At 38.4% G+C, this 72,089-nt stretch overlaps 4 protein-coding genes across 5 annotated transcripts; 1 reads left to right on the forward strand and 3 right to left on the reverse strand.

Moving 5' to 3' along the window:
• Positions 1-2,262: 2,262 nt before the first annotated feature.
• On the reverse strand, positions 2,263-4,009 carry LOC149845660 (axial regulator YABBY 5-like). The gene is made up of 7 exons (XM_089997697.1): positions 3,798-4,009; positions 3,403-3,606; positions 3,189-3,321; positions 2,965-3,013; positions 2,735-2,810; positions 2,571-2,645; positions 2,263-2,455 (listed from the first exon to the last, which is right to left on the reverse strand). The coding sequence occupies exons 1-7, from the start codon at positions 3,885-3,887 to the stop codon at positions 2,387-2,389; spliced, it is 696 nt and encodes a 231-aa protein (XP_089853823.1). The 5' UTR covers positions 3,888-4,009; the 3' UTR covers positions 2,263-2,386.
• Positions 4,010-6,023: 2,014 nt separating this feature from the next.
• Positions 6,024-14,452, reverse strand: LOC149845661 (uncharacterized). Its single transcript, XM_089988871.1, has 6 exons — positions 14,444-14,452; positions 9,752-9,833; positions 9,546-9,675; positions 9,337-9,466; positions 9,127-9,252; positions 6,024-6,041 (listed from the first exon to the last, which is right to left on the reverse strand). Exons 2-6 carry the CDS (start codon positions 9,828-9,830, stop codon positions 6,024-6,026), a joined length of 483 nt encoding a protein of 160 aa, XP_089844997.1. The 5' UTR covers positions 9,831-9,833; positions 14,444-14,452.
• Positions 14,453-21,173: 6,721 nt separating this feature from the next.
• LOC149845662 (F-box protein At3g58530-like) lies at positions 21,174-48,503 on the forward strand. Of its 2 annotated transcripts, XM_089995899.1 has the most exons (12): positions 21,174-21,363; positions 22,933-22,992; positions 24,726-24,809; positions 24,935-25,056; positions 26,376-26,451; positions 38,447-38,517; positions 47,358-47,444; positions 47,586-47,658; positions 47,736-47,803; positions 47,897-47,965; positions 48,053-48,158; positions 48,255-48,503. In XM_089995899.1, the coding sequence occupies exons 1-12, from the start codon at positions 21,208-21,210 to the stop codon at positions 48,318-48,320; spliced, it is 1,038 nt and encodes a 345-aa protein (XP_089852025.1). In that variant the 5' UTR covers positions 21,174-21,207; the 3' UTR covers positions 48,321-48,503. The 2 variants fall into 2 exon arrangements, with proteins under 2 accessions (XP_089852025.1, XP_089852027.1); XM_089995901.1 differs by lacking the exon at positions 24,726-24,809.
• A 9,878-nt stretch (positions 48,504-58,381) lies between these two features.
• On the reverse strand, positions 58,382-59,500 carry LOC149845663 (protein GRAVITROPIC IN THE LIGHT 1-like; the record flags this gene model as incomplete). The annotated part of the gene is made up of 1 exon (XM_089988884.1): positions 58,382-59,500. A coding segment is annotated over one exon (1,119 nt), but the record flags the coding sequence as incomplete, so codon positions are not given.
• Positions 59,501-72,089: the final 12,589 nt, after the last annotated feature.

A 72,089-nucleotide genomic window follows, 5' to 3' on the forward strand; every position in this document is an offset into this window, starting at 1 on the left:
TATAGAAAAATGTATTTACCCTAAATTGACCATTTTTTTCCTTTTATCTTGGAACAAGTAATACCAATGTTGGGTGGATTGGATTTAATAACATCCAGTGCTTTGGAGATGAAGATAGTATTGATTATGGAGTTATGAGTTGGTTAAAAGAATGTTGAGAGATTGTTGGGCTTATAATAGAATGAGAATCAGTGTGTCTTGAGATGATGGGCTAGATTGAAAACATCTTAGTCAAATCACCATTCTCTTTTAGCATCCATAAATTTTATATATATCAAGTAGAGATGTGCGTGTGCGCCTGTGCTTGTGTTTGTATGCGTGCGTGCATTAAAGAGTGTGTTGACATGCTGCATCAAATTTATTATAGCATTAATGAGAAAGGTTGAAAAAAAATGTCAGTAGAATGGATTAAAAACAGGGAAAGATAAAAAAAAATGGAGAGAGGTTGTAAGAGGGAAATGAAAAAGTGATAAATAATATAATAATTAACTCTAAATAAGAAAGAATATGTAAACAAGATTCATAAAGCTGAACACATGAAGCAGGGAAAATGTTTGATGATGATGATGCACACGCACACACACACAGAGTGTATGTGTGTGTGTTCGTGTGTAGTGTAATAATAAATTGTATTGTTAGTAGTATCATACAATTTGAAACATTGTGTTAAATGTTTTCTTAATCTGACCATACAGATGTGATCTACATAGTTTATCTGGTGGAAAACATATATCAGATTAGGAATTTTTGATGTTTAGACAGGCTTTTAAAGGAATTTCAAAATCAATGGCTCCATAATGCATCAAAATTTCAGAACAAATTAAAAAATCAAGTTCGACATGGAGCATAAGGTCTACTTAAGTAAACAATGACTATGACTTTCTACTAAATTAAATGATAGTATTGATATGCCGATGCATCTAAAAGCACACAGAAAGATATTCATGAATATTTATTTTGCTATTTCAAGTGGCGTCTTCATATACCGTCTTTTCCTTTTAGTGCTTGTGTCTAATCTAGACTACATGCTCAAAACTCTTTCCAGATGAATTAACTTCGTTGCCTTCACTTTTGGAAAGAATCATCATGAAGTTTCCACATTCAAGTTCCCCATCTCCAGTTATTATCATCATCAGTTATGAAATGCCTAAAATATTTTGATGTAAATCAAGCTTATGCACCAAGAGATTGAACTCTCTGTCACATAGTTTAGTGCGAGTTCAATTGTGTTTCATCAATTTCTCTTGTTTCGTAGAATTTATCTGCGATGACAGTCTTTTTATGAAATAAACTTGGATTTCTGTCAACATATAGTGTGGGGACATTTTCATTTCATGGTAAAGCCTGCATTGATAAAGTATATCATTAGTAACAGTATTCAATACAATGAGTCTTTCGAGATTTCACATAATATTCTTCTCAACTACGCTTTAGATCTATGACATGCCATAGAGAACCCCAATGCGCTTACTGAGAACATAAAATGATAATAATGGAAGCTGCTGGAGATCACTCTTTTGTAGCAGCTTTACACAGCTTCCACTTGGTGGTTTTGATGGCAGCAATGTATCCATGATTGATACTATTGGAAGGACATATCCCTAGCTTTACTATTTGACTGTATGGTGTCATATAGCTTATTTGACGAGCTTCCCATTATGAACCAAACACACGTTAACCGAAAAAGTGATTCTTTCCCCCTTTTTCTCAATCTAGTTTCTTTTTGTTTCTTTTTCTGTCAAAGTTTTCAGTAATACAGTACAACAATTGTTTACTTGTCAGGGACTGGCTGCTCTTCATTAGGTCTTTGCTATGACAAAAGCAACAAAACAACAACACAGTGGTGATGAGGATCCCGATTATGATGAGAAGAAAACGATGGTTGCTACGAAGTTACTTGGAGACAATGATTCCTGTCATGATAACAATAGCTTCCTTGATGATGGCAAAAGTATGTAAAAATACTAACTGTAATAATATGAGGTTGGTGAAGAAGCAAGAGGTCTGTTTCAGGAATCTCTTGACACATTTTAACCCTATCATCATCTACGTCTAGTGTACTAGGTTTAGCATGAAAGGGTCTAAGCCTATACAAGCTCCCTTGGAGATAATTTGAGAAATAAGGAGTGCCCTGATACCTACTGTGCAGAGACTAAAGTCAACCATGTCATAACACAAAAAGGCACCACAAAAGCTAGAAACTAACTCATGGAAAAGAAAATATGGAAAGGAGAAGAAAGGTGAAGAGATTTAACAAAAAGGAAGCAAAAGTTTGATTTCGATTGATCTCAACGCTGCAAAGCTAAACAGGTACACGTCAACACACCAAACTCAACATGAGTAGATGCTGCATGTCTTCAAAGCTTAAACATGAGAGAGAGAGAGTCTAGTAGGGAGTGACTCCCATATTAGCAGTGGTGAAGAATCCATCTGAGATTATGAGATCATCTCCTTCCTGTAAGCACAAAGATTGGAATTGGGTGCCTTAGCCAACTCTATGAAACCATGTAAATTGACCCAAAAGACGATAAAAAAAATCAATACCCAATGCATGCTTATACATGTATTACCTGCTGGCGTAAGTTACTTTTTTTCATGTTCTGATCAGCCATTAGCCCAAAGTGGATATGTGGGAAGTGTGCCCACTGCCACCCACAAAACAAAATCTCATCTTCAGAGCGAGCGAGCGAGCGAGAGAGAGGGAGAGAGAGAGAGAGAGAGAGAGAGGGCGTACATTCTTGGCAGCTGTGCTGAATGCTTCCCTGTGAGTGATATCTGGGTTACCTGCTTTGATTCGTTGGATCTCGTCTCTGAAATTGAAAATTTTAGTCTTTCAAAAATTCCAATGGCAGATAATCGAATATTCGGATAAAAAAAATCCTGAAAAATGCCATGAAAAAAAGGGGGAATTAAAAGAAAAGGGAAGAAGGAAGGTGGTTGTTGAGAGCGCGCATTATGACTCACTTGATGAACCTGTTGTACGCCGATGGCACTCTCTGCCTTTTCTCGGGTGCTACACCACACACAACAGCAATAAATTACAAAGCTACCTTCTCAGTTCTGACCATAACAAAACTTCTTATTGTAATTATTCATCAATTATTACCGAATCATGCCATTATCTCTTTCCACGTTCAGACCTCTCAGAGAGAGAGAGAGAGAGAGAGAGAGAGAGAGAGAGAGCTTACGCCTATTGACAGTGGTCGCCCTCGTGGTGGTCGTCATGGTGGTGTGATCCGCTACACGGCTCACCGACGACGCAGCCGAGTCCTTCATGATCGAATGATCAAGAAGCATGCTAGCTGCCGCTGGGATTTCCTCCTAGAATCACCATATTTTCTCTTACAATTAAATCAAGAACAAGAGAAAGAAAGAGAGAGAGAGAGAGAGAGAGAGAGAGACCTGCGGATCATGACGAGCAACGGGCAGATTGAGGGAGGGAGGGAACAATTGATGGTTAGGCAAAGATGGAGGTGTCGGTGCTGCTACTGGCGTCTGCGACGGTGGTGGCTGAAGAAGAGCTCTCATGTTAACTGAGAGGAGGTTGGTGCAATGGCCGCACCTCACGGTGACAATCTTGAACAAACTGCTGCAGGGAACACTCACCTGTAGAGAGAGAGAAACACCAACATCACAACATCAATCTTTTAACCCTTAATTTGGTTGAGCACTCAGCAGGCAAACAAAAAGCCAACAAAAAAACCAACTTAATGTAAAAGGAAATATAGAGAGAAATTGAGAGAGGCAAAGGCCTAGCTAGCCTTCCCTCTCCCGTCAGCTCCCATTGTATAACTTACCGCGAGGACGGTATTACAAAAGTTGCAATGGACATAACACAACTGCTCAGGTTGAAGGTGGTCTAGCCCAAAGATGGAGGAGGACGACATCCCCACTTTGATTTGATTGATTGATTGACTGACTGATCGATCTATTTATCTTTGATACAGAACCAAGATGTGAGAGAGTGAGGGGGGAAGGGTTTGGGTGTGTTGGGGTGTGAAGAGATGATAAGAGTGCATGTTTGTTATGAGTTTTTAAATCTCTTCTTATTTTAGTGGAGAGGAGAGGATGTCAGGTAGGTGAAAGCAGAAAGTGTGTGGTTGGCATTCTCAATGAGAGAGAGAGAGTTAAAAAAAAACAGAGAGGGGAGTAAAGGAAAAAGGTGATTGCAGGGGGCGGCAGAGGTGGGGGAGAGGAGCGAGAAAGGGACGTTTGCATGGGCGTGTTTAGGGCACGGCTGCCTTTCCCTCATTCAGCTGTTGCTGTCGCAGTAATGAGGCTTGGCAACTTTAGTGCTTTCCAAATCTGTGTCCCGCCTCTAACTCCCGGGCAATAGGGAAAATACTGATCCCGCCTCCTTAGGAGAATGCAAAAGTTCTTTTTTTTTTTTCCTTTTTTTTTACTTTTACCGATTTGACCCATCAATCCTCACCCCTCTCATCACCCACACACAAATACAAATTCTCACCCCCTTTCATGCACAAGATACTACTACTACCACTACACTGCTTCTTCTAGTACCACTAGCCTTGTCTTTTTTCCTCTTCTTATGCATTATCATTCCCCCCCCCCCCTCTCTCTCTCTCAAAGGCTATCCATCACATGGGCAGGCCAAATGGATTAACTGCGCAAGCCACTTGAAGGATCGAATGCATTGATGGTTATAATTCTGCCATTCAATGTTGTAAAATATGGCAAACTTGTCTTTTATTGCATTGAGGTAGAGGAGTATACGAACCTGCATCTAGATATTCCACCAATGCTATTTTGTTTTGTTATGTTCTTATGCTTTCTCTAAGAAGGGTGAAATTAGGGGCCCCTAATAAATAGGTTAGATAGGTTAGTATGTCAGATATAATGTATTTAATAGGTAAAAAGGCTAGAAAGATTTGAGTAGCAGAAGTAGCTATACGGTCATAGATATGCCATGTTCTGAATTCTGCTATATAGCCTCTGATTTCTTCAAGACGTGTTTTTCACCACAAGAATGTGTATCTTTTTTAATGAGTTTGATATACACTGTATCTAAAATAAAGATTGAAAGATAAGGAGTCTAGGTCGAGTGACCAACATTCACATGAACATAATGGACTAAAAGTCATAGGAATCAACAGACACCAACATGTGGTTAGAGGACCCATGAGGAAAGCAACGTGGAAATATAATTAATATATGACTTGGCTAAGTGGAACTTTTGTGCTACAATACAAACACTAGAGTTCAACTTTGCTAGGCTACGGAGCTAGACACCTGAGGTGATACTTTCATGTTTAAAGGGATAGTACTTTCTCGATGGTTTCTTGATAAAACCTAGCATGCTTTGTCATGACTTGTATCTATGTTGAATATGTTAGATAGTTCTAGATGTTGCATAAAATGGAAACTAAGACATACTAAAACCTAATGAAGAGAATGTAGTAATCTTCATGATATGATGGCAAACGAGAGACATCAGCCCACAATTTGGATATTTTTGAATTTTCCTCGAGAGCAAAGGCTTGAGCTACACAACCAACAAACTGATTATGGACTATCCTGGAAAATTAGCATCTCAGTTATTCCACACCTCATTGCCCCCCTCAAACAAGCTCCTTAAGTTTGGCAAGCAAAAATTTGCCTTTTAATTACTTAGGAAATCGATGCTGCATTAGGAGACCTGGCACACTGAAAAGCCTTTCCCACCTGTGGTTGCCATGGTCTAATAGCGTAAAACCCCAACCCCACCCAACCCCCCACCCCCCCCAAAAGAAAAAACTAAACCCTAACCAGGGAGCTGTTGCTTCAGTCTTGTGGCAAAGAACGTGCACCCCAGGTATCAAACTCTTGATTTCCTTCAGCTTGGAGCATCTTAAGCTAACCCGAGCAATTTTTACCTTCCTCATGAAAGGAAGTACCATTATATGCACTCAGATATTCAACTATCAGAAAAATCAGTGGGTGCTTTTACTTTTTATGCAGCCAGGCAAGTCATAGTTCATATATTGAAGATTACATCTTGATATGGTGCTTGTATATATTTGCGCCTAAGGATTAATCTTAACCTATATTGTTGACAAATATCAAACTAATTATATTAAAAAATGGGTTGCAGATACACCTTACGAACATTTATTCTAACGATGGATGCAGTACCACATTTATTTATTCGTACATACATTTGCTTGAGTGAGTGAATTCATTTTGATGTAATTGGAATTGTAGTACCTGCCACAATCATGTGGAAGAGCTAAGCCCGCAGAAATTTCGTGAAACATGAATAAGTGCATATTTGTCATGAAATACTTTATTTTCCTTATAAGGTTTGATTACAAACTGGCAAGCATTGAGGCATTTATGATTGTATATAGATGTCCATGAAATGTGTCTATATGTCTTACAGGCAACAGTTTCAAAACTTAATTGCATCACTCCATTGCAAATTTCATTCCAATCACTCTGTTTTCTTGAAATGGTTTTTTTTAAGATTGGCAATTTCAAAGTGTATAAATTACAATCGCTGATAAAGATTTTCTATCTCTTCACTAGAAAGTGTATCTTTTTTCTGAATTATCCGAACTTGTGAATTAGTCGTGGTATGGTCCTCTACTCTTGGCTAGTTAACCATTAGATAGCCTTAGTTTGACTAAACTCTTGTTGTCTATAGTAATCATAGAAGTCAGCCTTAATTTGTTAATCTTGATATTCATAAATTCAGCTAATGAAAAGAAAAAATCAGCCTACTGAGAAATCTAGAATTATCTCGAGGTTGCTTTTTAAACAGTCATGGTACATACACTACAACAAAGCAGTAGATTAGCGACGACCACATTCCGTCGCTAACCATGTTAGCGACGGATTAGCGACAACGCGGCGACAGTATGCTTACGTCGCGAATATTTCGACGCTAACTGGCGACGGAATAATTCCGTCGCTAATTGCGACGGAATAACGAGCGCTATATTCCGTCGCCAATCCACAGGTACTAAACGGCGACCACGGCGTGGCGACGGATTTAATTCCGTCGCTAAGCCGTCGCTAGATTAATATGAATAGCGACGGAATCATCCGTCGCTAATCCGTCGCAAAAACGAAAAAAAATCAAAAAAAATTATTTAAAAATTAATTACCGAGAACTGTACAATTTATATTTCCTGTACAATTTATATTTCCTGTAAATAAAAAACAAACCACACAAAAAAAATCATATAACAAGTATCTATAATAATTAATCGTTCCACCTTAAAACTAAGAAGTTTAATTATTTACAATTCAACAATTACAATTAGGAAAAATAAAAAAAATAGAACTTCTTCAACACAGTCCTCTAATCATCGCCAAGATTTTGTGCGTCTTCTTGTTCATTGTCTTTATCTGTCCCTTCAGCTCCACTACCCTGATTATCGCTAGCAGCCTACACAAGAAAAGAACAGTCAGTATTGATAAACAAAATATAATGAAATAAATTACACACTATATGTGATTCTATCATGTGCTCATGTGTGATCTAAGGCAATAAAAAAACTCTATATGTGATTCTATCATGCTCATATGTGTGCTAAGGCAGTCAAAAAATTGAATATGTGATTATAGCATGTTCATATGTGTTCTAAGGCATATAAAAAAACTCTATATGTGATTCTACCATGCTCAGATGTGCTTTAAGGCAGGCAAAAAACTATATATGTGATTCGATCATGCTCGTATGTGTGCTAAGGCAGTAAAAAAATTGAATATGTGAATATAGCATGCTCATATGTGCTCTAAGGCAGGCAAAGCCAAAAATTTTATATGTGATTCTATCATAAATGATATATAACATGTTCATATGTGTTCTAAGGCAGTTAAAAAACTCTATATGTTATTATAGCATGTTCATATGTGTGCTAAGGCAGTCAAAAAACAGAATATGTGATTATAATATGCTCATATGTGTTCTTAGGCAGTAAAAAAACTGAATATGTGATTATAGCATGCTTATGTGTTCTAATGCAATCAAAAAAACTTTATATGTGATTCTATCATGCTCATATGTGCTCTAAGACAGACAAAAAGTTAAATATATATATATATATATATATATATATATATATATATATATATATATATATATATATATATATATATATATATATATATATATATGTGATTCTATCATGCTCATATGTGTGCTAAGGCAGTAAAAAAATTGAATATGTGATTATAGCATGTTCATATGTGTTCTAAGGCATCTAGAAAAACTCTATATGTGATTCTACCATGCTCAGATGTGCTTTAAGATAGTCAAAAAAACTATATATGTGATTATACCTGAGAGGGATCTGGAATCGAAGATCCCCTATCCTGAACAGCGGCCTTGATCTCATTTCGGAGAAAGGGGGCGACGGTGTATTGGAAGTAGTTATTCAGTGATTCATTAATGATCTCGCGTACATCATCACCGGAAAGAATAGTCGGCTGCTTGGAGCTTATGTCGGCGCAAGAAGTTGGTGAGTCGTAACTGGAAGAACCAATAACTGGTGAAGTGTTCATATTACTCCCAAACCCGAACACGCGACCTTTTTTGGGTTCACCTGTTGCAGTCACCCATGTTGTAGGATCAAATGATGGATGCTGAGTAGCGTCTTCGCCATATCGCTCTACCATTTGTTGCTCATATGCCTCCTACAAAATAATGTTTAAAGTATTCATTAATAATTAATGATAACATTATGATGACTTGCATATATATTGCAATGATTATTAATAGAATTAATACATACCGTTGTCGTTCTCGCCTTCTCTGATACGAAGACTCTCGTGGTCTTCCGTTTATGTGTTTCTACAAACACATCCTTATATGGTACACTGCCTCCTTTTTCTGCTTCCTGCGAAGTTAAATGACAAAAGATTTAGTACACAAATTTGCAACAATACTTATAAAATTAATATTATATATTGATGAGTTATCATTTTCTTTAGGTGGCTCCCAAATGTCTTAGATCCACCTGTGTGTAGATGGGCTTCGGGCATCTTCGATCGATTTTGTGAAGCCTTCGCAGAGCGATTTTTAAATGCATCTCCCGCCCACATATCGCACATTTCATCCCAGTAATCTCTCCTGATAGTAATAGGACCATGGCCCTTCCACAGTAATGGATCATCTACTACGCCAGATGCTTTTTTTGCTGCAGTCTTCATAGTGTGCAGCATGTCTGCAAATCGATTGGCAACCACCTTCTGCCACACCTTCCTTGCATCATTTTCTTCCACCGTAGTTGCAAAGCGATTCGAAGCCTACAAATATTTTCAGAAAGTTAGTAGACATTGCTTAAATAAATTAAATATGAAACACATTAACTATGAGGAACAACTGTATACCATGAATGAGGACCACAATCTGTCTAACACCTCCTTTGGGTACTCTTTCCATTGAGCAACTGGTCCTGGTAGATGTTGAAGAAGTGAATTCCTAATCTCCCGTACTACTTCTTGTGGCTCAAACCTCGTGCTGCACATGAATTGTTACACAGTAAATATCAATATAAAATATTTAAAAGATATGCAATAATTGAAAACAAAATACTTACGGTCGATTATCGATATACACTATTTGAATGAGTCTTCTTGTGCCAGCCTGAGAAGACCCTGTTTCCTGTGTTGGCTGTTGACTTGTGCGATCAACTGGTGTAGGTGGGTCGTGTACAGGCGCAACATCATCTGTAAAAAAATACACACCAAGTTCTCAGAATGTGCATTTGAACTAATCAAGCATCTAATTAGTTATATGATATACCTATCACAGGAGCCCGTGAAGATGAAGGTTGAGCCTGGCTACTACTGGATGAGCGACCACTATAACCTCCACGAACCATATTCTAACAAATAACATATGTCATACAATATATTCAAATAATTCACATCAAGTATTACAATGCATTCAAGTCATTCACATCAAGCATTGCAATGCATTCAAATAATTCAAATCATTGACATCAAGTATTGCACTAATTCAAATCATTCGTTAATTGCATAAATTATAATACATTCAGATAATTGAAATCATTCACATCAAGTATTACAATGCATTCGAATCATTCGTATCAAGTATTACAATACATTGAAATAAAATTTTTAATCATTCACACCAAGTATTGCAATACAACTCACATCAAGTATTACAATGCATTTAAATAGAGGTTTGTAGTATAAGATTTTGCTCACTAGCTTGAGAATTCTTCCTCGTCACTAGTTTGACTTTCTTCTTCTTCTTCTTCTTCTTCTTCTTCTTCTTCATTGTTTGCCCATCCACTTGGTACGTCATTTGGATCACATTCCTCTATGAATGTTTCATCAGCCAATGGAGATATGACATGCATATCATGCGCAACATCGTGACCATAAGCGAAGTCACAGACATCATCTGATTGATAGTAATCACTGTCTTCAGCTAACTCATCTTCTTGTAACTGATCATACTCGGGGTATAGTTTGGATTTCACCTTGCAAACTGCCCACCATTCATTTCTATCTGACTTTTTTATACTCGGATATGAAGTATAATAAACTTGTTGAGCTTGCGAGGCTAATATGAATTGTTCATATGTTCCAAACCTGGATTTATGATTCACCTCCACAATGCCTGAAGCTTTGTCGAGTCTTGTTGCAGTTGGATCAAACCAATGACACTTGAATACCGTAACCCTGTTATTCATGCCTAAGTAAGTCAACTCCATTATTTCCTCTATAACACCGTAGTAATCATGTTCATTTTCACCGTAGCTGCTACCCTTGACACACACGCCACTATTTATCGTTGATTTGTTTATACCGTAGTCTTTTATATGGAATCGATAACCATTTACGATATACCCGTTGTAGCATTGCACAACTTTGGTCGGACCATTTTCTAAATCACATATTCCTTGATCTTTAACATCACCATGGCGAACCTACGCACAGACATAAACAATTATTGTGATCACGATCAATTAAGTAACTTAGTGTTGTTTATAAGTACAAAATTTATGTTAGCTTCTTTACCAACTGTTTCAACCACTCCACAAACTTAGTTTCACGTTCTTTTTGTACTTCTGCATTAGTGAGATGTGAAACTTTGCTTTGCAACTCCAGATCAAATCGTCTGCAAACCACAAATACTTATATTATCGAGCCATGTATCCACATATAGAACATAAAAGGATTTATAATTGAGTTGCATATACATATACTTACTCGATGTATGGGTCGATCGCTGAACAATTAAAAAGAATATATATGTGTGTTGCATCTTGCTCTCAATCTGTCAATAGCCTTGATCGACAACTACCAAATGCATGCCCAAGTCGTTGAAATATCGACAGCTTGTCAGCTACAGTTACTTGTTCTCCATCATCGTTACGGGGCGGGCATGTGTAACGTGTTGAAATATGAGGTTCGAAGTACATAGATGAGAAATTTGAAATCTCTTCTAAAGTGTACGCCTCACAAATAGAGCCTTCTACTCTTGCTTTATTACGAACCTTTTTTTTTAGGTCGAACATGCATCTGACAAGAATATACATTTCAAATTTTAAATATCTGTCATTAAAGAGACAAATATAAAAAAACATATACCTTTCAAATGGGTACATCCATCGATATTGCACAGGGCCACCAACCCTTAGTTCATATGGCAAATGTATGATCAAATGTTCCATAACATCGAAAAATGCTGGCATAAATATCTTTTCTAACAGACAAACAGTGGTGATGACAGAGTCCTCGAGATTCTTTACATCTGATACAATGACCTCCGATGCGCACAATGTTCTGAAAAATCCGCTCAACTCAGACAATACCCCCCATATAGGTTTGTCTAACATATCATGGAATGCTAGGGGTATCAATCGTTGCATAAAGATATGACAATCATGGTTCTTCAACCCATATAACTTTCCATCGTCAATCTTCACAGCCCGAGCAATGTTAGAGACATATCCATCTGGAAATCTCAGTTGTCTCAACCATTGACATACATGTTTTATTTGATCAGGTCCGAGCACGTACTTCACCTTTGGTTTCAGTACTTTGCCATTATACTCTTTGAGTTCCAATTCTGGTCTTTTACATATTAATTTTAAATCCATACGGGCCTTCGGATTATCCTTCGTTTTTCCTTTAATATTCATTACTGTATTGAACACATTATCAAACACATTTTTCTCTACATGCATCACATCCAAATTATGTCGTATCAATAGGGTCGGCCAATACGATAGTTCCCAAAAAATAGATTTTTTCGTCCAATTGTGTTCCTTCCCAAATCCACGGAAGGGTGTAGGACTGCGGGCATCTGTTAATACATCTGGAAAGTATCGCAATCTTCTTAAAATCTCTATGCCAGACAATCTTGAGGATGGACCTTCCATTTCAGTTGTGCCTGCTGTAAATGCATTCTTTTGACGTCGGAACGGATGATCGTTGGGTAGAAATCGACGATGGCAATCAAACCAGCAAGGCTTCCTTCCATGCCTCAATCTAAAAGCTTTGGAATCCTCCATGCAGTACGGACAAGCCAACCTCCCATGTGTGCTCCAACCAGATAACATACCATATGCAGGGAAGTCACTGATTGTCCATAGAACAGCGGCCTTCATGTTGAAATTTTGTTTTTTGTGGGCATCATACGTGGTAACACCGTCATCCCACAATACTTTTAATTCATCAATCAATGGCCTTAGATATACATCAAGATTTTGGCCAGGTGAGGTCGGACCAGGGATCAACAGAGACAAGAAAAGATTTGGACGTTTCATACACAAGCTTGGTGGAAGGTTGTATGGAGTTACAAATACTGGCCAGCATGAGTATGGAGTTGATCTACCCCCAAATGGATTAAATCCATCTGTACATAGACCGAGTCTAACATTTCGCACTTCCATTGCGAAGTTCTGATGAGTACGATCAAAGTGCTTCCAAGCTTCAGCGTCAACAGGATGCGTGATCTTGTTTTCATCGTGTCGAACTTTATTTGCATGCCATCTCATGTGTTTAGCTGTCTTTGAAGACATATACAATCGCTGCAATCTAGGAGTGATAGGAAAGTAGCGGAGCGACTTGTATGAAACTTCCTTTGATCTCGTGCTACCATTGCCTCTTGTCTTTGGCTTGAACCGAGGATGCCCACATGACGGGCATGATATGTCGTTTTCCTGCTCCTTGAAATACAACATGCAGTGATTTGGACAAGCATCAATCTTTTTGTAACCCATACCTAGAGCGTTGACCATAACTTTCGCACGATAGAAATTTTGTGGCAATTTCTCATCTTTAGGCAACATACTCTTCACAATCATGCACAAACGGTCAAAACATGATTGACTCAAATTATACTCGGACTTCAAATTCATTAGTTGAAGAACTGCAGACAAGATAGTTTGACTCTCACAACCGTTCCAAAGTGGCTCATCAGCATCTTTAAGTAAATCATAAAATCTACTAGCTGCATCGTTTGGTGATTCTTCATCTACGACAGTTCTTACATCACTAGAACTCATAGCAGAACCCAGTTCTGTTCCTGCAGCATCAAATATCAAATTCGTATATGGATTATCGTGCACCACATTCACCCGTGCATCAAAATCGTTTCTAAATTCTTCTCCATGAAACGCCCAGTTCTGATAATCACTCACAAAACCCTTCCTGTATAGGTGATGTCTAACGCCATGAGGTTCTACAAATCGATTATTCTTACAAATCTTGCAGGGACACCTAATCCGACCTGTGGGATCTACCGTACTGACACTCGCCGTTGCAAATTCAATAAAACTATCGACACCATCCATATATTCATGCGATAACTCATTGTCCACTATCCTACGGTACATCCATTCACGGTTTGCAGTCATTCTGTCGTATGATGTTACGAATAGTATCCTAACGAATTAAGAAAAAAACAATCAGAATGCGACGATGAAGAAAATATCAAATTTATCATGCAATATACTATGTCAAACAATAACAAGAATTTTGATGCATGCATTGATAACTTAATATTTTCATGTGCAAACTATTAATGACATGATACAATCATTTGAAGCATGCTTTTATTATAAAATTTCACATGGAAGTCAAAATCAAATTGAAAGTAACTACATGCAAGCATGGATACAATTACATCAAACATTGCAATACATCATAATCATTCATATCAAATAAATGGCAAACATGTACCTGCAGCAAACACACTTCAATATCTCACTAACTACTACCATGCTTAGCATGGACTCCGTACTCCAAAAATAAGAACACTTCCATATTTCTACATTAAAATCATGCTCAGCATGATCTCCGAACTCCAACAAAGCAGTCCTAGATATCAACAACTAAGTGAGTGTGTGAACAATAAAGTGTTGCATTCAATAAATTAAATAACATGTGATACGTTTGCATCACTTACTCACCACGGGTATTTACCCGATTTGCATTGTTTTTGTCATTTACTTACCACAGGTGGCCGAGCACGAGTTGGTTCCGTTGAAAAATCTGCACAAAAACAAAACAAATTAAGTAACAAACTAACTAATCATGAAACAAGATGAAACACTAACTAAAAAAATTAAAACAAATTAAAACAACTCTAACTAATTGAAAGAAGAGAAAAGAAAAATAGTATATATGTTAAGCCAAATCTAACTAGAATATGCTAATTTAACAAACCAGCTATAACATGTTGAACCAGTTGACTAACATAAAGTCATAGACAATTTCTAATCTGAACTACTTAGCAAAGGAATAGTAAATCAATCAATTAGTTTACTAGAAAAGATGTGAACTCCGTTTAACCACCACTATCATAAAGAATTCAAATAGCCCTAATCTAACTAACTGATTGTTAGAACATTAAATACCAATCTATCTAAGAAAAATATAATTATAAAAGACTAATAGATTGAAATACTCTAACTAACCAGATTTCAAGAAAACAAATTGAAGTAAAACTAACTACCAGTAGACATTAACAAACTAACAAATTGATAAAAATTTATGAACTACTCTAACTAGAACAAACTAACAAATTGATAAAAATTTATGAAATACTCTAACTAACCACAGTTGATTAAATCTCAACCTAGCCAGTTGATTTCGATTTGAATTTTTTTTTTATAATTAAATTTTTTTTTGAATTTTAAATCTCAACCTAGCCAGTTAAACCACCTGCCTTTCCGGCAGGGAAGGGGGTTAAACCCCCTGCCGGAAAGGCAGTTCCGGCATAGGGGGTTGACCCCCTGCCGTGCCTTTACGGCAGGGGGGGTCGACCCCCTGCGTTTTCGGCAGGGGGTCGACCACCCATGCCTTTCCGGCAGGGGGTCGACCACCCCTGCCGGAAACGCAGGGGGTCGACCCCCCATGCTTTTCCGGCAGGGGGTCGACCCCCCCTGCCGGAAACGCAGGGGGTCGACCCCCCTGTCGGAAAGCACGGGGAGCGGCGGCTGGCGAGGTCGCCGGTGGCCGGCGCAATCGACAGCAGAGATCGGGGGCCACTGGGTCGCCGGAACTCAGAGCGGAGGCGAAGAGGTGGCTGCAGGGAGGATCGTCGGTCGTCGGCGGCTGAGGAGGCCGGTTGCGAGTCGCCGGCGAAGGGGAGACAACACCTCCCGGCAGCAGCCACAGAGGAACAGCAGGGAGGAGGAAGAGGTCGGCGGCGGGTCGCCGGTGCTCGGAGTCCCTGGCGCAGCCGCTAGCCAAGCAGGGAGGTCGGCAGCGAGGATCGTCGGCGAGGCGGCGGCGGCCGGACGGTGGCGAGAGCCGACGGGCGGCGGGAGGGAGAGGGCGGCGGGCGGGAGCAATACAGCGAAACAGGAAAAAGAGAAAGAGGGATGGGATTAGGGATTTACGCGATATTTAGCGACGGCTTAGCGACGAAAACATTCCGTCGCTAAGCCGTCGCTAAATCAAAATACAAAAACCGCGACGAAATATATACTGTCGCTAATCCGTCGCTAATTAGCGACGGATTAGCGACGACAGAGTTCCCTCTCTAAATCCATCGCTAAAATGGTGTTCTTGTAATAAAAAGTAGCGACAAAAAATTTAGTCGCTAATCCGTCGCTAAGTAGCGACAGATTAGCGATAAAATTTGTTTCTTCGCTAATCCGTCGCGAATTAGCGACAGATTCTATCTCTATCTAATCTGTCGCTAATTAGCGACGGAAAAAATCCGTCGCTAATTTCCGTCGCTAATTAACAATTTTCTTGTAGTGATAGTATGCCTCCAACAAAAATGCTAAGAACACATGTAACTATGAGAGATTCCTCTTAAAGCAAGTTGTAGCTGTGTGTGTGTGAGAGAGAGAGAGAGAGAGAGAGAGAGAGAGATCCACTAATAGATCCCCCATTAGTGCATTTAATTGATGCTTTAGTGAGTCTAGGGCATCCATCAATAATCTAAACGTATATATATCATGAGAATGAGTGAATTCAGGCACCCTTCCTTCCCCCCTTTATCATATTTGATGCTCTCTCTCTCTCTCTGGGTTTGCTGTTACAAGTCAAGCACCTTTCCTCTATGGCCTGGGCTCCGACGCTTCTTAAAGTTAAGCGCAAATTACTCTCATGGCAAGCTTCTTATCTCTCATTTGCTGGTCGCCTAACTTTAGTGAAGCATGTTCTCTCGACCATTCTGAAATTCTTCATGTCCATGTTTCTGATGCATGTGGGTGTAGAGAAGCAGTTGACGTGTTTGCTGACAGGCTTCCTTTGGTCTAGGTGTCATCTCAAGGGTAAGCGCCACTTGGTTGGCTGGCGTTCGGTAGTTTTGCCGCGTTCTATGGCCGGTTTAGGTGTTCCTGCACCCAGACTCAGGAGTATTACCCTAATCTTTAAGCAATGTTGGCTTGCTCATCAACTAGAGAATCCTTGCGCTAGTTTTTTTCTCTCTAAATATGGGTCTCCTTTTCTTCTTCCAGTTTTTCTTCGATCGAGGCCTGGAGCATTTTTTCATCTGCGACAGTCATGGTTGTCGGCTTTAGCTATCTTCAACGACTATTTTGATGATCCAATTGATATTGGTAACTGAGCGTATTGGGCTATTGCTCCTACCAGAAAGTTCCTGACCAGCAAAGTTTATAGATCGTTGCTTCCGCCGGGGGCACCTTGGATGCCCGAATCTGCTCTATGGGCAAAGGGCCCTTCTCCTCGATCTCGGCTCCTAGCTTGGTTAATCTTGCACGATAAGGTCCAAACTCACTCTACCTTAAAGAGGTGGGGCTTCCAGCTGCCGAGCTGCTGTGTGCTTTGTTATGCTGCTGAAGAATCTTCTTTCCACCTCTTCTGATCTTGCCCTACTTTTGTGGAGATCTTTCACAGGACTTGGAAGCAACCAAAGGTCCTGGTTATGGAGGAGTTCTTTGAGCTCGACCTCATCTTGGGTCTGGTCTTCCTTCGATGTAGTATGCGGTGGCGGTTAATCTGGAGGTCGTGGTTGTTTACCACTTGGTGGTTCATTTGGATGGCCCGCAATGATGCCATTTTTCGAGAATCTTCGATTCACATTATTCTTCTTGCGCACAAAATCCTAGTGGACGTTTACCCGATTCTGCGTATTCATCTTCCCGATCTTATATATATATATATAACCAAATCTTTTTACTCAAAACAAGAGTATAAATGTAGGAATGGAAGCATTTATTATTTTTCATTTTTTGTTGCTACTGATATATAAGTTTGCTTGTTATCAAATTTGTGTTTATCCCCTCAACTCACATGATGGATTTCTATGTGGTGTTTCCCGTCCAACATTATCATCTCAGATCCTGGATAAAGTTTTGGTGTGATCCAAGAGATCACATGCTAGAAAAGGCTGCAGAATAAAGTCACTGGGCTGCTGCAAATTGATCAGTTTCAAAGATACCAAGTTGTTGGTTTACTTGTAGCACAGAAAAAAAAAACACAAAAGTTAGTGCATCAGATTGAGTCACCCTCTGGTGTGTATGTACTGGATCTGTGCATGGTTGGCTGAAAGTTGGATTAATAGTTTAACTGGACAAAAGGACCTTGGACAGTCTCTAAATTGTCATGGTCTTCTCGTTCCATTGATATCCTAAATATTATGGTTGAATGGGTTCAACATTTTTTAACATTAGGCTGTCATGGTTTGTTTGTTCAATAAAATAATGAATCTCTGCTTGTTAACTAACTGTCATGGCTCATCAATGCAATGAAGTGAATGGCAGGGATAGTTGAGAAATGAACAGAAAAGACAAAAGGAAGAAAATTAAGAATGAAATGAACACCCGCCTGGCAAGGTCGCCTGAGTGGCAGCAGGCCTGAGGAGAAGGTGCTGACTCCTTTGTCTCATGTTCAACTCCCACCAGGTGTGGGTGTGCCTTTAATCTTGAGCTCCCAAGGTCGATTCCACTCAGGTTTACCTCGCAGAACAGGCCCATCAAGTGACCCGGTTCTAAGTAAGCTAACTGTTGAAAGAAAAAAAACTCTTCCTTTTGCCCTCTTCTGTGATTTTTGTTTATCTGTTATCAATTTCTTTCTTTGCTATCAACATATTCTTTGCTGGTTAAATGTAATGGAGGGTGACCTTTCCTGCACAGAAATCCATACAGATAAAGACAAAAAATGAAAGAGTTTTCACCAAAAGACATGGACAAAATTGCCCTTCCATATGGTTTTGATCATCTTGGCATAAAATGATGTTCTGCCTCAAATATTAAATATAAACAAGGCAAAACTAACTCATTTATCAAATAAATACATTGTTTCAAAATTGCAAGCAATAAGATTTGAACTCTAAACTTATTACTTTGCCAGCCAAACATTTCAACAATTTACACTCTCGGGTGGGGGTGGCGGGCCCATTAAGTGACCCGGTTCTCGATGAAAAATTAAGAGGTTACATAAATTACATTCCTACACATTTTCATAATCATACCCATCAAGTTTTTCCCTTTTTTTTTTATAAATCTTTTTTCCATGTTTTTGACTAGTCCCTTATAATTGCATGTCTAGATTCCCATGGCTGCAACAAGCACAACAATTATGAGCTATAAACATCACCTTTTATTTTATTATTATTTTTTTTGAGAAAAATGCATATCACAAGGTAGGATGCTTCATGCTTCATATCAGACTTGGACTTCCACAGGAAAGAAATAGGTTGCCAAGCGAACCTAAGCCTTCTTTAAAAAGGTGTCCCTGAGATGCTGCCACCTGTAAAGCTCCTATGATCTTTCTCAAAAGTCACCTTCACCTTTTACGTAAATCTAAAGGTACACTGAAAATTTGTACAAATGGCAACATGACATGATGTAACTTGACTTTTGGGTGTTAACCGTGTCAACTACTGAAGATAAAGAAGAAACATCTCCCATTAATTAAGCCTAGCGTACGGTTCACTTGGAAATTGTGAGCAAGCTATTTTTAATAAATGTAAAAAATACTTAAAAATATTTTTAAAATATTATTTTAATGGTTTTAACACATGTTATATTCTGATTGACACAAATATTTTATTATTATTTTTTAGTCGTACTCAGAACGATTCATTTGAGAATCAGGTGTCGGCTAATTCACCTGAATCGTTGGCCAAACAATTCAGGGCCGATAACGATACTGACAACATTGCATTTTACTGTTTACTTAACACTTTTTCCCTTCGTCGTCTAAAAATTTAGAAATCTGATTTTGACAACTTACATGACGCCTGGTTTTTTCAGGCGACAACTGCTATGGTGCCTGATTTTTTCAGGCGACAATTACATGATTTAAATGTCTAATTTGTTAGGCGATTGATAAAAGGGTAAAAACTGTCAACAGAAATATCAAGTGGCTATGTTTGACATATTTTGAGTAGCCAATAGGCCATGTTTTGACATATTTCTCTAGTCTCTGCTGAATACCATCTATGTCATTTTCAGTAAAATAAATATAGGCTATTTTCTTGAGATCTTGCTGACTAGAAAAAAGCTTTCTTTTTTCTGCAATATCTTAAGGATTGCTGATGTTTTTCAGGGAGCTCATAAATGGACCGGCAAATTTTCTTTCTAAGATGGTATTTGGACAAAGCTACCTATCCACATAAGAAACAGCTAGTGGGATCCAGAATCCAACAAACTAGGCATTCTAGGAAAGTTGGTGGACCTTGAATGGATCAACAACAGTTCATACTAGAGCTAGCTAGCTTTTGACTACATCATGATATGTGTTACTGTGGATGATATTAGGACTGGCCTCCCGGTTGGTGCACATGTGTGTCCTTAACTTTAGAAGGTGGGTCACGTAAGGCAGTCCCACCCAGGGTTAGCCTCGCTGGGGTGTGGGTCCATTAAGTGGCCCAGTTCTTGGCGAGTCATGCTCAAAAAAGATATTAGGACTGGCCTATAAGTGGATCATTTTAGATGGAGAACATTGTGGTCCAATTACAAACATGAACCTGGATCTGGTTCCAGAGAAATTAAAGCAGCTTCACAAAACCGGTATGCTTTTAGTGCAATCTTTGCTTATTATAGTTACAATATTATGTAGTTCCTATACCGGATTTGGATCAATGGATGATTTGGCCTGATAAAAGGCAGAATCCAACTCACAAAGATATGGGTACAACACAACACACGACTCAAGTTTGACATGCAAGTTCTACCATTTTTTTGGGAAAAATAGGACACGCGCGAAGGAACATAGATTTTTAATTAATAAAAAATTAAAATCATTTCGTATTGAAATATTGTTAAAAGGTATTAAAAGCTAATAAAAACATTAAGGTAATCCTTTTACGTGTCTGAGCCATGTCATCGTGAGCGTGTCTGATTCGTGTCATCTGTGACACAAACCCTCTCTGTACTACGACCACGTTGAATTTTGGACCAGTCCTGAATTTGACCAGAATTGTATTCGACAGTTTGGCTGACGTATTGATGTAGGTGAGCCTATTGTAGTCATTTGAACAAAAAAAAAAGACATGCTAGGGGTTGTCAATGGGTTGGATCTGGTTCAGACTTAGATCCAAACCTGAATCTGACTTGGGTCCAATTGGGTCTACCATAAGAAAAACCACACCGGGTCCTGTAAGGATTACATAAACAAGACATGGTATTTTAACTTTTCTACATTGAAAGAAAACCCACAGATCTTAATAGGAACTCGGGTCGGATCCGGGTGTGGTATGAAATTTCACAAACCATACCCGACTCCATAAACTAATCAGATACCCAGATTCTACCGATTGAAAAGCAGCAGGCAGAGTCGGTGGATCGAGCGACGATGGCGTCGCGAGAGCGGTGGAACCAAGAGATCGTCCCTGGCGTCTTCGTCATAGTGAGCGGCAGCGGCAGGCTCACCCAACCGACCGTCTACCGTCTCTTGCTCGTCAGCCCTTGGTGCCGTCGCTCGCTCCTCTCTCACGCTCCGCTCTGGGAGGTAACCCTTCGCCCGCCCACTTCCCTTCTTGTTTTGGAAAAGAGGAATTGGACGACTCGGATTGCTTGCTTGCTCGTAACATCTTCATTGGCCCTCATCGCCATCGATTAGGAGAATGGATTCTATTGGTTTTAGTTAGAGCGATTTTGAGAAACGATGGATTTTACGAGGTTCGCGTTTTCGGCGGAAATCTTTTGGACCAATGGTTTCGATTTTTGTTTTTTTGAAATCGGCAAGAGGATGCGTTCAGTGCGTGAAATAATGGCCGAATTCGATGGAACGCATTCTTTATTCTTTCGAACGAATTGTATGTGTGCATCGGATTCGTACGTTCCCTTGTTTTTTTGGGATCCGGACTTTGTTCAATTCGTATCGGATGCCCTCGAATTCGTATCGGCCGAGATTCGAGGGTTTTTTTAAGGCGATTATCAGTTGCGAATTGTTGTTTTTGTTTTGCTGTCTTGTTGCCGCCAATGCTGATCAATTGTCAAGGGTATTGACTATTCTTGATTAGGGTATTTGGTTGGGCGTGGGGGAATTCCGCACTTAAGAATGGAACCGTTGACACAGATTGCATTTGGTGTTTACGCCCATAGGTTTGATCATGGAGATGTCTGGCATATGAACTATTGTTTGGTCCTAATTGTCCGATAAATTTCTTCGCACCCACACCTTGGAACATGGCCTTGTGTTTGAGGACTTGTTTTTATGTTGTTTCTGCGTAACTATAATTGTTTTGATATTGAAAACTTGTTTCACAATGTAAAATAAGTGAATTATAAAGTTTTCTGTAGAATTAGCACTTAAAATTCGACAGTGAATGAATAGCCTGTTCAACCCTGGAACCCCAAATAGTTGTTATGGATTTGTTGCGGATAGAGACATTTTCAGAGGCTTGCCATGAACTTTCACCGTGTTCCTGTCTTCCTTCTCTTATTTGTCAACTCTTCCTCCTATTCCTCTCTAGTTCCTTTTCCAAACCTTGAGACTCAAATTAGAGAAAGATGGAAGTTACAATGCAACAGACTCTGTGGAACAAATGAGAGGAGGGAGAGTTATGACAAGAGATAATAAAGTTAATAGGCAGGCTGATGTAAGTATCCCTTTCTCACTTATTTAAGACTAGTAATGTACGCCAGTATTTGTGTGTGCATGCATTCCTGTGTGTGTGCGCTCTCATATCTGTGAATTCGTTCGTGTGTGAGTACGGGCATTGCTTGTGCATGTGTGTGTTCTCACGTGCCTGTAGTGATGAATGCTTCTGCTATCATTGAATTTACTCGTTACATGAGCTACATGTATATGCACTACTCATGTGAACATTAATTGATTTAGTACGTAAGTTGCAACCTATATTTGATATATGGGGACATATGTTTATTAAGATTGAATGGAAAACTTTGGTGCCGATATGCTTACCTTAATTATTCAAATTTGTTAAATGACTAGTTTGTTAAGATTTCAGGCATGTTACCCTTTTATTTGATTGCTAGGTATAACTTGTTCTTCTAAAATTTTTAAGTCTCAAATTAGCAGCTGTTTTAGTTAAATTAACTGTTCTTAATCCAGGTGCTCGATTTGCATGAAACTAATCGTGCTGGTGAGCGACTTTTAGCTGCCCTCTCATTGGTTAGTAGAACTCATACTTTTCTCTTTTACACACACACACACACACACACACACACACACACATCGGCACACCCTTAAAGATTTTGGATTTCCTTGTAGAGGAAATCTTCAAGCTTCTTGTTGATCCTATTGTTCTCAAATCATAATGGTTAGTAAGAACTGACAAATGATTTCCTGACAAAATATATGAATACATTGATTGTTTATAACTTTATATAGCTTTACAACTATACAGTCGCTTAAGTTCTTCATAATTCATATCTAATGCAAACCAAAGCATATTGAGCTACCTATATGGAATAAAAAGCATTTTAGATAACAGTCAAATGAATGCAAAATTTTAGGATAAAGAACATACCTGTTGTGGAATAAATGAACTCACTATCTGAAAAACAAAAGAATCAGTCAAGAGTCAAGACTGAAGAATGTAAAGAATAAATCTTCTAATTAGCACAAAAATTGTCAACATGAAATTATGAACAGCCATGTAAAAAAGTTTCATAAGACAAAGTAGCAATTATCCATAAGCATCTAATAGTGGCAAAAAGAGAGAAACAAGACAATGGACTAATCAAAGAACAAATTATTACATGGCAATTTCCTTGAAGAAAATGGTTTTGATTAAGCAAAATGCTGTAGCCTGTAATTAGAAAACGATGGCAAGCAAGTCATTGAGGCAAACTTGTTGAAGGGTGGGGGGTAAGAGATGATGCTTATCCACTAGGCTGGATCCTGGTCTCTGTCATAATGGAAGAAGAACATCACTACGGCATTCAGCTGAGCTGCTTCTGCTTCACAGGATCTATCAAACGTACATCTATATGCAGGTTCATAGAAAGATAAACACCTTTCTATTTAAAACATCAAAACATATAAAATCAGGCTCATGTAAAATAACATGCACAAAGTCATAAACCTTGTTGCTCTTGGATGAGTGTTCAAAAGATTGGGCCTTTTAGGGTTTTACTCTTTTAGAACTAGAATTTGTCATTTTGACAAAACTAAAAGAATACAACGAAAATGACACAAGTACCATACTTAGTCTAAAATATTACATTCTTTCAAAATATAATCTAATACAAATAACGTGAAAGTATTTTGTATGTGTAGGTTGTTAACAAAAATTAATACCACATATATCCAGATGTTTCCTCTTACATGGTAAAATTCATTTTTCACTGTAATGGAAGAATGATTCCCTTGCGTGAGCACAGGTTTCGTAGTAATGGGATACACATTCCCCCAAAACTTTTTCTCCAGTTCCAAAATATTTCCTCAATGCTTCAATTCATGTTTCAAAATAGTTTCCTGGAAGATACATTTTCCGTGCTTTAGTATTGTTTTTGGGCAGCAATTATCTATGTATTTTCTCATTCTCACTTTTCTTGAAATCAAGGTTTCTAAAGGTAACAGGGAACTATTATAATTGACATTACTCATATCACTTTGGAATCTTTGTGTTTGAAAATTTGAATTGAACAAGTGGACAGGGAGTTTAGAACTTTTTACCTTGTTGCTAATTGAGTATCCTGGAACTGTTTATTAGTTTTCATTCCTTTTTGGTAAATAAGTTAAATAACATATAATAGCCTGAAAATATCTAGATTTCAGCAATAGTGGATGGTCTTTGCTTTTCTACTAGACTTTTCTATTTTTTTGGTTAAGATTAAGAAAAACAAAGGGAACTTAGTGTATCCACTGTCATTTCATGAAATGACTTGTCATCTACGCAGCCAAGGTACAAGCACATCAAGCAGATAAACCTTGAATTTGCACAAGATATTGAAGACAAACATCTCTCTCTTCTTAAAGGCAAGGTTCGCTGATTTCATTTGATAACCCTTTGGAAAAACTTTCTCTGTTTATTCTAGTGTCTATCATGGTTATATGCAAGTATGCAGATAATTATGTTTTTCTTCTAACTGTTTGATCATGCATACAGTTGTTTGAAGACTTGCAGTATCTTAACCTAAACGGTTGCCAAAAGATTTCTGATCATGGAGTTGAAGTTGTAACTGGTGTTTGCCCAAAGCTTAGAGCCTTCTATATCTATTGGAATGTGAGGTATCTTTTATTAATGTCTTAAAATGTCACATTGTTTATGCAGTTGTCTTTTATGTAATTCATGTAATTTTATCGAAGTCGTAAGACATGCCTAATAAGGGTTTCAACATGTTGGATTCATGCTCAATCCAGGTGGTTCCAGGTCTTGCTATGGTTCTGACCTTAAGATCCCTTACTAAGCTGAGGTCCACGTTCAATCAGGTCTTGATTAGATGGATTTGATAGTGTCTCTGACTGAGTATAGACCAAGCCTCCCTTAGTGGAAAAAATCCCTGATCTAATTAATGTGTGAATTCTTGGTTCTTAGTCAGTTCCTGTTGATATGCTTCTGCTGGCTTGTCCTGATTACCTTGTTAGGTGAAATTGGGCAGGTCCAAGTTGTCACAAAATGGCACGGAACCCTAGACACAATAAACTAAACATAATAACATAGATAAAATTGAAATGCATTATGAAGATGCATTTGGCTAGATACAATAAGCCATGCAAATACAAGAGAAGAAACAATATATAAAAAGTAAACTTTTTATTGATGCAAAATCAACACAAAAAATATACAAGAAAAACCTTACTAGAGCACTCATGCACACACACTCAATATACATCCATCCTCTCTCACTTAAACAATTAAAATAAACACACACATACACACCCTTTATATAAGGGAGTGAGAGAGATATAATGAGAGGACTAGCCTAACAGCTAGTTGGAGGGAGGTCCAACGGCTAGTTGGACCTTCTCCAAGTAGCCGTTAGGCATAGTCCTAACGGCTAGCTTGGTCAAAACAGTTTGACCAAAAATGAAATTTACAAAAATATTAGTCATTAAATAATGATTAAAAATATAAATACAAATACAAATTAAAAAATACCTATTCTAACCCTACAAGTATACATTTAAGTATAGTTAATCTAAATACTAAATACCTAATATGTATATCAAAGGTATACCTAGAAAACAAAAAGGATACAAAGAATAACAATTACAAAGGAAGCACCGATAAGTATACCTAAGTATACCTTGGTAACTATACCACAATATTACATTTATCTTAACACAAGTCTACCTCCTGTTCTGTTAGAGTTGCGCTGCTTGGGGATCCCAGTAACAGCCCTAATGCCTGAGCTAGGGGGTTGTTGCATACCTTAGGCTCACCTAGGCAATGGATGTTGCATGGACTTGCCTTAGTTAAATATGCAGTTAAGATTTCTTTTGTTTATCTACAGTTTAGTTACGCTACAGATCGTACAATTTTTTCCCCAGCTCAGGTTTCTTATGGCCTTTTTCTCCCCAGTGATCAGAGCTTCTTTTTAATGTAGGGTCACAGATTTGGGCATTAAGCATGTTACGAACAAGTGCAAGGAGATAGTTGACTTGAACCTTAGTGGCTGTAAGGTGCTTGTGATATCCCTGCTTAAATAGCTTATACTATCAATCACTCTTGTTGCAGTTTTAAGTTTGATAAATGATAATTCTTGGTTCCTTCCATTGTTTCAAGTAAATTTATTTGCAAGCTGATTTCAACTTTGTCTGATTGGAATAACTAAGCACATTGAAATTGGATGTGTTTGTGGGGAGATCCAGATTCCATCCACATGGATGGCATGGGATTCTAGGATCTCAAGAAGTTGTCTTAACTTTTTCTAGATGCGTATAATTGACTTTGAGAAGTGGCAGTGCATCAAAAGATCAAATTGTTTCTTTGGTGGGTACTTATGAATGCTTCGGTCAGCTAGTTGTCAATGCTTGTGTTTATCCAAATGGTCTCAGGGACTACTTATTGAGACATTTAGCCTTTCTTTATACATCGTTCCTTATTTATTTAAAATTTTAAAACCTTTTGGATGACGCTTAAAAGGAATTTAGAGTGCAAGAAGAAGAATCTGACCATGTTCCTGTTAAAGAAGTCACAAAGATGTGCATTGGGCCAAAGCAGTGGCTAACGAATTTCAGTATCTTCAAGCAAATCATACCTGATGCAGAGCAGGATGGACCCAGATCCATACAGTCGACCCAGGCGGTGGACTGGATCTGCACCATGGGATTGGTGATCGGATCCAAGTGGTGGATCCGATCCAGATTCCCGTACCGAGACGCAGAGAAGGGGTCCCTCTTCGTACACACTCCAGACGTGCACACAGAGTACAGGCCGAGACATCTCTGATCCAACAGCACACAAGCGTTGTCTTGGGTCCGAAACCGGACCTGAGACTCGGATCCAGCTGAAGCCCTTTAAATAAGCTTCCTAGGGTTGCGTGAGGGGATTATTGAAGATCGAATCTGTGCAACCTCTCTTTTCTTTTCTTTTTCTGTTCGTTCAATTGTAGCCTTTGTTTCTTTCTTTCCCATTGGTTCCTTCGTTTATTTCCTGCATTCAGTCTTACGTGAATATTGTTTATTTCAGCCTACTGTTATCTTATTTCAACTTAGTGCTATTGTTTGCCAGTTCTATGATTTCTTGTTTTTCTATTAGTGTCATCGTTTTCTTTCTGTCCATTGTAAGCGTCATCAGTTTCTCAATTAAATCTGTTGCTCAAATCTGATGAATCCAGCCCTTTGTTGCTTCATTTGTCAATGCAATATTGAGTTCACACGATTGTAATTGAGGAGCATCTGCAATGTCAATCCAGCCACTAGAGACGCCGTTCCTGTCGTCGCGTTAATGTCCCTCAGCGTCGGCATCCACACGTCAGCGTCAGATCTGTTACGCGGTTGTTCGTTTTTCGGTCGCTACATCGAAGAGCAGCAACGTTAACACCCGTTATCGCGAGAACATCATGCCCCCACTGCATCAAAGTGGTATCAGAGCGCCAACATCTCCTCCGTCGTTAGCAATATGGTTCAAGAGGCGAGGAGTGATCCGACGAATGGAAACGAGCAGGAGGATGCCGACATCGAGAGTCCAATGCTGCGTATGATGGAAATGATGACCAGAATGGAGGAAAACATGTCGAGAATGAACAAAGAAATAGTTGGCATATCAAAACGGCTGGACGAGATTGAAGGTCGATTGGTCGCCCTTGAAACACCGGGAGAGAGGCGTGCGACGTCAGCACACAGGAGGCAGATTTGGGTCGTCAGCCGATGCACTTTCAACCAGTCCAATCCAACAACCCAACTTCGGATCCCCCTCTCTATTCCGATCTGCCTCCTCCGCTCCGGCCGACTCAAGGATCCACTACAGGTACACCCCTTCCCTCGGGTGTACCTCTTTCACTACAGCAGGCCCCTGTGGTTGCACAGCAGGTCGGACTTGCTCTGCAGGGCCCCAACTTCATGCTGGGTCCTGTCGAGGGTCCAGACTCGTGGCTGTGAGCCACTGGAACTGCACCACTGAGTGGGTCGTGCCAGCAGGGTCCTAGCGTCATGTTGGGCCTGGCTGCTGACCTAGGTGTGTCGGCTCGATCTGGGAAGGCAAATTTTTTTTATGAATTTGTGCGTGGAAACAAGAGGGCAGCAAACCACTCTGGCCGGGTCCAGACCCGAGTTCGCGAATATAGGACCCGGGCCCGGATTTCGGGGACCACCCTTTGGGTCCCCGGGAGCTGGTTCGAGTGTCGATGCCCCTAACCCGACGTACCCAGTTGGGTTTGGTTCGCGGGTCGCCCCGAACTTGACCCAACCTATTAATTTTGAACCTCAAAATGGACTCCATACCGACCCAAACCCATATCGGACCCGGACGGAGCTTCAGTTTGGATTTGAGCTGGGTCAGAACCAGATCCATACTCATCTAGATCGTGGATCGAGTTCAAACCAGGCCTTTTATCCCCACAACTCGATCCCCGATCTGACCTATCCAAATCTGGGTCCGACGCGTCATTTAGGACTAGACCTGATCTAGATCCAATCGGGTGATTCATCCCAATACTAAACTACCCAAACCCGGTACCCTCACCAGACCCAATACCAAACCCAATTCGCTGCCCCTTGTTAGAAAGTGACTTTGAATACATTGGGTTCAATAATGAACTCATACACATGCACACGAAGTGCGAATATACCCACTCAATGGAACAACACAAGCACATCATGTGCTAATACATAAACCCATAAAAGGGGTAAATATGACTTAAAGTCATAAGTTGAATATTATTGAGGAAAAAGGAAGAAGAGGGTAAAAACCATATACAATGGAGCATAAGCTCCTACAAGGAGTGAGTAATACAAAGGGGGCAAGCCCCTATTTATAAGCACAAAAGGGACCACCATGGGGGCTCCCAAGGGAGACGTTGGAGAGCCCCCAACGGTCACATTTGTGACCGTTGGGGGCTCCCAACGTCTCTATTGAGAGGCCCCCAATGTGGTACGAATACGAAAAATAAAAAATAAAAAACAGAAATTTAAAGGAAAAATTACAATGCATATTCCAATTGGAATATGCATAAAATGACAAATTACAAGAATACCCTTGAGGGTATTTTAGGAAGATAAAATATATATATTTATATATATATATATATATATAAATAGAGATACGTATACATATACATATATATGTATACGTATCTTTATATATACATAAATATATATATGTACAATTAAGGATTATATTTCAACAAATATGTGTAGGAGTACACATATTTTAACACCCCCCCTCAATCTTTGCGAGGAAACGAAAAGATTGAAAAAAGGGCAAGACTCCAAGAGGCTTCGGCAAGGATGCAATTGAAACTTGAAAATGCCTTCCTCCAATAGTCTTCAAATGGTGAACACATTTCCCGAACCATCCAGGGTACTTCTCTTTGTCCTATCTCCAAGATCCTGTGGAATAACAACAAAGAACAAGTAAAAAATATCTTTGCACTTTAATCAAATGGAACATTCCTAACAAGGTGCAAAAATGTATGCATAATAGGATAATTACTTTAGCATGAAAAGAAAATTTAGAAAACCAAAGTTTCAAAAATCAAATATCATGTTAAAGAGTGAGCGGAAACGAATTGCAAAAATGCATAATGCATTCATAAGGTCCAACATTGGACAAACACAACCCCATAATGGGGAATAACACAATGGTCTCCTAAGGGACACCACAGTAAGCCTACGAAGAGACATAAGTTACATATGCTTTATTGAATGAGATCCTAAAAGGCCATAAAGAGCATATGCATATATTATCATGAAATGAATTAATACTTAAAGGAATCATTAATGAACATGCTTCAAACATGTAATGAAGTGTCAAACAAGAGAAACGAAGTCTCCAAGCATACTTTAGACAAAATAAACACAAGAGTTCACAAGGTTTTAAATCCATTTACGAGGCAAAACGAAGAGTGTTATTTGAGTAGAGAATCTTACCCATTTAGGAAAATCTCACTCAATTGACAAAAAACACATTTTGCATACAAAAGTGGCCAAATAAACCTTAAGCACTTAATATATAGATTAAATGCCAAAAAAATCAACTTGATTTTAAAATATGCATATCAAAAATATGATTCACTTGAATATCTTAAAACACAAGTCATGAATGAAATTTTGCAAATTTCAACAATAGTTCATCCATTACAAACAACTACCTCATTAGTCCTCCAAAACCCATAAATCAAGTGTATAAGCTACTAGATCAAGAATATAAATATAATGTCATTAAAGGCCAAAGACACACACAAAGGTGTGCAAAAGAACATCTTGTCTACATATAATAATACTTGAAATGAGTGCATCTACGACAAGAACAAGAAAATACACGCCAACATGGACCAAAAGCATCTCTTGTCTACGTAAAAATACACTCAAAACCAAGTATGTTCAGCTACTAGAACAAGAGCAACAAGCCAACCATGGGCTCACAATACATCTCTTGTCTACATAAGATGACACTTGAAATGAGTGAAATAAACCAACCATGGGCATACATCTCAGCGACTAGAACAAGGACACAAACGCCAACATGGACTAAAATCACACACCATGGTGTGAATCAACGTGCCTTGTCTACATAAAATAACACTCAAGACAAGTGTGTTTAGCTACTAGACCAAGAGAGCAAAAGCCAACAAAGGGCTACCAACACACGAAGATGTAATAAAATTCTTGTCTACATATGATGACACTTAGATAAGGGGCATAAAAGGAGAAGACTTTTGAGGCAATAAAACTTGTAATGACAAACATATAAATAAAACCTTGAAACAATATTCTTCAAAAAGAATACCCATAACAATATCATTTTGGAATAAATGTGTGAATATACACACACCAAGAACACTTGTGCACAAAAGCACAAAACATAAATGTGCAAATGCACTCATATGATTCATAAACAATAAAAGGTTGGGCAATAATCCCCAAAACCTTGATTTTAATATACCTTAAAACATTTAAGGTTTTAAACACCATATATCCATCACATTTACATATAAATGAGAGCATCCATTAGATCAATGGCCAAAAGAGAAAAAAATGAGTGACACACTCATAATTAGAGATCATATAACAAATCATTTTAGAGTCCCAAGGTGCCCATAACTCACCTCAACAATCATCTACAATATGGCAAGTGAACAATTTAGAATGATATAACACCAGGTGCCTATAACTCACCTCAACAAACATCTCTAATAAAACAATAATAAGGCCAAACAAATGATGCATTAAATAACATGTGATGGACAAATATAAATGCCACAAAAAGGCAATAAACACTTTAGGAATCATTTTTCAAAGAAAAGAGGACCGATTAAAAATTGAATCAAAGGTCCAATATAATCAATCACAATAATATGCTTTATAACAACAATTTTGCATAAATCCGAATTATGCTTAATCTTCAAAAGAAGTCATTTATACAAAAAAGACTTATTATGCAACTAACACAATTTATGAAATATTAAGCAACATCATGCGTAAGAACTGATTTGGAATAATCAAAAAGTCAAAAACAAGCCTCAACTATGATAGATATAAAGTGCAATTAAATGCACACCAAATGATAATAGATACACTTTTATGCAATGCAAGATTTTTAAATGACAATAATCTTGAATGAGCAAATAACAAACTTAGGCCAATATAGGCATTCATAAAGATGGTGAAGTTTGAAAATCTTATGAAATCCACTATTGTAACTTAAAAAATGATGCTCACAACCAATCTTCTCACAACAACCATGAAATCTTCATAAAAGAGTATATACTCACAAGAAGATTATAAGGACCGAAAGGCTCCTTAAAGAGAGCTCAAAAAACACACAAAATTCCCAAAGAAGGGGGAAACTCCATAGAAGTGGGAGAAATCCCAACAAAGAAGAATAATAGATTTATTAAAAAACCTTATGATAAAGTAAGATTGTACTATGGCATAAATCTATAAAATTAAACATTTATCGAGAAAAAATTCAAAACTCTTAAGTTTTATAAAAAAACATGACTTAATAGTTATTACCAACTTCTAATGCAACAAGTACGCAACAAACATTAGTGAAGACCATAAATTTTATAATGAGACAAGCTCTTTAAATCAAATTGAAAAATCTTTTAAGAGTATAAAGATGCAAAGAAAATCACCATATTCCATAAGACCATTTTAAAACTTAATTCAACCGGAAAAAAACTTTTTAATTAAATGTCGCTCATATAAAAAGGACACATTAGGAAAGTGAATCAAAACTTATTAAGGAATTTTTCATATATGTCAAACATTTTTCAAAAAAACTACACCTCACAAACATTTTAATCTTAACATACCTTTCTTTAAAGACTTACCATTCATATAAAAGGTATTCTTATAAACAAAGTTAGGTTTAAAATATAAATTCAAAGCTCCAATGGTCATAAATTTTTACCGACTCATTAAAGCAAGTTTTGAGCAATCATACATCTAATTTTTCGCCAAACAAGTTATCATTTAAAAATTTTCAAAGAAAAACATACGAAAAAGTATGTATACGAAAAAGATTCAATAGCGTATCAAGTAACTCAAATTTTTATAAAAAGACATAATGACAAAGAGTACACATAAAAAAAGAACATATTAAATTCTTCATACAATACTTAAAGAAATAGAATGCATACCAAATAACTTTAAGAAAGAAAAGAGAGAGAAATGAATACTTCACCATTTTTCTTTAAAAATTTCTTGAATACCACGCTTCCCGATGCACCAAAGAGCAACTCGATCTCAACCGAGCTCTGATACCATGTTAGAAAGTGACTTTGAATACATTGGGTTCAATAATGAACTCATACACATGCACACGAAGTGCGAATATACCCACTCAATGGAACAACACAAGCACATCATGTGCTAATACATAAACCCATAAAAGGGGTAAATATGACTTAAAGTCATAAGTTGAATATTATTGAGGAAAAAGGAAGAAGAGGGTAAAAACCATATACAATGGAGCATAAGCTCCTACAAGGAGTGAGTAATACAAAGGGGGCAAGCCCCTATTTATAAGCACAAAAGGGACCACCATGGGGGCTCCCAAGGGAGACGTTGGAGAGCCCCCAACGGTCACATTTGTGACCGTTGGGGGCTCCCAACGTCTCTATTGAGAGGCCCCCAATGTGGTACGAATACGAAAAATAAAAAATAAAAAACAGAAATTTAAAGGAAAAATTACAATGCATATTCCAATTGGAATATGCGTAAAATGACAAATTACAAGAATACCCTTGAGGGTATTTTAGGAAGATAAAATATATATATTTATATATATATATATAAATAGAGATACGTATACATATACATATATATGTATACGTATCTTTATATATATATATAAATATATATATATATATATATGTACAATTAAGGATTATATTTCAACAAATATGTGTAGGAGTACACATATTTTAACACCCCTACCCCAATCTAACCCCTAATCCAGACCCATATTACCCCATTCCTACCCACCCAGGGTCTGAGACCCGGCAAACCTACCCACCTTACCTTGGACTCATCCCTGTGCCACAACACCGACCACAGATGGCTCCCCTCCACGGACAAGCTAGACCGATACAGATTCAGCAAGGACCGACACGACCTGAGCGTTGACCACCCATCGTTGGAGTATGCCAACACCCACAGCCAGGCGAACAAGACCGCGAAGATGAAGCAGTGTGGGATGATGACACTTTCTAGAATGAGCATCCTGCAGGACTGGTGGAGGCCCGACAACAGAGAGCACCAGAACGCCCCTCCACGTACGGGGTAAAGCTGGAGCTTCCAGAGTTCGCAGGTCAGTTCAATGCGGAGCAGTTCTTCGACTGGTCTTATGTCGTGCAGTTCTTCTTTGACTACCACGATGTAGCTGAGCACCGTCGTGTCTCCCTAGCCTCCACTCGGTTGAAAGGCCTAGCACTGATGTGGTGGGTTGAGCTGCAGAGGTCGCGAGAGCGGTAGGGACTAGAGCGCGTGCAGTCGTGGGAAGAGATGCAGTGGTTGATGCAGTCTAAGTTCGTGCTGTCGGATCACGCCGAGAGAGCCTACAAGGAGTACCTGACCCTGCGTCAAGGCACCAGTACGGTGGCGGAGTACACTGCTGAGTTCTATCGTTTTTCCCTATGAGTGCAGATCGATGAGACCGCCCGCCCGCATGTCACGAGGTATATTTCTGGTCTTTGTTCTGCTATTTCTGATGACTTCAGTTGTATCACAGTCAAGTCATTAGATTAGGCAAGTAGTTATACCATGAATGTGGAGGAGAAATTGAAAATGAGACAAGAACATAGGACACCCGTAGTGATCAGTCTAGTCAACCTAAGTCGAGTTTCCCAACTAGGGGAGCGAGCTCTCCTAGGAAAGAAGACTCAAAGTCCACCCCTGGAGTCGACCCTAGCAAACCTGATCAGTCTGGACCCGCGTACCACACCCGATCCAAAGGTAAGCTCACTGAGTCCACCGTTCGTTGTTTTAGGTGTCAAGAGTTAGGTCATATTGCGTCCAAGTGTCCCACCATGAGTAAGAACACCTATCTAGCAGAGGGCATTGTTGAGTCTGCGTCCGATAGTGAGAGTGAGGGTGAGTTGTCTATTGAGGGAGATGACGAGATGAAAGTCATAGAGTTTGATGGCAGCATCAAAAATTTGTTAACCATCCGTCATGTTTTGACCACATCCTGAGAGTCGGCACCAGCAAAATGGTTGCGGAATAATATTTTTAAAACCCGGTGCAACTGTGAGGGGCGCGCGTGTGATGTTATCATTGATACCAGGGCGTGCGAAAATATGGTATCCGAGAGTGTCGTGTTCACTTTGAACCTAAAAACGAAAAAATTATCCCAACCTTATAAGATGGCATGGTTCAAGAAAGGGAACGAGGTACCTATGACCCTGCGTTGTCTAGTTCAGTTCTCCATGGGGGAGCATTACCACGATGAAGTGTGGTGTGATGTGGCTCCTATGAGTGCGTGTCACATCTTTTTGCGACGTCCCTAGCAATTTGACTGTAAAACCATCCATGATGGTCGTAGGAACACGTACACATTTGTCTTTAAGGGTCATAAGATAGTTCTTCTTCCCACCAAGGATACCGGGTTTCCCCGACTCGCGGGCCTATTTGACCGATCTTACCTCCTTGAGCTGCCAGAAAATTGACACCTTCCTCCTACATCTAATGTGTCTGATCTTAATGCTTACTGTGGAGACAACAAGTCGTCAGAGCCAACTTTTTTCCAACCAGGAGAGAATGATGCAGAGCAAGATGGACCCAGATCCATACAGCCGACCCAGGCAGTTGACTGGATTTGCACCATGGGATTGGTGATCGGATGCAAGTGGTGGATCTGATCCAGATTCCCGTACCGAGACGCAGAGAAGGGGTCCCTCTTCGTACACACTCCAGACGTGCACACAGAGTACAGGTCGGAACATCTCTGATCCAACAACACACAGGCGTTGTCTTTGGTCTGGAACCAGACCTGAGACTCGGATCCAGCTGAAGCCCTTTAAATAAGCTTCTTAGGGTTGCGTGAGGGGATTATTGAAGATCGAATCTACACGGCCTCTCTTTTCTTTTTTTTCTGTTCGTTCAATTGCAGCCTTTGTTTCTTTCTTTCCCGTTGATTCCTTCGTTTATTTCCTGCATTCAGTCTTACGTGAATATTGTTTATTTCAGCCTACTGTTGTTATCTTATTTCAACTTAGTGCTATTGTTTGCTAGTTCTACGATTTCTTGTTTTTCTATTAGTGTCGTCGTTTTCTTTCTGCCCATTGTAAGCGTCATCAGTTTCTCAATTAAATCTGCTGCTCGAATATGATGAACCGAGCCCTCTGTTGCTTCATTTGTCAATGCAATAAGGAGCGTCTGCAACGTCAATCCAGCCACTGGAGACGCCAATCCTGTCGTTGCGTTAATAGCCCTCAGCGTCGGCATCCACACGTCAGCGTCAGATCTGTTACGCGGCTGTTCGTTTTTCGGTCGCTGCGTTGAAGAGCAACAATGTTAGCACCCGTTATCGTGAAAACATCGTGCCCCCACTGCATCAATACCGAAGTTCTTTTCTAGTGTATGGCTTACTACTGCTGGGGTGCAGGGACAGTCACATGTGATGAAATACATGAAATATATATTTCTCCCTTTGAGTACTATTAGTTCATTAAGATCCACATAATCTGGCCAATCTGCCCTTTAATACCATACAACTTGTCGGTTTATTGGAAAATGATGTGACTTTCTATTCCTACATCAGTATCGTCAAGGTATGCTTCCTATTATATGAAAATTTCTATACTTTGAGGCTTACCTTGTCTTCCCCACAACAATACAACAACAACAACAACAACAACAACAACAACGCCTTCATCCCAAACAATTGGGGTCGGCGATATGAACCAAAAAGAAAATCATTTTGTTTCCTCCACATGAATCCTTATCCTCCACTCATTTTTATCCAATGTCATGTCCTCGGTGAGGTTCAAAGCATTCATATCCTTTCTTATCATCTCCATCCAAGTCTTCTTAGGCCTACCTCGACCTCTTTTAGCTAATATATTTTCCCATTTCTCCATCCTTCTAACCGGAGCATCATTAGGCCTTCGCCGAATATGCCCAAACCATCATAAACGATTCTCACTCATCTTATTTTCAATGGATGCAACGCCTACCTTCTTACATATTTCCTCATTCCGAATCTTATCTTTTAGTGTCTTTCCACACATCCATCGAAGCATACGCATATCAGTTACACTCATTTTTTGAAAATGATGTCTCTTGGCAGCCCAACATTCCGTACCATATAGTAAAGCGGGTCTAATTGTCATCCTATAAAACTTTTCCTTCAACCGCAATGGCATTCTATGATCGCACAACACTCCAGTTGCACTTTTCCATTTCATCCACCCAACCTTAATCCTATGATTTACATCTCCATCAATTTCTCCATTCTTTTGAATGATAGATCCCAAATATTTGAAACAGTCATCCACCGCTATTTCTTGCTCACCAAGCTTCACTACACTCTCATCACTACTTCGTTGCTTACTAAACCGACATTCCATATATTCTGTCTTACTCTTACTCAACATAAAACCTCTTGCTTCCAAAGTTTGTCTCCATAATTCTAACTTAGCATTAACCCCAGTTCTAGACTCATCAATTAAAACAATCAACCTCTTTTTGTTGCTGTTTTCTCTTAGAATCCTTGTTATATGGACATGAATTTTCATCCATTTTTGCAACTGTCACATGTAGAAGCAAAATAATTGGCAACAGGTGTAGCTTGAGATGGCATTGTCACATGTGACTAATTCATTTGGTGCTGAATCATTTCTTCCTGTTTCTCTTTGCTTGAGAATGTCGGGTCATCTCTGCTTGTTCTTGTTTAACAAATTTCCTGAGTGAGTGTCTTCATCAATTGGGTTTAAGTATCTTGAAGTTATAAAAATGAATGGACTTGGGAGTATTGGTTTGACTGTCACAGATATCAGTAGCATTTTTGCTATGATAAATTCTCCAAATTTGAAATTCATGATGAATTTGCACTAAACTTGATGTGTCACTTTATTGATACAGCTTCTTAAATTTAGATTAGACTTTATATTTTCTTTATTTTGATCGAAAGTTTCTTTTCTTAGTTTTTAGTTCACCAAAATTTTCCTAGAAAGATCTTTGTTAATAGTGAGATTTTCCTTGCTGAAAATCTTGAGAACGATATTTGTAACACTGGTTTGGGTATTAGCATGCAACTAAGAACTTTTTTTTTTAACCAAGAAAAAGTAACTAAGAAAATGGTGTTATACCTCGATCTCTTATACACTTGGTTTGCAGTCCACAAATCCTGAATGCAGAATCAGTTAACCTGTACAGTTGTATCGTATGTGTTTCCCTTAGGCTTTCTTTTTAACCATCATCTTTCTTGATGCTCAATTTTAAATTCTATGTTCTATATGTTATATTTTATTGGCCTTGTATGGCTAAGTTGTTTGTGTTGCTGCAGAATGTGTCAGACAAAAGTTTGCAACTAATTGCGGACAACTATAAAGAGCTGAAGGTTTTAAATTTGACAAGGTATGTAAGAACTAAGAAGTATTTTCAATAATGTGCTAATAGTGAAAGAAGTATTTTCAGTAATGTGCTAATAGTGATATTTCTTCCTTTTTGAATTTTCCATGTTATAATAAAGCCTGAAGCAAGCACTGTTTTTTTTATAGACTTGCTATTTCATATATGTTTTTCTAATGGAAATCTTTGAAGTTTGATTTCACCAAGTTTTCTCTATAGACTAGTTTTTTCCTTTCTTTTTCTCTAAAGGAGTTTTCAGCAAATTAAAGATTTGAGACCTTAGAAGTGAACTGTCAGATAGAGTCATGCTCTGACCAATCACCATCTATCTGTTTATGGGGCTGGGTAGGGAATCTTGTTATCCATAATATTTATAACATCTACTAGGTAAGATTCCTTGGAAAAAAATTCTCATGAATTCTCATGAAATTCTCATGAAATATTTATAGTAGTCAAAATAGGCAGTGGAAGCGGGAAACAGTGAAGCAAAGCTAGAACTGATGGTTTTGCAAAAAATTGGAGAAAGTGGGAAGGTTGATAGAGTTACCAGAAGCTTCTTAGGTAGGTGGGAAGCGTGCTTCCCAGAATCTCGCTTCGGAAGCACGATACTCCTTGCTTCTGAAACTTCATGGGAATTGTCCATGCTTCTTCTATGTTTCTCACACGTATTGTCCATGCTTCCTTACTTTTCTTTTCGTGTTCTCCATGTGCTTCCTATATGCTTTTCTCACATTTCTTTTCGTGTTCTTCATGTGCTTCCTCTCGCGCTTCCACTCACTTCCCATGTGCTTTTTTTTTTAAATTGGTAACCATCATTGTTAGATTTTAACAAAATTTTAAAATTTTTACTGAAAAATCATGAAATATAAGAATAATTAATTTTATTTTAGTTTTTATTTACTTCTTGTTCTATTCCTATTCACTTTTCATATTGCTTCATTTTTATCCCTATTTCGCTTTCAAATTAATACCTCTCTTGTCGCTTCCTATAAATTTTAAAATGCCTCACTTCTCGCTTTCGCCTCCCATATTGTTTCCTGCTTCCACTTCCTAGTCTAGCAACCCTGGGAATTGATCTGCCAAATTATTTAGGAAATGAAACATAATTCATTTGTAGTGGGAACCAAGTGAGGTGACTAAAATCATTTTAGGAAATGGAGAACATAATCTATAGAGCTCTAAATCACTTTATCTGAAAAGAATAACATGAAAAGATTGAGGTGAAACTCCCTCAGAAAAGGTAAAAAATGAAGCAAAGGTGGTCACTATTTTTTTTTTAACTACCATCTTATCCACATAAACTCGTGCATCCAATATTAAAAACAATACATGTTTGCAAAATTTGAGATAAGAATGATATTTACAATAGTAAACTAACTTTATACATTGTGGTAGTACGCATAATTTAAAACAATTAATATACATGAATAAGTATTGTGAAATACGTATAAGCATTTCAAATAATTTTTTTTGTAATAACATGAATCAACTACTATTTGGTATTACTAAGTGATCAAACCAAAAAAATCTCACAAAATGATTAATAATCTTATACTCAATGTGTAATGTATTCTGGTTATATAAAAAATTATATAAAAGGAAGTTGGTCCCAAAACTAGATGGATCCACTAACATTAGTCCTCTATTTAACTTTCCCATATGTCCCTTTTTTTTTAAATATATCTAGATTAGAAAGAAGATATAATAATGGCAACGCCAAATTTTAGATGCCCATGTTGTAATGAAATAATCCAGAAGAGCAACAAGAGCGCAAAGCCACCAAGGGCAATCACAAGCCACTAAGAGCAATAGCACAAATGCGCTAAGGCACACACAAGATAAAATATAATTTTATTAATAAGAAAATGAGTAGTGACACAATGGACTTAAGTCCCATATATATACAAGAGGAGGCCAAACTAGCTGTTAGAGGATCCCAACGACTAGAATAGCTAACCGTTAGGAGCTAGTTTGGTCAAAAGTCCAACTGCCTTTAATAGGCAGAATAAATACAAAAAAAAAAATACAAAAAACAAAAATATATCATATCCTAAATGCAATCTAGAAGAAAAATATAAATACATCATGTAATATATACCATATATATAATATACATATATGTGTGCAATACACACACATGCATATATCTTGTTTTTGAAAATACACGGGTTTAAGAGAGGCGTGGTTAGGTGATCGGCCTGGGTACTTTACAAAGTACTTGGGCCACACAAAACACAGAAATCGCTAACGCATGTAGCCATTTTCTGTGTAAAACACAAACATGGAAAATCGTTACACGTGCATCGATTTTCCCTGTAAAACACCCTGTAAAACACAACACACAGAATTGTTACACGCACATCAATTTTCTGTGTTTTGTGTGGTCTTAGTACTGTGTAAAGTACTTGGGCCTGATCACTGGATCTACTCCAGGTTTCAGAGGGATCACAATTTCCCTTATCTATGGACCGGGCATCCCAAATGTATAATCACTTAGTTAACATCCATTAATAAATCTCTCTATATATTCAAAGGAATGGATAATAGACAAGGAGATGTCGAGTTACTTTTAGACTTATAAATATTACTGTATGCATTACCAAACCAGTATATGACATACTGGAATGCCTCACAGATATCGTATAGGAACACATGGTGTCACGTCCACATTCTAATTAACATCTTTTTCATTCTTCTTTTAACACATTTACACATCACTGATGAGGTTGGTTGCATTGGCTGCCATGAGATCCTGGTCTTGTGTCATACATTTATAAGATGTTGTCAAGGATGGAATTTGGTTTCTCATGACTGGGTTGAATATATTGAAATTGGTGTGCCACTTGTTAATAGGCAGTCAAGGGTGTCTCCTTCCATCTAGAAAATTTTTAGTTGCAAACTTTGATTATCAAGATCAGTTTCTCTTTGCTGTGTCCTGGTTGGTTCTCGAGTCTTCAAATGGATAATGAGTTTAAGTTAGAATTCATCGTTGTACTTAATGTTCTTACTAGTCATTTATGTCGTTTCATGGATAGTTTGGTCCTTGCATCATAGTTTTACTTGTCAGCTAAGGACTATCTTCTTGTTAAAATATTATATATATATATATATATATATATATACATATACTTATATATATATACATCCGTATATATATATACATATATGTATATATATACTGTTTCCTTTTTTAGTGAAATACCCAATAGGGGTATTCTTGTAAAACCACCAATGTATTTTTTGCTTTTTACTTTTTCTCTTTTTTCTTTTTCATTTTTACTTTTTTCCTTTTTAATTTTTGTCTTTTTGTAAGACCACAAGGGGCCCCACTCTTGTAGTCGTTGGGGCCCCAACGGTCATATTTCTGACCGTTGGGGCTCCCAACGACTACAAGGGAGCCCCCTTGTGGTCCCTTCTTAGTGCTTCCCTCCTCTATAAATAGAGGAGGTTCCCTCCTCTTGTAAGCATGGGTTTTTAACCCTTCTCTTCCTTTCTTCAATAATATCCAACTTATGACTTTAAGTCATTTTCTATATTTGTGAGTTTTTGGGTGTTCACATTTGGTGTTTGTGTTCGTGGATCTAGTGGTCACTCTTAAAGAGTAACTTTTGCTCTATTGGTGCTTCCGCCTCTTTTCATTACATGGTATCAGAGCTCGGTTGGTGATTGGGCTTTTCTTTGGAACGTGTGCCTCTCAAATTTTGAAGAAAGGAAGAACTTGTTGGTGCCGATGGAACGTGACTCTAAAGTGGAGCTTTCTTTTAAGCTAAATGGGTCCAACTATCTCATGTGGGCCTCCGCCATGGAAAATCATCTTAGAGGTTAGAAACTTTGGGGTTTTGTTATGGGAACTACTCCCGAACCCTCTCTTGTTCTCACCAAAATCGAAAATGAAGTTGAAAAAGCTTTAGATGGCGATGAGCGCATCAAAGCTATTAATGATCATCAATCCAAAATTGAGGATTGGGAAAGTAACCATGCCAAAATTTTGGCATGGTTTATGAATAATGTGGACCTTAAAAATTGTGCTAATATTGCCAAATTTAGAAGGGCCAATGAGGCTTGGTTTTTCCTTAAGGGTATGTATACCCAAAAGGATCTTGCTCGACAATTTTTTTGTCAAGAAAAAATCCGTTCCACTAAACAAATGGATATGAGTGTCCGGGACTATTTTAGCTCTTTAACTCCTCTTTGGGATGAACTTGCTCTTCTTGAGCCTAAGTGGGTGGCCCCGGAAGATATTGAATTAAGAAGAGAGCAAATTGAAAAGGAACATTTTTTTCAATTTCTTCATGGTCTTCGCCCGGAATTTGAACAAGGGCATCTCTTCTCCATAGAAGCAAAGACCTACCTATTGAAGATGCCCTTGCCGAAATATGTCAAGAAGAAACTCGACTTGGCTTGAGCATTAAGAGTGATGAAGTTTTGGCCGTTACTAGGCCCGGATCGAATGTTAAAGCATATAAACCTCCCCATTTTAACAAGAATAACAATGGGCCTAGAAAGGGAATAATATGCCATTTTTGTAATGAACCGGGACACATTAGACCGGTTTGTCCAAAACTCAAAGGAAAGGTAGCCGCAGTTGGAGAAAATTCTCCAAAGAAGGAAGAAAGTACCAAAGAAGGAGATATCAAAGAAACTCTAAATCACATCTCTGAAGTTCTTCAACATCTTCTCAAGACTTCTCCTTCAACATCCGGAGCCGCCATCGCCTACTCTTCATCACCTCCAGGTATGTGGATACTAGACTCCGGTGCTTCTTTTCATATGACATCTCATAAAAACTCTCTTTCAAATGTTTTTTCCGAACCCATATCCTCTTGTGTTTCAACGGCCGATGGTACATCTTTAAAAATTGAAAGTATTGGAACACTTGATTTTAAAAACTTTTTCGTTCCTAAAGTAAGAATTGTTCCTAAAATTAATTTAAACCTTTTTTCCGTTTCTCAAATCACCGATCATGGATGCCAAGTCTCTTTCTCACCTAAGGAATGCACCGTGCAGGATCTCCAGTCAGGGAAGCTGATTGGGCAAGGCCATAGAAGGGGTGACATCTACTTTATGGATTTTTTGTCTCTTCCATCTAAGTCATCTTGCAATCTTGTAAAAGACAAAAGTATTGGAATATGGCATGAGAGACTTGGCCATCCAAATTTTGTAAAAATGTCTCTTTTTCCGTTTTTGAACAATACTTGTAAAGACAATTACATGACTTGTAAAGATTGCATTTTTGGGAAATCTAAAGCTACTCCATTTCCTCAAAGAAGTTACTTTACCACTCGGCCATTTGAACTTATTCATTCCGATGTATGGGGACCTTCCCCTATTTTGTCTAAAGGAGGTTTTTCGTATTACGTGGTCTTTATTGATGACTTCACTCGATTTACGTGGATTTACTTCCTAAGTCAAATCCGAAGTTTTCTCCTTCTTTAAAGAATTTTATGCAATGGTCAAAAATCAATTTTTGGGAAATCTATCTATTCTTAGGTCCGATTCGGGAGGCGAATATATGTCCAATGATTTTCAAAGCTATTTAAAGGAAAATGGAATTTGTCACCAACGTTCTTGCCCCAACACTCCGCAACAAAATGGTCTTGCGAAAAGAAAGCATAGACACATAATAGAAACTACAAGAACGTTATTAATTTCAAGAAATATTCCAAAAGCCTTTTGGGCCGAAGCAGTTCTAACCTCTACATATCTTATCAATAGAACTCCTTCATCCTCTTTGAAAAATCTTTCTCCATTTGAAAAACTTTACAATATGTCTCCCGATTATAAAAGGCTAAGAATTTTTTGATGTAAATGTTTCGTTCTAACTCACAAAAATGATAAACTTTCTCCTAGGGCTATTGAATGTATCTTTTTGGGATATGGCGAAAAACAAAAAGGTTATCGATGTTTTGACATTCTTAAGAACAAACTTTATATTTCTAAAGATGTAACATTCCTTGAAGAGGAAAATGGTTTTTCGCACCAACCAAATGAAAATATTGATTATTCTTTTCTATTTGACTTGTTGCCTCAAGAAAACATCATAGATGATCATATTGATCCTAGTGAATCCCTTAGTGAAGATCTTCTTGAACATCCAAGTGATGATCAAAACTTAGAAGAAAATGTTTCAAGACAAATTCAAGTCTAAAGAAATCCTCCTTGTGCCCTTGAAAAATTTTCCCAAGGAGAGTCAACCGAAGAAGCATCTCAAAGAAGATCAAATCGGATTTCCAAAATACCAAATAGATTTGTTTCGTATGATTCCTTTTCTCCTAACTTTCGAGCATGCCTTCTTGCTCTTCACTCCTTTCACGAACCATCTCATTACAATGATGCTAAGCAATATGATCATTAGAATGAAGCTATGGAACTAGAACTTAATGCTCTTAAAAAAGCACAAACTTGGGAAATCATTGATCCTCCTAATGGCAAGAAACCCATTAGATGTAGATGGGTTTTTAAAGTCAAAACTAAGAGTGATGGTTCATTGGAAAGATATAAAGCTAGGTTGGTTGCCAAGGGATATGCCCAAGAGTATGAGGTAGATTATGATGAAACCTTTGCCCCGGTTGCTCGAATGACTAGTGTTCGAGCCTTTATTGCTATAGCCTCAGTTAAAAAATGACCTATCTTTCAACTTGATGTCAAAAATGTTTTTTTGAATGGTAATTTAAATGAAGAAGTTTATATGGAACCACCTCCAGGTATGAACTTAAATGGAAAATTTTTGAAACTAAAAAGGCTTTATATGGACTTAAGCAAGCTCCTAAAGCTTGGTATGATAGGTTTAGTAACGTATTAATCAATTTAGGATTTTCTTCTTGTTATACTGACACTGTTCTTTTTGTTAAAAGGACAGGTGAATCCATTATTATGCTTCTTCTGTATGTTGATGATATGATCATTACTGGGAATGACAGAAAGGGAGTAAATGATGTAAAGTCTATGTTAAAAGAAACTTTTGATATGTCTGACCTTGGTTATTTGAGATATTTTTTAGAGATTGAAGTGGCTTATTCCCCGCGTGGATACATCCTATCTCAAATGAAATTAGTTGCAGAAATTTGTACCAAATCAGGAATATCTGATGAAAAGAAAGTTGACTCCCGAAGTTATTAATGCAAAACTGAGACTGGAAGATGGTGTTCTTCTTGAGTATCCAACCCCCTACCGTCAATTAATCGGATCTCTCACCTATCTATCCATCACACGTCCAGGCATAGCTCATGCGGTTCATGCAGCAAGCCAGTTTCAGCACGCACCTACTTCGGTTCATATGGCAGCCGTAATAAGGATTGTGCGATATATCAAAAATACTATATCCAAGGGACTCTTCTTATCCTCTTCCTCATCTCTTGACTTAACTGCTTTTACTGATGCTGACTGGGGAGGAATCCCAATGATCGTATTTCAATAACGGGTCTTTGTATTTTTTTAGGTGAATCCCTCATTTCGTGGAGATGCAAGAAGCAACAGAAGGTTTCATTGTCATCCACTGAAGCTGAGTATCGGGCCATGGCAATGGCAACTATGGAAATCGTATGGCTCAGAAGTCTCCTTGCTGACATGGGTGTTCCCATTTCCACTCCCACTAAGCTCTGCTGTGATAACAAAAGTGCGATATACATTGCCAGCAATCACACTTTTCATGAGCGGACCAAGCATATCGAAATGGATTGCCATTATGTTCGAGACGAATACCTCAGAGGGACTATCTCATTACCATATGTTACTTCAGAGTATCAACTAGCTGACTTCTTCACCAAGGCGCTCCCAACTCCACGATTCATGTTTCTCCTTAGCAAACTTTCGGTCTTCTCCCCGTAAAGTTTGAGGGGGCGTGTTAAAATATGTATATATATATATACATATACTTATATATATATATACATCCGTATATATATATATATAAGTATATATATACATATATGTATATATATACTGTTTCCTTTTTTAGTGAAATACCCGATAGGGGTATTCTTGTAAAACCACCAATGTATTTTTTGCTTTTTACTTTTTCTCTTTTTTCTTTTTCATTTTTACTTTTTTCCTTTTTAATTTTTGTCTTTTTGTAAGACCACAAGGGGCCCCACTCTTGTAGTCGTTGGGGCCCCAACGGTCAGATTTCTGACCGTTGGGGCTCCCAACGACTACAAGGGAGCCCCCTTGTGGTCCCTTCTTAGTGCTTCCCTCCTCTATAAATAGAGGAGGTTCCCTCCTCTTGTAAGCATGGGTTTTTAACCCTTCTCTTCCTTTCTTCAATAATATCCAACTTATGACTTTAAGTCATTTTCTATATTTGTGAGTTTTTGGGTGTTCACATTTGGTGTTTGTGTTCGTGGATCTAGTGGTCACTCTTAAAGAGTAACTTTTGCTCTATTGGTGCTTCCGCCTCTTTTCATTACACTGCTAACCATCAGCTAAATGACTATTATGGTACTGAGCTCTTTAGCTATGCTTGTTGCCATTTGATGCTCCTGGTTCTCAGCTGTGCTTGCATTCAGCATTTGTTTTCTTAAAAAATTTTGAGCATCTGAACTTTTTCTGTGTTTTTGCTTGTAAAGCATCTGATAATTGCAGTACACTTATCTGCTTAGGTAATCTTTTATGAACTATAATGATATTTATGTGAGATTTTGAATATTTGGAGTTGACACATTGAACCATTTTTAGTGTGATACTTACTGGCTTGCTTAATTCCTAGATTTATTGTCAACTACTTGTCTCATTTAGGTATTCTTATGTGCAAATTTCATCTCATTATGTTCGTTTGATATTCTTCGAACTTGAATGAGATTCATTATGCATGGCATGAATTCTGCAATGAATACCTATCTTCTTTGCAGGTGCACCAAGCTCACTGATCATGGGTTGCAACAAATATCATTTGGCTGTGCAAGCTTACAGAGCTTGAATCTCTATGCCCTCTCTAGGTAATATAACCAACGGTTTGCAGGACATCAGAATAATTGCTCTCCATTTTTTCCTTGTAATTAGTTGGTTGCATGATATTACTGCAAAGCTGCAGTTGGGCCACTTTTTTATGCATTGAACGCTATTTTTTATCATTGCAGTTTGACAGACAAGACATACAAAAGGATTGCATTGCTTTCTCAACTAAGATTTTTGGATCTTTGTGGGGCACAGGTACATTGAGTGCATATACCTGTTAAGTAGTATATGAAATTTTAATGTAGCTTAAATGTGCTAAACTTTATTGTCAGAACTTGTCTGATGAAGGTCTCTCCTCAATAGCTGAATGTAAAGATCTGGTTTCGCTGAATTTAACATGGTATCCATACATCTCTAAGGCAATGCTGAGTTATTGTTTGCTTGCTTGGGGCAAAAAGTTCAGAACTGATTGTATTGCATGCATCTGTAACAGGTGTGTTCGTCTTACTGACATTGGAGTCCTAGCGCTTGCACGGAGTTGCACCTCCCTTGAGTTTCTTAGGTAATGAGGTGTTCTGCTCCCTTCAAGTTAAAAGCACAGAGATGCTGCCTATGTTACCGCAAATTGATGTAGTATTTGTGCATGCAGCTTATTCGGGGTGGTTGGCGTGTCGGATCAAAGCCTAGAAGCACTCTCGAAGTGTTGCTCGCACACTCTTACAACCCTTGATGTCAACGGTTGCATTGGCATAAAGGTTGTTTATGCTCACTGATTTTTAGCCTATAATCTTGTCTTTGTGTCGCCAGATGTTTTCATCCCTGTAACCGAGTCTGCAATCTTCCATTTTCAGAGACGTAGCAGGGAAGAGCTTTTACAATTATTCCCAAACCTTCGCTGTTTTAAGGTGCACAGTTAGTGTAGAGTATCCATGGCATTCATTTGTTGGAATGAGATCCAGTGTAGTATGCCACCAATTGCAACAGTTTTATATGCATGTAACATTTCCTTCAGGACATACTTTTTTGCTTATGAAGTGTTTGATCTGCATATTGGTACTGGCATTTCTGATCATAGCAATGCAATCAGTTTGGTGCGTCAATTGGTCTCTCTCTCTCTCTCCAACAATGGATTAAATGTTCTCCTTTTGGATAAATGCATCCATCTAGCATTTACTTCAGTTGGCATGAATTTGAGCTAGGTTTTGCTTTTGGCAATTCAACCTTTCATGCACCTTAACTATTGAACTGTGTGCTTGGCTTCCCTATTTTTAACTGCCTTCTTAGACCAAGGTCTTCCATGAAACTTTACCTCAAACATTTGCTCTTCAGAAACGCATGTTACCCGTCCTAGTATATTCATTTGAAAAACCATGACAATTTTTAAAATTACTAGACTACCCTTTTAGATTTGCTCCTAATGAGCCATCAATCCATTATCAGGGAATTGCCTAACCTTGTGAATTCATTTTGACATCAAGCTCATGCCCTGCATGCAAAATTCAGAAAGTCCATCTAGCCCCGGGCCATACTTTAAACTGCTGGGGATAACACTTGATCTTGGTTCCAGCTCTGCTGCGACTTCTCTGTCCGGATATTATTTCTGGTTTGAAACATTTGATGCAGCAGCAAAAGTCATGGAGATAAACGAGTACCAAATCATGATTGCAAAGAGAGAAAGGTAAAGTAAAAGCTCGACAAAAGCTTAATCAGAATAAGAGGTTTTCATGACATTATATGTACAAGAAAAGTTCAAAATTATGAACAATATAAATATCTTCAAAACTAGTTGCGTCACAATGACGTTATTAGAATTAGAAATTTTAGAAAAATAAAGGAAAAACCTGAGATAACTATTCTCTACATATTTATACATGTTTAATATTTCAATAGTTGAGGATTTACTTGAAACAGTCCTGCTAGAGAGAGAAGTTTAGCCTGCTAAGTCTCCATTTTTGCCCGGAATTTAATTATCAATGGTTCACCATTAGGCTTCAGATAATAGTTAAGACTTGGTGGCAGTGAAGAAATGGGCCGGTGATTGTGGTAAAATGGTGGAAATAAAAATAGAAAAAAAGGTCCTAAAGAAAGGGGTGATTTCTATTTTATTAGGAAAACTTGTTTAAGAAAAAAACTGTCAAACATGAAAATAAATTTTTTAAATAAACAGAAATATAAAAAAGCTATTTTGTAAATAAGGAACATATTGACCATCCTCATGGATTCCAACCCCCTTAGGTGAAACTCATAGGGAGAGGTCATTTCGACCAAATCTAACCCCATGGATGTGTAAAACATGGTCAAAATAGTAAAATTGATCCTTGAATCATATTTTTTTTTAAATATTCCATAATCAATATATATATATATATATATACCTGCATCTATTATTCTGATGATAATCAGCCATGACAAGTGCTTAATTGTGCTGACATCTAGTGAATACCGATAAATGAATATTTCGATAACTGTATAAGTTCTGAAAAGTAACACACAAATAGAACTATCAATTGCATAATCTGTCATTTGGTTGTGGTTATTGTTGAGGCTTGAGTATGGTATTCTTTTCTTCAGTTACGCCTAAGGTATATAATGCACTTTCCATGCCATTCTTTTCCTCACACCTAGGGATGGCAGTGGACCGGGGTGGGGGCGGGGGACAAGGTCTCCACCCCTGCTGCGTCTCAAAATCCGAACCTCCATCCCCGCACAGGGATGGATTTTAACCTCCACCCCCGCCTCCATCCCTGTTTCAAGTCCTCCATCCCCGGTCCACACGGGGGCGAGGCGGGGCGGGATCCGTTTCCCCTCGGTCTATCATCATTCCTTGAAGGATTGGGGACAGGGCAGGGTGGGGCAAGGCGGGGATTGGGATGGGGACCGGACAGGGCAGGGCGGGGGAAAGCGTAAGTCCATCCCCAACACCAGGGTAGATTTTAACCTTCATCCCTGCCTCCATCCCCCATTTCATGCCCTTCATCCCTGGTTCAAACGGAACGAGGCAAGGCGGGCCCGTTATCCTCCGGTCCACTGCCATCCCTACTCACGCCTTATGCATTTTCCCTCATTTGCCCATGTTTGAAACCAAATCTTACAAGATACGCCCAAAATATAGGCACTAATCATTCCAGATACCTTTGTTGAACACTTCAGTTTCTCAAAGCCCTGCCCATTAGTCTCAGCCTTATCGTAAAATGCTGGATTGTTATCCACAACGTTCCTATTTCGGTTGTTTGTTTGCTGCATTTTTTTTCCTTTCCTCTGTTTAACTAATCCAATAAGAATGTTAATATACAGTAACTTAATATTGCAACCATGACGGTAATAATTTTTACAGGACCTTTTTCTTCTTTATCTATGTCTAGGAGAAAAACTGTTTACTCTTGAACAAAAATTGAAGTTGGTAGGAAAAAATTACATCTGAAAGCATTTTCTTTGAACCTTAGAACTTCGAAAAAAACTGCACATAACAAAATCAGTTAAGCGATTAAGATAGTAATTTGCGCTTTGATGATTATCTCATACCAAAACAAATGAGGAAAATTTTCAAAATTCAAATAGTTAACATTATTAGACCCGTGCATATAATTCTTTACATGAAGTAGCTATTGGTGTGATTTTTGTGAAATAGATTTTTAAAAGATATTTTTAAGTAAAAACAAGTGTAAAAGCTGGACAACAAATAATAAAAACCGGCTCGTACAAGTGGTGGAGTCCGGGTCGATCTCAAGAAACGAAAAATACTTTGTATTCAAGTACACAATTAACTACTCTTTATTACCAAAAATAAAAATCAATTAATTGAATGAACAAGGAGAAAGTGCAGCCCTCTGCAGAGGACTTTAAACAATAATTAAGCGACCTTATTATAATCCTAAATTAATTGAAATAAAATAAAATAAACTCTAATCTAAAAATAAAGAAAAGGTCTTCAGTGTTTCGAGTCCTTTGTCCCTTCTTTGCTTCTTTGTTCACTTTTGTATGTGTTTGATTAAGGGCTCTCTGAGAGTCTTTTTGAGATCTTGAAGGGCTTTTTGAGGGCTTTCGCACATCCGATGCAAAAAGCAAAAACCAAAACAAAGCAGAAACGAAGATTCAAACTAACTACTGACAAACTACTAAAAGATGAATTAATGAAATTACCTAATAAACATGAAACAACTAACTAAAACTACTAATAACAAATCAAAACAAACTTATATTAATTCTAAACCACTAAGATCAGGTTTTAATTAATCAATGCATTCTACCAAAATACATGAACCAGATCAAATAAACTGACTAATGTAAAACAACTAATGAACTAAAACATGTTAATTATATAAACTAGCAACTAATGAATAATCAACTAATGAAATGAACAATTAATAAAATTCACAACTAATAAAGTGCAGCTGTAACGGCCCGAACGATTTCAAACAAAAAATATCATATTTTTTTATAAGGTTGAATCTATTTTTTTCTTTTCTTTATTTTTTTTCTAACATGTAATAATGCAACAGTCTCATCAAAAGACTCGTTTCAACCATACCAAGTACTAGACGGCCCGCCTGAGTGCAAGCGCGAGCGTGTCTTAGCCTCTTAGTACCAGATGCAATATAGAATCATCCATTAATGAATCTGATTGAACCATTACATAAAACTTTTTATTAATATACAAAGTTTTTCATCATTGACTTCACCTTAATCGAATCAAGCTCTAGGGTGTCAGTCTGCGCATACACCGATGTTTAGTAGCTTTATAGAACAAGGTTCGAAGTTAAAGCATCAAACTGATAAAATCCTTATCTTATTATTAGGTGAGTAAACACAATGAAAAAATATTGATTTTTGAAATCAATTTGATAAGCAGGTTTCTTGATTAAATCTCCGGACACATTACATTAAGAGACTACTACCATCACATATCTGAATAGACATTGACTATGCATAAAGTAACTGAAATTCATAATTTAACTAATAAACAAATATCCAATTAAATACTTCTTTAACAATTCAAAAAATATTAAAAATTTAAATAAAATAAGAAGCCCTTGGGATCATGAAAAAACATCAATGTACACAACCCCTCCAGCTTCCTGCACTCGCTCTATCTATCACATATCTCTTGAAAAATATATTATTTTGAAAGAATAATACTTTAAAAAATCTCAGTAAAACTCACACAACTAATGCAATGTACAACACATAAAGCTTGCATAATATATGTATCTCAGAATTTTGCATCAACTATCAACAAGACAAATATGAAATAACAATCTTAAATATGCTAACATCAAACTCCAGATGATAACAAGACATATATCAATGAGCATGAATTTACCAACTTTCAAGAACAAGAATAATTTACAGTAATATAGAGTAAAGTAAAGCAAAGTGCAATAAAGTAATGTGAGTAAGTAATTTATGTTTCATCTTAAAAATTTTGGTCTACCTGGGTATGACATAGACCAACCTGAAATAAGCTGACTAGCTCAATTTTTTATTATACTATGTATTTTATTATGCCCGAGTAGCCCCCTGAGTTGTATCCCCCAAGGATGAAGCCCAAAAACCATGAAAGAAAATGACCGCTCTGAGAAAACTCTACTCGGGGGTGTGACACCAGCGTCACAACAATGATCATGATCACTCACTTCTGTAGAAGTATTAAAAAATTATCACCTAGGACGAATTGACAGTCCTGGTCCCCTTAATCTCCCTGGCTGGAGGACCTAAAGAGAAAATGCCTCTCGCGAGTCAAACGAAAGGGTCTAGGGAATTTCATATCTTCTACTCTCTCTAAGGTAGATCACTGCCAAGCAACCAGTTAAGCATACCTCGATGAAACAAGGCATACCTAGAAGGGCTATCACATGATATCCTTAACTTAAGCCATAAGTAACATGCAACTATCATTTAGGCTAGTGCACTTTTCATCTCATTGTTCCCTCTTATGAAACTATTAATATCTTAATTTCATCAAACACACCAAGTGTTCATCAAACCCTGTAGGATATCACACTTCCTGCATGTAATTATAAATACCGCATACTAAAATCATAATATGCATTTTCAAAAGTCCGAAATCATGTTAACATGCCATATAGCAATCCACTCATGCAATATCATATTATTTTCAATATTTTAGGATAAACATGCAACAATATCACATATACATCATTATACATCCGCATCCATGGCCAACATGAAACAACATTAACATGCTCACTATTCTTTTTTTTCATATGCGTTAGAATTATAATCGTGCTCATAATCGATTTATCATAAAAATCACATAATCAAACTGCTATAATTAAATAGGTCCACAAATCCAACTTGCAACATGTATAGAAACAGTAAATCTAACCATTAACTCTATCAAAAATATTTATCTCAGATCAAACATGATTCAAGCACTGAATTTATGAAAGTTTAAAGAAAACATCAAAATATAATCGAAGTCATTAACTTGACTTTTTTATAAGAGCTCTCATAAACTCTTACCAATCAAATAGATATGACTATAATTAATATTTTAAACTTTTAGTCCCCGAATCATATTAAACCTAATTAAAATATCGATGGTATCATACACATTATGAAACTCATTACAACTGGCCCGTAACTAAAAACACAAGTTATTTTTCCCAATTTAAGCCCCCATAAGCCTAAACAGGAAAGACCCACATATTTCTAATTACGTTCAATTGTAATAATAATTAAACAAGATGAATACACATTACTTAAACTCAGTTCATGCCATACAAACTACCAAGAATTCATATCTCAATAGAATATGCCTTTTAGAATCGATCAGAATAATATATTTGCAAAACAATATGAAAGGAGTTGTGTATTATACATATAATTCACAAAAACATCCCAATCAAATCTTCTCACATGGCTAGCTCATTAATATTGATGTAATATGACATAAAATCATTAATAATATGCCATACATGTAAAAAATATATCAAAATCATAAGCTTCTAAGACGTTGCTAATTAAAAATAAGTATAAGTTATTAAAACAAATTTGGATCTCTGGTAACTCGATTTTGTAAAATCTGTCAAGAATAACAAAACACTGATAAAATCATGGTATTTTTACCGTGGCTACCTGTACCTATCAAGAATACAACCCAACAAACCGTTCATAAAATAAATAAATACATAAATAATTAAAAACCTTTTACAAAACCCTCTTCTGACAGAATTTTGGTCCAAAATCTGTAATCTGCAGGATTTTAATCAGATTAAGGTATTTCTTGAAATTTTTCCAAAATATTTTTGACAAAACCCTTTTTACACAGTTTGATATTAGGTATTAAGATTCACCCAAAATTTTTTATAAAATATTTAGAGTTGTTTTTCATAGGCGTTTACAATGTTTATCAAAGATGGGTCAAAATCACCCTGTAAACAAAGCCAAAAAATGAGGTTCTTTTAAAATAGGCATATATACATGTAGATGATCATATTTTTTTTAGCAAGTAGCCGTTCACGTTTTCTTTTCCTTTTTCATTTCAATTGTACCCATGTGTTGAGTCTAGATATTAGCTAAGGCAGGGTCTACTTAGTAGGCTGTCATAAGTTGCAAATGTCAAATATCATAAAGGGCAAGGTGGGAATTCTCACTCAATAAGCAAGGTGGGCAATTTATTGGGGTTTCCAATTTCTTAAGAGATGGATACCCATTTAATGGTCCAGCCTTATGTAATTAAGTAAGGTGATTCAACGTTTCCTTAAAATTCGAAGAGAAGATCTCCTCTTAATTAGAGGATATATACTTAGCTAAAAACGTATGGGCCTAATGTGGCTGGCATTTTTGACTTTGTAAGGTCTCAGCTATTTCTCTAAGGCAAGAATTCGTGGGCCCCACTTGAATCCAAATCAGCCTCCATCTACATTCATTGCCCCTTCCCTTACTTAGGTTAGTCTTAGTCATAGACATTCTCTATCTTAATGACATAGATAAATTTCAATTAGCTTTCCTAATAATTTAATTTATTTTTTTTGTCATGACAATTAAGACTAACATGTATCATAGGTAGGGCATGCACTTACCAAATTCTTTCTTTCTTCTCTCTTCAAATAAATAGTTCAGAAAGTCCCACGTAGGGGACGGCTCATCTTGATTTACATTGGCATTGGGTTAAGCTTGTTTCAGTAGGTAAGTTGTTTAGATTCATATTGTCATTTACGTGTTTTGGATTATGTTAATGATTGCAGTTGAACCTATATAGGAGATAGCTGACACTAGTGAGTCATGTTTAGCAAGCTTTCTTTGATTTAGTGTTGCACTTCTCTTTAGCCTCATCTTAATCGTGTATTAGTGAGCTAATTGCTTTTGCATTAACTTATGTTTTTCTGTTAAATTTCATATTTTTTTAGTCTTCTAAATATTCTAAAGTCTGTAGTTCACATAGAATTAGGTTTGCTTGCCCATGCATAACATGAAAGGTGTATGAATTGAATAATCTGCACTTGTTATGGAATTGGATTTCTCAACCGGATTTGCAGTCATTAACAGTCATTATTTCAAGTACAATTCTTAAAAGTTTCCAAGATATTTGACATTTGCAACTTATGACAGCCTACTAAGTAGACCCTGCCTTAGCTAATATCTAGACTCAACACATGGGTACAATTGAAATGAAAAAGGAAAAGAAAACGTGAACGGCTACTTGCTAAAAAAAAAAAAAACTTAGATGCAAGTATTAATTGCCTAGTTATTGGCTACTACAAGTGTAGTGACCAAATGCAATGAATCCAGCGCTAAAGACTTACTAAAACCGTAACTTACTAAAAAGTTGAAACTTGAAGGTTCAGCAATGGCTGCCTTCATCTGTGAAGGAGATGGCAGCCATTATTGAACTTGAGTTTAAAAAAAAAAATATGGCTATCGATTTTTTCTTAAAAAAACACAATAAATGAAACAAAAAGTTAAACACACTCAGACAATACCCAGACTTGATCTTATATGATTAAGGACTGGAATCTGTAGCTATTTTACTGCTAAAAAAAAAGCAGACAAAAAGATTTTTTTTTTTTAAACATCCCAATATGCTAGATTGAGTGTCGTCATTTTTTCACAAACTCTGTAAACTTACAATGAAAGCATTCAACACTTTAAATGACTAAAAGACTCGATCTTAGAATGACAGAAAATGATGATTTGCAGACACTTGTGGCTGAAAAAAAAAATATCAGAACTATGACTCGACTCACTTACCTATATATGAGATTTAACTACAAAAAAAGGGGCAAGAAGATGTACCTCTGAAGGCTGTCCGACGAATGGAAGGAGAAAGGAGCAAGAAGATGTACCTCTGAAGGCTGTCCAACGAATGCTTCGGAAGACCCACCCACCTGTTCACCATGGAATGCAAGTGTCTGCACCCAGTTCGGAGGTCGATTCGAGTTGTAGAAGACGAAGATGGAGGAACAAGATGAGAGCCGATTGGGGGAAGGAGATCCGGCCGATTCCCGTTGGTGTAGACGGCACACCAACTAAGGAGACCTCTTCAATGGTCAGATACACCTGTAAAACACACAGCAAACACACCACAAACACAACCCAAAGAAATAAAAAGATAAATGAGAAAGAAAAAAAATAATAACAAGTAAGAAGGGAACGAATTATATATATAGAGAGATACGATGGAATAGGGACTGGGCATTTTTTTTCCAAAACAAATAATACCTAATTCAAAAGCCTACCTAAAAGTTAATTAACTTCTACTTAAATGCATAATTATGTTCTATTTACGTCCAACTGTCTAAAGACTTGCTAAAGAGGGATTTTTTTGTAAAATTCATGAAGTGAATCTTGGATCACATGATTTTATGGATATTTTAAGATTAGGTCTAGTTCAAGATCCATGATTTGAGCTCTTGGATCGGATCTGGATCTGAATGACCTCGAAAACCATTCTAAAATCTCAAATTTGTTCTATTTTCTTTATTTTAACTTCGATTCAAGTGAAATTCGAACCATGACCTCTTTGTACCTAAATACATCAAGACATGGATTCTAAACCTTTAAAACACATAAAAATGCATGAATATCCTATAAAAATGATATGTATTTCATGCATCATCAAATACCCCCATGCTTGAATGTTTATTAGTCCCTTAACAAACTAATAAAGAAAAATATTATGCTCAGGATTAGAAATAAACAATGCATGCAATAAAATAAATAATATACAATTTCTAACTCACTTTTGTAAGAATAACGATTGTATTTAACACATGCAACAAGCCCTTTAAACCCCTCGGTTACCCTAGTGAACAAGTAAGGTCTCGTGAAGGTTTACAATGATGCTACTCACAGACATCTATGTGAATGAGAATCTCTTTGCAAAAGTATTAGACAATTTAAGAAATTAGTTTAAGCAAGTATTTCATGTAATTACACTCTCATAACACATTTAGAATTTTTATGCCTCCACCGCAAACTTTTTTTTCAAAAAACAATTATGGAATACAAACAGTAAAGCTCATAGCTCAATAAGCAATGGAACCCAATGAATCAGGTGCTGTATCAAAAAGCAAACAGACAAGTCAATAGGCAAATGGAATTCAACAAATTAGATGAAATATCTTACTACAAGAATCTCATATGCCAAATGACTTTGGAAATACTATTTGGGTTACACGTAATTTGCTGAATTAAATGCTTTTTCCTTTCAATGCTAAAGCAACCCTCTCCTTTCAGATGGCACACAGAATCAATACTCTAGAGGGATAAACATACAAAGCTGAGAAGATGGCAGGCACTATTTGCATCTTGCTCCTAATTCGGCCAAAGTTTGAATTAGGGAGTTTAAAATGTAAAAGTCTGCACAAAATGTCTGGTCCACACAATGGCAGAAACTGTACAAATGGGCTGGTTGGTTTAAGATCACCTCTTTCATGGAGCTCACAGATCAATTGGTTGAACCAGCACGCTGAGGAATTGAATGTAAACATATTCACTGCAAGTGGTAAATTCGTTAACTCTTCAGTGACTCTATACATGTCATTCCATTTAGATAGACCTGACACTGAATGACTGTTTTGCCAACCCTGAACCCCGGTACCACAGTAAATCCCACGGTTGCCCGTGTCCCATTAGCACCTGAACCAGCCAAAACTGATCCTCGAACAACATTTTCCATGAAAACCATACAGAACTCAGCACCTCTTTTGACCTGAAAGATCCCAATTGCAGGTTCAAATGCAAAGGCCAATATATGTAGCAACCATATCGAATACGCCATCTTCACGAAAGACTCGAACAGAAGTTTATCCAAAGGCCATTTAGCGCAGTTATGATTCAATACCATGTCCCTCTGCTCCAAATTCCCAAAGAATGAAGCTTCCATCTTAGGATGCAGCAGCTGCAGATACTTTTTCTGGCAGAATTTAGAGAACCCACATTCGGAATTTCTCCGCAAAACCTCAATAGCGTCGAGTGATCTACACCGAGTGAATTGCTTCAACCGATCCTTCTCCCTGAACACCGAGATATCCATCTCTGAGAAATTCTCTCTATCAAACCCACTGAACATCTCAAGACAAACATATGACAGAAATGTATATCTAGTATGACCCTTCTTCCAGTAATCGATCACCGGATAAAGCCAGTTTGTAGCAGAATCTAAATCCCACTTTGACTGCTTCATGTTTTCAATGAAAGCCTTCGTGAAACTATGCGACAACCTGGTAGCCTCCTGCAAGGCCGAATAAAAAACACTCAGAGAGAGGGAGACCTGCCTAGAATTCCACTCATCCAATCGCCTCTGCAACCTTGAATTCTTCCTACCCAACTTCTCGTTTTGGTCCTTAAGCATCGAGGCCTCCGCATCCATTCGATCGATCTCGGACTGAAGCCGGTTGACGGTCATCTCGTACGTTCTGAGCATACTTTGCCTCTCTTGAACCAGCGCTTCTAGAATCAAACACGAGAATGGGAATTCACCAAAATTCCGATATGAATGTTTGATTTCGGAGAGTTTCCGAAGCTGGGCAATGGCCGCCTTGTCGGCGGCCTTCACGTTTTCGACATCAAACGGCGTGTGCGCGGTTTGCAGCTGTAGATAAGCCGATTCGAAGGCCGAAACGCCCGCCAAAAAATGACAAAGTACGGTCAATATATGTTACATGGTACAGAGGGGAATGAGACGCCAATGAACCGACAGGATCGAGCCGCATTATGTGGGTTTGAATCCAAATCTAATGAAAATTTTATGGTTGGAGCGTGTTTGAGACTAATTAGAGGTTGGAGACTTGCAGAATTATTCCCTAAAAAGATACTTTGTCCCTAAAAAGAAACTGAACACCTCTTGTGTAATGAAGGCATTATATTCCAAAAACCAATAATGACAAAACATGCTAACTTCTTAGATTGCCCAGTGTCATCACTGAAGTATTGGATTGTTCCCAACTGCACCAATGGTTCAACTTTACAAAACTAAACCTCAACATAGATCTTAACTTGAATGATCAACCTTAATCTAAGCAAAGATTCTGATCAACACATATGCAATATCTGAAAATTCACGGCCAAACCAGCCTAAGATCCTAGCTTTTCTGAAGTCTGAATCAGGACTAGGATTACGTTATTTTGGTTCAATACACACACACGCACATATATATCGAGAGAGAGAGAGAGAGAGAGAGAGAGTAATGTGTTAAGCCCTTTTTTTGGTTGGGTTTTGTTAGGCTCATTCAAATTCATAGTTTTAAGTATTTTTTTTCACGTCTAACACTGTAGATGTGATCTATAGGTTTTGTTTAGTGGAAACCGGCTTTTGGATCACCATAGTCTAACCTGTATAAAGGTTTTTCCGGTGATCCAAAATCAATGGTTATGAAGGTACCAGTTTCTTGAGCTCATAAAAACATGTTTTTTCGTAGAAAAAACATTACCCAAGAGTAGATTCCCACTAAATCGATCATGCTCAACACATCTAATGTTTCAGATCTATCATAAAACACTTAAAACTTATGGGGCAGAACGAGAAATAGGGCCTAATATGTTCAGTTCTCATATATATATATATATATATATATATATATATATATATATATATATATATATATATAGAGAGAGAGAGAGAGAGAGAGAGAGAGACCATATCTTTTTATACAGAAAAAAGTTGGCTACACTGGTGGGTTTCAAAACTCGTGAGTGAAGTGCTTCTTAATTTTTGATAGATCTGACCCTCCAAATGTGATTTACATGTTTAATTTTGTAGAGACCAGCTCATGGATTAGTTTTTTCAAATGTGTATGTCAGATTTTACATGGGTTAAAACTATCAATGACTTACAATATACTGAATTTTCAATCCTCAAAAAATTAGAAAAAGTATTTTTAAGTTGAAAAAAAATATCATCCAAGGGTGAGTTCTTGCTATTTTCCATGTAAACACATTCATGGAGTCATACTGTGAAAAGATCAGGTGCAATGCACAAATTTTATGCCATGTGATTCCACCCGACTCTGTCATGCTTGGTCGACACATCGGGGGTCCAGAATCTACTAATGTAATCAATATTCACCTTTAATACCAAATGGGTAGGTTTCCTTTAGGGTTTTGGTATTGGATCTACTTGCTAGTTGTTAGGGGCCTAATTAGGGCTAGAAGAATGCAGGTGGCATACTCAAACTGGGTGAACAATAAAATAGTGAAACCAACCAGCCCTCCTCCTAAGACCACTATGTAATATTATGTTCTGCGCTCCCCAATTGTGTGTGGACTTTATGCAGTTTGAGACCTTGAATGCAGCCAATGAAACTCGTTGAGTGTCTTCAACCCTCATGGGTCTATTGACATGCATCTTCTTAGTAAAATTGTTATTTTGTTATTGTTAATATTCTACTATTCATCAGCAGAATAGTCAATCATGGTAGTGCATTGAAAATTTCTGAATGATCGATGTAAAATATTGAGCTGCAGCTGCTGGAACTGGAAGCCTAGGGCCAACCACTAACACCTCTCTCTCTCTGGATGGATGGACATTGTGGGTAGGGGTGGCAATTTCTGACACGACCCGCCAACCCGCCTCTTAGGCGGGTTCGGGTTGGGCTGAAGCCAACCCGTTTAATAAACGGGTCGACCCGCACAACCCGTTTATTAAACAGGTCGGGTTCGGGTTGGGGGTATGCCAACCCGCCAACCCGGCTGACCCGTTTAATAAACGGGTTAGGCGGGTGGGTCAACCCGCCAACCCGACCCGTCAACCCGCCAACCCGTCTGCCCGACCCGCCAACCCGTCAACCCGACCCGCCAACCCGCCTACCTGCCAACCCGATCAGTCAACCCGCCAACCCGACCCGCCAACCTGACCCGCGAACCTGAAAACCCGTTTACCCGACCCAACCCATTTATTAAATGGGTTGGCGGGTCGTGTCGGGTTACCCGTTTATTAAACGGGTCGGGTTCGTGTTTGCCACAGCCGACCCGTTTAATAAACGGGTCGGGTTCGGGTTGAGGTATGCTGACACGCCAACCCGAACCGATTGCCACCCCTAATTGTGGGGTGTAATTATAAAGAATGAAAAGTGGTGACCAGCATAACCACTTGAACACCACCACCACGATCATTATTATTGTGAGAATGGGTTTTGCTCAATGTTGTCAGTATCGGAATATGACCCGTATCATTTTTTCATAAAATGTCTGTATCTGCACGTATAGTATCGGACCTGTATTTTGGTATTGGTTTATTTAAAAATAATTTTTAATAAAAAATCATAAAAAATAGAAAAAAATTATTTAAAATCAAAAAAATTATGAAAAAAATCTAAAACTCAATATAACTCAACAAAATACAAAAATAAACAATTTATACAATGTAAAGTAAATAATAGCATAAGTTAACAACACATCACAACAACAACAACAACAACAACAACAACAACTACAACTACAACTACGCCTTTATCCCAAAACAATTGGGGTCAGCGATATGAACCAAAAAAGAAATTCATTTTGGGTCTTCCACATTAATCCTTTTCCTCCAATCATTTTTATCCAATGCCATGTCCTCGGTGAGGTTCAAAGCATTCATATCCTTTCCTATCATCTCCATCCAAGTCTTTCTAGGCCTACCCCGACCTCTTTTAACTAATATATTTTCCCATTTCTCCAACCTTCTAACTGTAGCATCATTAGGCCTTCGCCGAATATGTTCAAACCACCGTAAACGATTCTCTCGCATCTTATTTTCAATGGGTGCAACACCTACTTTCTTACGTATCTCCTCGTTCTGAATCTTATCTTTTATTGTATTTTCACACATCCATCTAAGCATCCGCATCTCAGCTACACTCATTTTTTGAATATGATGTCTCTTGGCAGCCCAACATTCCGTACCATATAGTAAAGCGGGTCTAATAGTCGTCCTATAAAACTTTCCTTTCAACCGCAATGGCATTCTACGATCGCACAACACTCCAGTTGCACTTTTCCATTTCATCCACCCAACCTTTATCCTATGATTTACATCTCCATCAATTTCTCTATACTTTTGAATGATGGATCCCAAATAATTGAAATAATCATTCACCGGTATTTCTTGCTCACCAAATTAACAACACATCAGAATAACATAAAGTTTGCAGCACATAACAGTAACTTAAAATAAACAGAAAAATGCAAAAAATCGCCATAGAGAAAAAAAAAAGCTTCAAAGAAATCTGAGAGAGAGAGAGGGGATAACGGAGTGGCGCCGCGGTGGAGGGGTAGCCGGAGTGGCACCGCTGCGGAAGGGAGTCGGGACGGAAGTTCAAGGGTTATACGGTTCGTATCGGCCGATAGGCACCGATACTGATAATATTTTTGCTCGTATACAGAGGCTATTTCAGTCCCAACCTAAGAAGTGAAGTTATTCAACCATTGGTTTGAACTTCAAAATAAAATTGGTTTACCATTAAAAAAGAATTGCAACGATGCGACATGATTGAGATAAACAAAATCATGGTGTTTTTTTCCTTTAGGCTAAAAAAACTTTTACCGAAAGGCTGATGACATGATTGAGAGTCAGATATACGTGGCGTGGAAGGTAAATATTCTCCTAGAGAGAGAGAGAGAGTATTGACCTGTGACCAACCTACTTGTTTTGATATGTTTGTTTGGGAGTTTGAGAGGGAAAGAGGCACACTGTCTTGTTTTGATTAAGGGAAAATTCCATTTAGGAAAAGCTTTTGCCCTTATTTTTATAAATGGGCTTCAATTTCTGAATTTCTTGATGTAGATCACTGTTTTTTCTGGAAACTGCCCAACAAAAGATGTACCTTTATAAGTCAAATTACAATAATAACTTTCATATTAAAATGTTGAAAGTATTTTTTTTTTATGTGGACGAGCAAGTATTTTGAATTTCAAAAAGTCGATATGGAAAACCCTAAAGTCACATTTCTCGAGATGATAGACGTTAACCTAAGGTCTTATTTCACAGTTTTCATAGACCAGTGGTCCATATTAAGAATTTAAGAAAAGTGAGACCCATTTTTGAGATCAAGGACAAAAGGTTGGCCCTTAGGATGGAAACAGATGGTTGAAACTGTGGGATGAAATCAGATTAAGGATGTTGACAAAGCTTGTACCAAGGGATGGCAGTGGACCCCGGTGGGAGACATGGTCTCCACTCTCGCCCCCTCTCAAAATCCTGCCTTCCGTCCCCGCCTTCATCTCCACACGGGTTTTGATTTTAACCTCCATCACCGTTTCATGTTTTTCATCCTTGGTCCAAATGGGCCAAGGCAGGGCGGGGCTCATTTTCCCTCGGTCCACTGCCATCCTTAAAAAAAGATTGGGAACGGGACGGGACGGGACGGGGCGGGGCGGGGCAGGACAAGACAGGGATGGGACGGGTTGGAGGAAAGCATAAGTCCATCCCCACATAGGTTTTGATTTTAACTTCCATCCCAACCTCATGTCCTCCATCCCCGGTCAAAACAGGCAAGGCGGGGTGGGGTTCCGTTTTTTCCCGGTCCACTGCCATAGCTAATCCACTGCTTTGTTGTGGTGTGCATAGACTTTGACAGGCTGAACAGAGTCTGGCATCTGGGTGCGTTTACTATTGACCTTTTATTAACTTCCTTACTCTCTTGTCTTAGGGGAGGCATTACCACCTTGTTGGTTCCAGCAGGTTGTAGATAGGACCTAATTCCTTCTCACTTGGTCTTTATGGCAGTCTCAACCTGACATCCCTAATTAGGCTAGGTTCTCCCTACCAATTTCAATCTATTATGTTCAATAAGCGGCTACTGTCTAGTAGAGACAAATGAACCTAGGTGAGCTTGAATTTAAGACCTAGCAGCCCGTAGCCAGCTCAGGGATACACCTGTTGCCAGCCCTCATGTTATACAAACCAAACTTGAGCTGGTTCGACCAGCCCGAGCCTATCGGAGGCCTAAACTTTTCTTTATTCAAAAAGGCCAAGTCATCATTCTGATCCAAAACTTTGTGGCAGGATTTTCTTAGTGTGCTTGCTTGCTAAAAATAAGTAAGAAAGGAAATGCATACTGGAGCCTTTTTTTTCTGTAGGATAACTGGAGGAAAACTGCTTGTTTCACCAGAGTTCATTGGCATAAAACCCCAGGCTCCCCTTTGCTCAGAGAGAGTGCACCCATCTTCAGCCTCACTCGAAAATTGCACCCATCTATTTTGAATTCATGATGTCCCAAGAATTTGGTGTTCACGAATCACCCCTACTAAACGAGAGGCATTTTGCTCTTGACAGAAATTGTTGGTTTTCACTACATTGCAACACATGACATTGGGTATGAATGCAGAGGTAAAGGTGGAGGAGGTTCACCATGCTATTTTTGAGGTAGACCTTGAGAGTGCTCTGGGCTTTGATGGGTTCTCTGGCATTTTTTTTTTCAGAAATACTAGACAGTGTGTGAAGAGATCATCTATGCAAGCTAGTAATGAATTTCTTCAAAACCAGGAAGATGGTCAAAAGAATTAATCACACCAACATAGTCCTGATCCCCCAACAAGTTTATCCAGTTCAAGCCAACTTGTGTAATTTTGTGTACGAAGTAATCACAAAAACCATTGTCAACATGAGGAGGGGTGCTCGAAATAATCATCAGTGACAATCAGATGACCTTTGAGAGGTAGGTCGATCCATGATATCATACTCCTGACCCATGAGATGGTTGACTCTATGACAGCAGGGAAAATATAGGGTGACAGTTCATGGAGGGCACTGAATTTTTTTGGCTTTGAAGGCTGCTGGACATACATTATCATGCAATGTGTCAAGACTCCCTTATTTGCAGTCATTATTAGTGGAGAAGCAAGTGAACTATTTTTCAGTAGTAGGAGAATCTGACAAGGTGATCCCATGTCACGCTACATGAATCATAAGAAAAGACAAGGTGCGCCTGTTGGATTAACCACCACTATTAACGTGGTGGTTATCTACAATGTGGATACATCCTCATTGAGGGATGATCATGCCGATAAATCAGCATGGGATAAAGGGGAACGGTGCGTAACCGTTCCCACCTTATGCATATAAGAACAAGGTATCATGAGCGACCCTGTGTGGGAAAACGAAATAAAAGGTCTACGCACCGACTGCATCTGGTAGCCTAGGCTCGTGAAGGGCTGCAGTCCGGTTGAGCGGAAAATTCCGGCAACCAACTCTGGCGACCTCCGACCTCCATAAATGGCAGCATCAGGTACGTTGTCTATTTCTATTTTTTTGTTCTGTTTTTGCAGGGCCACCGCCATACAGGGACGCCGAATGAGGCCTTGCCGGAAAACCCCCAGCCATCCCTACATTGGGTTATGGGCCCACACCCCACTTCCGCTGCAGGGTGTGCTCCGGTTTGACCAGCAACGCAGGTCACCGTGGGGTGACCTTGCTGCTGGTCACCGATGCCAGTCGCCGGCACCGGCGACTGTCGCCGTTGGGCGACAGATTGATAAAAAAAAATACTTACCTCTGTTTTTGGGGGTTTCCTGTCGGCGAGGACCCCGCTGGCGCTTCACTCCTCATCTGCCAGTTAAAGCTCGGCTGGGACCGTCGCCGGGGACTATTGAGTCGCCGAATTTCTGAAACATTCACTCGCGGATGAATGGCAGCTTTCGCCGGAGAAGGAGCGCCATCAGGTGGCGGCATTGGTCACAGGCGGACGACGGCTTTGGTTGCCGACAGGCGGCGTGGGTCGCCGACCGGCGACATTGGTCGCCGGCAATGAAAAAGGGGAAAACCCCTTATTTATGAAAATATCGGGGTTTTTCTGCCCCTTTTCTTTAATGACAGGAACCGGATCGGGTCAGACTCGGATCCGGTCATTACCGGGTCTGACCCGGATCTGGTCATTACCTGGTCCGACCCGGATCCAACATGTACCGGGTCCGACCCTGATCCCGACTGTATCGGGTCCGACCCGGATCCGGAATGTACTGGGTCCGACCCGGATCTAGTCAGTACCGGGTCTGACCCGGATCCGGTCAGTATCGGGGGTGACCCGGATCCGGTATATACCGGGTTCGACCCGGATAAGTGTATTAACCGGGTCTGACCCGGATCCAAAAGTGTATCGGGTCTGACCCGGATCCGGCCTGTACCGGGTCTGACCCGGATCCGGATAACCCCGGGTCTGGCCCGGATTCGGCATGAACTGGGTCCGACCCGAATCCAGTTGCAACCGGGTCTGACCCAGATCCAGACTGTACCGGGTCCAACCCGGATCCGGATAACCCTGGGTCTGACCCGGATCCAGTTGCAATCGGGTCCAACCCGGATCCGGATAACCCCGGGTCTGACCCGGATCCAGTTAGCAGTCGGGTCTGACCCGGATCCAGAAGGATCCAGGCACTATTTGGCCTGAACCAGATCAAGGACTGACTCAGTCTCCTTCCGGGACCGGTTCAGAGCCATTTTTGGTCGGTTCCTTCCATTTTTTCACCGGTTTCGAGATGCTAAGACCCTGTTTTCTTAAATATAAGAAAATACAGGGGTTTTGGCATACAATTATAGGGTTTAATGAACTTTTGTTCATATTTGACCCAGTTCATAAGGTTCAGAACCGGTTCGGACCCTTGGATGACCGGTTCAGGGCTGTTTCAGACCGATTCAGAGTGCTTTAAGACCGGTTCATGGAACATATGACATGTTCATTCAGTTTTAAAACCATTTCGAGGGTCATATGTCTAGTCCATTCAGTTTACAGACTATTTTAAGATATTATTTTAATATTGGCATTAAGGATAGTGAGATAACTTAGTGTATTCGTGTCACCAAAGTGACTGAATACACATATGTTGTCAAAATGTTATACTATCATATGGTTTTAGTCAATATTAATGTTTTACTTATATTCATTAAACGATAGACCACCCAAAGGTAGTTTTATCATGTTTGGAATTTAAGTAGGGTAGAATAAGGTAAATGTGTCAAGATACATCACACATGAGTATCCAAAGGTACCTTGTGTTGATGGTTTAACTTCACAAGAACCTTAGTTTTACCAAATATGGTCGGTAGACAAAGTGGTTTCGCATGTCAGAGCTCTTACCAAAGTAGGACTCTGATGACCCTCTACACTCGCCTGGAAAGAAGCATATCAAGGGCCTTTATTATTTTGCTTTTTCCACTAAAGTTTTAGTCTCGTATGAATGCTTCCCGATACGTGTCTTTTGTCATGCAGTTTCTAGTTCTGTGATTTTAGATGGCTCTAGCTCTATACCTTTTCTAGATGGATCCAATTTTAGTGATTGGAAAAAAACTGTTTTATTTGCATTAGGGTATATGGATCTAGATCTGGTCCTAAGGATAGATGAATCTGCTGCCCTCACTGATCAGAGTACTGCTGATCAAAAGATTGCTTTTGAGAAGTGGGAACGCTCGAATAGACTTATCTTGTTGCTTTGGCAATCTAAAGTAGCTAAGAACATTCGAAGTGCTATCTCACAATGCAGAACAGTGAGGGAATTCATGAATGCCATTGAGGCACAGTTTGTGAGTTCAAACAAGGCCAGAGCCAGTACCCTGATGTCGAAACTGATATCTATGAAATATACTGGAGGGGGAAACATTCGCCAGCACATTTTGGAGATGAGAAACATAGCGTCTCAGCTGAATGACATGAAGCTCACTATCTCTGATTCTTTCCTAGTGCATTTAGTCATAACATCCTTACCCTTGGAATACAGACCTTTCAAAATCTCGTACAACACACATAATGATGAATGAACTTTTAATGAACTCATGTCCAAGTGTGTTGAAGAAGAAGAGAGGATGAAAGGTGAGAAGGTGCAAAGTGCACATATGGCTTCTCATACGTCCAAGGTAGGACCAAGGAAGAATGCATTTAAGAGAAATGCTAGGAAGAAGCCAACTGGGGATAAGTCATCCCAAGACAAGCAATCCAACTCTGCTTTCATAAAGTGCTTCTTTTGCAAGAAGAAGGGACACATAAAGGTAGATTGCATAAAGTACAAGAAGTTGTTGGAAAAGAGAGGTAATTTGTCATTTGTTTCTCATGAATGTAATTTATTACAAATTCCTGAAAATAGCTGGTGGATTGATTCTGGTGCTACTGTTCATATTTTCAACTGTCTACAGTTGTTCCTGAGCAGAAGGGAACCAACAATGCATGAGAAAAGCATCTATTCGGGAAACAAGATGCGTTCACATGTGAAGGGTGTTGGAACCTGCAAGATTACTCTGGATACAGGCGTAGTTTTAGATCTTCATGATGTCTTTTATATTTCATCGTATAGTAGAAACTTAATTTCAATTTCAAAGTTGGATAAATTTGGATATTGATTTAAGTTTGAAAATTCCAAATTGTTCATATTCAAAAATTCAATTGAAATTGGTTCTGCATCAGTTTATGATGGTTTATATAGATTGAATGTGAAGATCCAAACTCAGGAGTCTTTGACTTCTGAATACGCATTAGTTGGAAATAAGCGTAGCATGATGAATGATAAATCTTACATGCTTTGGCATCGAAGGTTGGGTCATATCTCGGAAAAGAGAATAAAGAGACTGGTAAATGAAGGGATCTTGCAATCTCTAGATTTTACTAACAATGACCCATGTGTTGATTGCATAAAGGCTAAGCATACAAACACATATAAAGAAGGTGCCAAACGCAGTAGTGAGATATTAGAAATAGTCCATACGGATGTATGTGGACCGTTTTCTCCCTGTTACACAGGCGAAAAATATTTCGTCACCTTTATTGATGACTATTCTCGGTATATGTATCTCTACTTGATTTTTGAAAAATCTGATGTTTTTCAGATGTTTAAGGAATTTAAGAAAGAAGTAGATAAACAAATCGATAAGGTTATTAAGATAGTCAGGTCTGATAGAGGTGGTGAATATTATAGTAGGTTTACTGAGATGGGGCAAATGAAAGGACCATTAGCGCGATTTCTTAAAGAGAAAGGCATTGTGCCTCAATATACCATGCCTGATAGTGCCTATCAGAATAGTGTAGCTGAAAGGAGAAATCGTACGCTTAAAGAAATGGTCAGGGCTATGTTGAATTATTCAACACTTCCCATAAAGTTGTGGGGTGAAGCCTTAAGGACAACTGTGCATATTTTGAATAAGGTTCCTACGAAATCTGTGCCTAAAACTCCTTACGAGCTGTGAACAGGTAGGAAACCATCACTGTCTTATATGCACATATGGGGGTGTCCTGCAGAGGCTAAACTGTATAACCCCCACATTAAAGCCTTTGATCCAAGAACAACCAGTGGATATTTCATTGGTTATCCAGAAAGATCAAAAGGATACAGGTTTTATTGCCCATCTCACTCACCACAGATTGTTGAAACAGATAAGTCTAAATTCCTAGAAGATGGTTCAGTAGGATTAAGTGCACTTTAAAGCATTCGTTTTGAGGAAATACAGGATCCAGTTTCATCACCTGTTAAGGAAAACATCGAAAGATATCACATTGTTATTCCTAATGATGGTGTGGTTGATCATTCGATTGTTAATGCACAAATCCAAAGTGAACCTATTGTGGACAATGCGGAAGAGCACGAACAGGATGATCAGGTTTCATCTGAGCCCGAAGAACGACCTGTTTGAAGATCCACAAGGATTAAGAGATCTGCCATACATCCTGATTATATGGTGTACCTTCAGGAGCCTGATGATTTCATAGATATGGATGATGACCCGTTGACTTTTATGGAAGTTGTTGAAAGCAAACAATCTTCGCACTGGATTGAAGCCATGAAAGAAGAGTTAGACTCTATGGCTAAAAATCAAGTGTGAGATCTTGTCACGTTACCTAAAGGAGTAAAGCCCGTAGGGTGTAAATGGGTCTTTAAGATCAATAAGGACTCCAAAGGTAACATAGAGAGACATAAAGCAAGATTGGTTGCTAAAGGATTCACCCAAATGGAGGGCATTGACTATAATGAGACATTCTCTCCTGTCTCAACTAAGGAGTCAATGAGGATTATTCTGGCCCTCGTAGCACATTATGACTTAGAGCTACATCAGATGGATGTGAAAACAACATTCCTCAACGGGGATCTGAATGAAGAGATATACATGGAACAACCTCTTGGTTTCTCTGAAAATGATTGTTTGTTTTGTAAGCTTAACAAATCAATATATGGACTTAAACAGGCCTCCCGACAGTGGTATATTAAATTTTCCCAAGTCATTGTGACTTTCGGGTTTACAGAAAACATTATTGATGAATGTATATACCTTAAGGAAAGTGAGAGTAAATTCATTATATTGATGTTGTATGTGGATGACATCTTACTTGCAACCAACGATATAAAGTTGCTTTTAGAGACAAAACAGTTTCTTGCATCACATTTTGATATGAAAGATATGGGTGAGGCTGCTTATGTTCTTGGCATTGAGATTCGTCGAGACCGAGCAAAAGGGTTTCTAGACCTCTCCCAAAGATCCTATATAGAAAAGGTGTTAAAGCGATATGGGATGAAGAATTGTTCTCCTACTTCTACACCCATATTAAAAAGTGACAAACTGAGCCTAAAGGATTGTCCACAGAGCGATATTGACAAAGCACAGATGAGTGCTTATCCATATGCATCAGTTGTTGGCAGCTTGCAGTACGCGCAGACATGTTCTCGACCAGATATTTCTTTTGCAGTAGGGGTACTTGGCAGATTTCAGTCTAACCCAGGTTTACCCCATTGGAAGGCTGCCAAGAAAGTCTTGCGGTATTTGCAAGGGACAAAAGACTATATGTTAACGTATCATAAAGTTGATCACCTCGAGGTCATTGGCTACTCAGATGCGGATTTAGGAGGATGCCTTGATAGTAGAAAGTCTACTACTGGGTACGTCTTCTTACTTGCTGGGGGAGCGATCTCTTGGAGGAGTGGAAAGCAGACGACCACTGCTGCCCACACCATGGAGGCAGAATTCATTGCATTATACGAGACTACTTCGCAGGCTATATGGTTAAAGAACTTCATATCACAGTTAAAGGTGGCCGATTCTATTGGGAAGCCACTGAAGGTCTACTGTGATAATGAAGCTGCGGTGTCATTTTCGAACAACAACAAAAGTACTACGTCATGCAAGCATATGAAATTGAAGTATTTTGTTGTTAAAGAAAGGACGGAGAATCATTTAGTGCATATTGTCAATATTGGTACCAAAGAGATGATCGTTGATCCTCTTACTAAAGGGCTAGCACCGAGATTATATTCTGAACATGTAATGAGGATGA

Source organism: Nuphar pumila, chromosome 2 (genome assembly GCF_984573655.1).
Source record: "Nuphar pumila chromosome 2, dmNupPumi1.hap1.1, whole genome shotgun sequence".
Classification (NCBI taxonomy): Eukaryota; Viridiplantae; Streptophyta; class Magnoliopsida; order Nymphaeales; family Nymphaeaceae; genus Nuphar; species Nuphar pumila.

Excerpts from the sequence above, each read along its gene's own strand:
- LOC149845661 (XM_089988871.1), bottom strand. The coding sequence starts at position 9,830 with ATGGTTCGTGGAGGTTATAGTGGTCGCTCATCCAGTAGTAGCCAGGCT. Across the intron at positions 9,676-9,751 it reads TTCACGGGCTCCTGTGATAG|ATGATGTTGCGCCTGTACAC; the intron begins GTATATCATATA and ends ATTTTTTTACAG. Across the intron at positions 9,467-9,545 it reads GTGTATATCGATAATCGACC|CACGAGGTTTGAGCCACAAG; the intron begins GTAAGTATTTTG and ends ATTCATGTGCAG.
- LOC149845660 (XM_089997697.1), bottom strand. The coding sequence starts at position 3,887 with ATGTCGTCCTCCTCCATCTTTGGGCTAGACCACCTTCAACCTGAGCAG. Across the intron at positions 3,607-3,797 it reads TTTGTAATACCGTCCTCGCG|GTGAGTGTTCCCTGCAGCAG; the intron begins GTAAGTTATACA and ends CTCTCTCTACAG. Across the intron at positions 2,646-2,734 it reads TCAGCACAGCTGCCAAGAAT|TGGGCACACTTCCCACATAT; the intron begins GTACGCCCTCTC and ends TGTGGGTGGCAG.
- LOC149845662 (XM_089995899.1), top strand. The coding sequence starts at position 21,208 with ATGGCGTCGCGAGAGCGGTGGAACCAAGAGATCGTCCCTGGCGTCTTC. Across the intron at positions 21,364-22,932 it reads CTCACGCTCCGCTCTGGGAG|GTGCTCGATTTGCATGAAAC; the intron begins GTAACCCTTCGC and ends TTCTTAATCCAG. Across the intron at positions 47,659-47,735 it reads TGGATCTTTGTGGGGCACAG|AACTTGTCTGATGAAGGTCT; the intron begins GTACATTGAGTG and ends CTTTATTGTCAG.